The sequence below is a fragment of the Chenopodium album genome, chromosome 3, assembly GCF_948465745.1.
Source record: "Chenopodium album chromosome 3, dcCheAlbu1.1, whole genome shotgun sequence".
Taxonomy (NCBI): Eukaryota; Viridiplantae; Streptophyta; class Magnoliopsida; order Caryophyllales; family Amaranthaceae; genus Chenopodium; species Chenopodium album.
Window position 1 is genome coordinate 6,546,121 of NC_137836.1, and position 72,089 is coordinate 6,618,209.

Below are 72,089 nucleotides of genomic sequence, written 5' to 3' on the forward strand. Positions count from 1 at the left end.
TTTCATACAAAGAAAAAACTAGTAACCAACCACAACGAGAAACTTATTCCATTCTCTTCTAACTTTCTAAGAAAAAAAGGCAAATGACCCACTTCAACAACCTATTGTTATTCATAAAATTATAAAGTAGTTGAGTTGAACCTTTCAAACATACGTATATACATTAGTTATATTCTTATAAACCATATCTTATAAGAAACTTCCCATAATACGACGTGTTACATTAAAACGTTGAAAGCCACCAGCAGCCAGTTTAGAAGACTAATCATTGAGCCCCACCACGATCTTATATTATTTCAACCCCTCAAAATACTTAATATAATATAAACCATATATATTATGCCATATGAAAATTCTTCTTCTTCTTCTACAACATTATTATTAAACATGGCACAAAAATTGTCATGGTACTTAGCTTTGGTCATGGCGTTCTTGTTGGCTATGAGCTTGAGCGACAGCATCCACGTTGAGGCGTCGTCGATGGAGGAGAGTTGGAGATATGTTTCTAAGGATATGATAAGCATGCCTTGTGATGAAGTTTATGTAGTAAGAGAAGGTGAATCACTTCATTCTATTAGTGAAAAATGTGGAGATCCTTTTATTGTTGAAGAAAATCCTCATATTAATGACCCGGATGATGTTTTTCCGGGTCTTGTTATCAAGATTACTCCTTTTAGAAATAGGTAATTAATTTGATATTATCATTAATATTGTATTCATCATCTTCATGAAATTTCTTCTTTCTTTTTTTTTTTTTTTTTTTTTTTTTTTTTTTTGTAGTTAATAAAGTTTTTGTATAGAATGAAGCCATACTGAATATGTTTAAGTATAATATGGTTTTGCTGGTAATAATATGTAAATATTACTGGAAATTTCTATAGTTTTTCTTTGGAATATAGACCGTACTTTGTTTCTTTAAATTTTGTTTCATATTCTTTCCATTTTTATTTGTTCTTTTTATCTTACATAAATCTATATACAAGAGACAAAAAAGTTAAAGTAAGAACTAAGCATTTTCAATGGTATACATAAAAAAACGTGTTTATTGTAAAAATTATTGAAAATATCTTGCATGTAGCTTAGCTTAATCGTTAAAGTGATAAACTCCGTATTTACTTAAAGGTAAAACAAATACAATGCTCAACCAAACTACACCATTTGTGAAATTTTGATTATGTAGAAAAAAATATACATTAAACAAAATAATTTATGCAAGCTTAGGTAACCATTGACTAATATGGTGGCTGTTTTTTCCTCCAAAAAAAAAAATATATGGTCGCTCAATAGTTAATACTAGTATAATATAACTTAGAAATCTGAATGAAAGCAAACTATATTTCCTTATTGCTTGCCTTTGGAGATAATTGGTTAAAACGAAATAGAGGAAATTTTCATTTCAATATTTATTTATTAATTATTAATTATTATTATTATTATTATTATTATTATTATAAAAATATCAAAACCTACAAAATCAATCAATTTACAAGAAATTGGTGGGGAGCCGAGATACAATCTGGGCCCCCACCCCTCTAGCTATAACGAACCCGATCCTGCTGAAGATGTGAGCAGCTGCACGAGAACTTATATCCTGAGTCTTAGCGAACGCATGGACCTGCTTTAGCAACGCAATAGCATCCTTCTCTAATTCCCTCAACGAAGAAAAGAAGAAAGGAATAAAACCATAGCCAATAGCCCTGCAACGCGCCCCATACTTGTCCCACTTCCGCTGAGCCACCGCTGACACAACACGATCAGGAACGAAGTCAGACAACCCCGATTGTGTCAAAGGTGAAGACCCTGTCAAGTCAACACATACATCAAGGCCTCTATCCCAGGAATAAAGCAACACATCTGCTGGTCGAAGATCCTCGTCGTTCCCTCCAGTCAATCCAACGTTAAACTCCTTTCGAGCAGAAATCCCAGACCGAAAACAAATATCAACAAGGGTGTCACGAACAACATTGTGCCAATGTTTAATACCCACCATCCCAGCACAAGACACTGCAAGAGCAACTGCACCCTTCTAACAATTATAATAATAATTATTATTATTAGGAAAAATTGCTAAAAATAATACAACCTTTGGCCCATTCTTTTTTAATAATACAACCTTTGGATTATTTTGTAATAATACAACCTTTAGGGGGTGTTCATTTTAAACAAGATAAAATCAAATTTTCAGTGGACTTTGAGGTTAAGAAAGGGGACGAATGAGTTTTTGGTGGTGGGGATGAGGAAGGATGGAATATCCCCTCCCCTTCTCCCACCTCAAAACTCACCGAAAATTCGATTTTATCTTGTTTAAAATGAACATCCCCTTAAGGTTATATTATTACAAAATAATCAAAAGGTTGTATTGTTGAAAAAGAATGGGACAAAGGTTGTATTATTTTTAGCAATTTTTCCTTATTATTATTATTATTATTATTATTATTATTATTATTATTATTATTATTATAAAAATCTACCAAGTCAATCAAGAAATTAGTAGGGAGCCGAGATATAATCTGGGCCCCCACCCTTCTAACAATAGCGGATCTGATCTTGTTGAAGATGTGAGCAACTGCACAAGCACTAATATCATAAGTCCTAGCGAACGTATGAACCCGCTTTAGCAACGTAACATAATGAAGCTTAATCAAACTATTATAAACTAAAAATAGTTTAACAGAACACTTAAAGGAGTGAAACTAGCTCTTATAAACCAACAAACACAAAAACGAAATTTTGAAACCTTCTTGTTTAAAGGTCTCGGATGCTTGAAACCAACTCCTACCGTCTTGGATCGTACTTTCGAATTGTCGTTGGAAGAACTGGTAGAATAGTTGATAAAAGGACGGAATAACTTTTGTTGTTGATGTGCCAAACTTTGAATTGTAAGGGTTACATACTTACATGAGAAACATAGGACATGGACTAAAGGCAAAATGGACGGTAAAAAGAGAATGCCAAGGCCACCAAGCGTGATAAGAGTCACTTAGCTTGTGACTTGGTACCTTGAACAAGTACCATTTGTTGACAAATATAATTTATTATTTATTATAATTTCCCTATCTACAATATAGTGAAAGTGTTTATATTGTCAATACATTTTAATATCTATTGCTCATTATCATATTAAGAATTGACATGTGTATATGTGGAAATAAACACACAATAATATTCAAAGGGTTTATTGTCCATACCTTTAATGGTAGATTAATTGGTTGGTGTAAAATCCCTTTCTAATTAGCTCCAATTAATAGTTGTTTGATTCAAGTTGTCTCATATGATGAGCTTATGTTGTATGTATGTCAACCTCTAGCAACAATGGCTATTGTGTATTAAAACGTATATATTTTCATTTTCATATACATAATAATAATTATAAAAACATCATATTAATAAAACTATACATTAAGGCAAATCTAACAAGATTCCACGTCAGAGTATTGGCCATGTTTGGTAATTAGCTTTTGGTTGGCTTTTTGATTGACTTTTTCCTTTTTATTTTCATCAAACAGTCAAAAAACGTGTTAAGTATATGGCTTTTTAGCTAGTTGAAAAGACGACTTTTTTGTCAAAACCAAAAAACTAGGGTTCGTTTGGCATTGATGTGATTTTCTGTTTTTGGGTTTTTTGTTTGCTAAAAGTATATGATATATTTCTCATAATGAAACAAAAATTATACTCCATCCGTTTTTAAATACTTGCTTCATTTCTCTTGGACACGCATGCCAATACTAATCTTTGATCACTAATATCTTTAAGTATCAATAAGTATAAATTCTAACAATTGAAAATTAATAATCTATTCATTGAGATGATTTTAACAAGTATTCACAAAACTATATTTTTTCTTATGTATAAATCACAAACATTAGTAAAAGTAGAACAAATAAATAGTGCAAAAAATAGAAATGGAGCAAGTATTTAAAAACGGATGGAGTATAAACTTATTAAAATCATAATAATTTTGAAAACTGACGACTGAAAAGTGAAAACACCTTTTTCTTGTTTTCTGTTTTTGGGTTTTTTTAAAAAACAAAACAAAAAAAAAAAAAAAAAAAAAAAAAAAAAAAAAAAAACTGAAATAAAAAATGATGCTAAACAAGCCCATAGTTTTTTTTTTATTTTGGCTTTTCATTAATGTAATTACCTTATAGATTAACCATAATTATTTATGGTCAAAATTTTCAAAATTTGTTTCAAAAAATGAAAATGCGGTAAAATAAAAATACAGGGATGAAAGAAATATTAATTATAGGCATCATGGCCAACTTTAGGGGTGATCCACCAGGAATGGGCCTACGGCCTACATAACAATGATACGATTGCCTTTTCGAATTAATTAATTCTAGACAATTTCACTATTGCAATTAGGGCTGCACACAGTTTGGTCTGGACCGTAACCAAACCAGACCAAACCGCATTTTAGCGGTTTGGTTTGGTTTACGGTTTGGTTTCGATTTTTTGAGAAATACGGTTTGCGGTTTGGTTTGGTTTTTCAAAAATTATAAACCAAACCAAACCGTAAACCAGTAAACCGCATTTTAATATTTATATAATTTTAAAATAAATTAAAATAGTTATTATATATTATAAAAAAAATATAAAAAAAAACATGAAAAATCATTAGAAGACTTAACGGTCAGTATACTACTATACTCTATACTCAATCTCAAATATCAATACTTAAAATTCAATTGGTCATATAACTATAATGTAGTATGATGTAGTATGAATTATTTTTTTGGACAAATGTATTATGTTTTTTTTCCACGGTTAATTTGTTATGTATAATTTTTATTATGTGTTATTGTGTTAGCACTTAGCACTTGATTAGTTGGTTGTTATTTTTATCAAAAACTTGTAGTATAATTTAATCCCTTTGGGCTTATTATTTGAACTTTATTATAAGTTTATTAATATTTGACAATTTTTAGGAAAAAATGTCGTCTCATCATAAAGCGCAAACCAAACCGTACCAAACCGCATTATTACGGTTTAGTTTGGTTTGGCTTCAATACTAATATGGTTTGGTTTGGTTTGGAAAATTGACCAAACCGTATTTTGCGGTTTGGTTTGGTTTAGACTCAAACCGCACCAAACCAGACCATGTTCACCCCTAATTGCAATGAGAAAAAAGAGTTCATTTAATCCAGTTTTCTACAAGGTAAAGAAATGAAAAAATAATCTCATTAAAGCTAGAATAAAATTTGAAAAAAAAAAGCGATATGAGTAATTAAATTTAATGAGTAATTAAATTTAATATACCCTTACGTTTCATAATGATTAACATACTTTATTATTCGGTTAATATATTACAAGAGAGGGGTGAATTGTAGTATGTTTCTTAGTGCCTATTTTTCAAATAATATAAAATAGACTGCTATAAGTGATAGATATTAAATTTAGATAATATTTGTCGGATATATTTGTATATATTTTGTATAATTATCTTATTAGATTCCTAACGTGATTAGGGTTAGGCTTGTAACATTATATAAAGTGATCAATGGTACACACTCCAATTTGAGGAGTTTTCCCGAAATCTAACAATAACGAACTTAGACAGTGCAAAACTGATTTTATGAGGAAACCACTAGTGGAAAAAAGTCTATTTGTAACGGGTTAATCGTAACGGACATGTTGTTGCCCGTTACAATAACATCATTCGTAACGGGAAAAATTAATGTCCGTTACAAAAAAATTTCAATCCGCGTAAAAAATGAGTATTTGTAACAGACATCTGAAATGCCAGTTACGAATAATGAGTTATTCGTAACGGACATTTCAAATGTCCGTTACGAATAACCCATTATTCGTAACGGACAGTGCCCGTTACGAATAACAATGGCCATCCGTAACGGCCGCATACGTAACGGACGCTGCCCGTTACGGATGACCCTTTTTTCCCCGTTACGGATGAGGATTTTTCCACTAGTGAACCTTCCTTGGTCCAACTGGAAGTAAAACCTCGATCTACAGATTTCCAAACCACACACTTCACTAATTGAAGTAAAAATGGAGGAAAGAGAGAGGTACTTGGGGAGGGACTGAGGGAGTTAATTAGAGGAGAAACCGTAGGAATGGGGCCCCACAAATGAAATAATTGGACGGAATTCGTTAATGGATAGTGCTAGACAAATGTTTGTCATCTTATAGATAATTGTTTACTAATATTTAAAAAAAGGGGGGGGGGGTAATTGTTCACAAAACAACCTATCTTTGGGATAATTCTTCACAAAATTTCCTTAGATTGATATACTTAGGGCTTGTTTTGATTTGCTGAATTGAGCTGAACTGAACTGAACTGAGCTAAGCTGAACTGAATTGTTTATGAGAGAAGGAAATTAGGAATTGAAATGAAATAAAGCGGAAGAGAACAAGTCCTTACTTAGTTACTTAGGCCCCGTTCTCTTCACCTTAATTTTGCTGAACGGAAATTATTTTTACCGAACTGGAATTATTTTTACTGAACTGGAATTATTTTTGCTGAACTTAAATTATTTTTATTGAACTTAAATTAATTTTACTGAGCTGAAATTATTTTTGCTGAACTGAAATTATTTTTACTGATTTTCTATTATAAATCTTCTTTAATGAAACTGAATTTTGCTGAACTGAACTTATTTTTACTGAACTGAATTTTTTTTTACTTAACTGAAATTAATTTTACTAAACTGAACTTATTTTTACTGAACTGAAATTATTTTTACTTAATATTATTTTTTTAAGGTGAAGAGAACAGGGCCTTATAGGTAAAACAAATACAATGCTCAACCAAGCTACACCGTTTAAGAAATTCTTATTAAGTAGAAGAAATAAAAATCAAATAAAATATTGAATGCAAGCTTAAGTATAATTATTGACGAATATTGTGGCTTAAAAGTACTCTAACTTAGAAATTTGATGTAGAAGGCTAATGAAACAATGATTCCTTGTTGTGTATCTTTGGAGCTAGTAAATATGTTAGTACTTCGTTATTTATTAAGGGTAATGCTATATGTAGCCATAAGTATTAAGGATAAACATTTAATATCTTTTCTAATTTGATACTCCGTAGTAATTTAGGAAAATCATGCGTAAATTAATGTAATTAATATTATAATTTTATTTATTATTTTTTTTTCCCATTTTTAGCTCCTTATATGTAATCTAATAGGGTAAGGGTTATGTTTATCATTTAACATTCATTATAAATTTATAATTGATAGAGTATAAAACATATTCATAGACCTCAACCATCAGTTTAAGCTTTTGATTAAGTTGGTCTATTAACATGGTATCAGAGTCAGCGTGACACAAAGGTCACGGGTTCGAATCTCATCTACCCCCACTTTCAAGTGGAATATTAAGCGTTGGGTATGAGGAGGATCCATGTTGCATTCACACTTCTAGCTCAAATGGTCTCTTGTGTGAGGAGGCGTGATAGAGTATAAAACATATTTCTGGGCCTCAACCATCAGCTTAACCTTTTGGTTGAGTTGGCCCATTAACAATTATTATCCAATCTACAATAATGAAAGTGTTTATATTGTCAATACAATTAAATGCTTTTGCTAATTATCATATTAAGAATTGACTTGTGTATGTGGAAATAAACACTAAATAATATTCAAAGGTTTTTATTGTTCATACTTTCATTGGTAGATTACTTGGTTGGTGTATAATCCCTTTCTAATTAGCTCCAAATAATAATCGTTTAATTCATGTTAGTTTGTCTCATATGATGATATTACGTTGTATTGTCTACTTCTAGCAAGTAGCAACTATGGTGATTGCAATTGGTGCTCTCGTTTTTTCTCCCTGTCTCGGTCTCTCCTTTTCTTTGTGTGCGCAATGCGTAAAATGGTAGGTAGGCCGTTGATTTATTAAGGATATAGACTAACAAAGTAATACTTCATTTTCATTTGCACCAAGCTTTATTAAGGAGTATGTTTCATATAAAAACTCCAATAAAAATAAAATATGTTTCATATAAAAACCCCAATAAAAATAAAATAACTGAGGGAAAATAAGTAAATTTCAAACAAAAGAAAGCAAGAAAAGTAGTATAAGTTATAGTAATAAGGATAGTGAGAGATACCAAAGTTTTGACTTAAGCCCTGTTCAGTTCACCTTATTTTTGTAGAACTTAATTATTCTTATTAAACTGGTATTATTTTATGCTGAATTTAAATTATTTTTACTGAACTAGATCAATTTTACTAAACTAAATTATTTTTGCTATTGCCTCAAAAAAAAAAAAAAAAAAATTGCTAAACTGAAATTATTTTTACTTATTTTCTAATATATTTTTTAAAAAATTTACTGATTTTTATAGAACTGAAATTATTTTTATTTTTATTAAACCGAAATTAATCTTATTGGACTAAACTTATTTTTGATGAATTGATATTAATTATACTATCAATAAATTATTTTTACTGAATATTATTTTTGTAAGATAAAGTAAACTGGGATATACAAATATATAATTACTACGTAAAATAAGTTCAAGATGTTAGAAAATGCCTTGAATCAGTTAGTTAGAAGTTCGAACAACTATCATGGGTTCTTGTTGCACATTCCGTGCATCGGGGTCCAAGAGCAACGTGCCCTGGTTTTGACTTACATTTCTTTTTTGTTATGACCGATACAATTTTTGTTTTTGGGCCTATATTATGCTTTATGTTTTAGGATTATTTGTATATTTTCCAAGGGTCCAAATCATCACCCCCTTTCCTCCAATTTTTTTTTTTTTTTCGTTGGTTTAGGCCTGTCCAAAGTACCCATTGACTTGATCCACTTAAGCCCAATAAGAGGTGGCCCTCTTTTAACCTGCCCATTATCAACTCGATCCACCCAATAACAAGCCGTTCACGAACATTAATACATGTAGAACAATAATTACATTTGTCTAGCTGACTTAACATAAGGAGCTAAAGACTTCATATTTACAAATATTAATCTCGCATTTTTTTTTTTTAAATCAAGCTAGGATCGTATTCATTTTGCTCTAAATTGTCATCCCTACCTAAACGTATAAATTTATTTTCACTCTCTTTACACTAAAAAGAAAATAAAAATTAAGCATTTTCACTTCGTAATCGATTAACAAATCACAAGATTAGTGTGCTACGTTACACCTATACTCCCACCACATTCTGTTACAAACATAAATTCTCATGGTCATAAGACTAATAACAATAACTACCTATAAATAAAATCCATCCCCCAAAATCAGCTATACCATACCATTTCATTCAATTGTAATATCACTTTTTCTTTAATCAAACATTATAATCTTCTATATTGCATCTCAAATTCAGAATTAAAAAAAAATAATTAAAAAAAAAAAATATGGAGAAAATGGAAATTGATCTTACACCCCAATTAGCAGCAAAAGTTCATGGTGGAACAGGAGGTACATACTATGCATGGTGTGACTCAGAACTTCCTATGTTACGCGAGGGTAACATTGGCGCTTCGAAACTTGCTCTTCAGAAATTTGGGTTTTCTCTTCCTGCTTATTCTGATTCTTCCAGAGTTGCCTATGTTCTTCAGGGTACCCTTCATTTTCTTTGATTTTTTTATTTTATTTATTGATTTTATTGTTGGTTTTTGTGTGAATATTGCAAGATTATGAATACCCAGATGTTAATTTTGATGATCATGTGATATATTTATGATTGCATTGATTGTTGATGGTTGCTTGTTAATATCTTGGTTTTATCATGATTTTGTTGTAGATTATAGTTGTCATTTGATTTGGTTAAGTAGTTTTGGAATTGGGTATTTTGATTCTGTTCATAATTTTCTTGGTTTTGAATTTTACGTTTAGTTTGGTAGTGCAATCTTGGAATTCCATTATTAATGTTGATTCTATTAAAACAATATACCCCACAAAATTTGGTTTTGATTTTGTTTTCAATGAATTTACATAAGAATATGAGAAGCTTTGCGTTGAGTTGCTGTAGGATGAATTTGATCAAATTTACTTAAAATTGCTCAATTGTATGACATTTGACAAGCATTGGATGAATATGATATGGGGGGTGTACAACATTTATCAAGTGTTATCATTATTATAGATTGATTTGTATTCCATTGATCAACGATGTAGGGGATTTGATTTCGATGTTGGTTGCATCTATCTAGCTTGCACAATATAAATGTTAGTGCATGGAGTGAACTGATTTGTGTTAAAAACTCAAAATTGTTCTGTGATTTTTTTTATCAGGTAGCGGAGTATGTGGGATTGTCCTTCCAGAAAAGGAAGAGAAAGTGATTCCGATAAAGAAAGGAGATGCAATAGCCCTACCCTTTGGCGTAGTCTCCTGGTTGTATAACAAAGAAGATACAGAACTAGTGATCTTGTTTCTTGGTGACACCTCGAAAGCCCACAAAGCAGGCCGATTCACAGACTTTTTCTTGACAGGCTCGAATGGCATATTCACTGGATTTAGTACGGAGTTTGTAGGCCGAGCATGGGACTTGGATGAAAAAACAGTGAACTCCCTTGTAGGAAATCAACCCGGGAGTGGGATCGTGCAGCTTGATGGATCAGCCAAAATGCCCGAACCTAAGAATGAGAATAGGAGGGGCATGGTGTTGAACTGTGAGGAAGCTCCTTTTGATGTGGATATTAAGAATGGTGGGAGAGTAGTGGTTTTGAACACCAAGAATTTGCCCTTGGTTGGAGAGGTTGGACTTGGGGCTGATCTTGTGAGGTTGGATGGTAGTGCAATGTGCTCCCCTGGCTTTTCCTGTGACTCTGCCCTTCAGGTCACCTACATTGTTCGGGGAAGTGGCCGAGTTCAAGTTGTGGGTATTGATGGAAGAAGGGTGCTGGAAACTACTGTGAAGGCAGGGCAGTTGTTTATAGTTCCAAGGTTCTTTGTCGTCTCCAAGATTGCTGATCCTTCGGGGATGGAGTGGTTCTCTATCATTACTACACCCAAGTAAGCCTTTCACTCTCTATGTTTCTTGCCCTTGAAATCTTTTAGATCGTGCTCTGATCAGCATCTTCTGATGTGCTCTTAATTTCCTGACACGTTATGTTATGCTTGTTTATCTGAACAATCCATAATTTAGGTCCCTTACAAGATGTTACTTATCGTCTTGACCGAGCACCATAAGCATGAACAAAAATGACTTGACTTGCTAGCAACTGAGCACATCTACAATACATTTCAGTGCTACTGATGAAACTCATACTAGTTCTTAGTATATATTGGTTGCCTAATTTGTTTAGCTTAACTTCCATAAACAAACTCACTTCATCCTTTTTAGTGATGCTGGCATCAAATTTGAACAAGATAAACTTTTCAATTCTTTTGTTTGAAGTCTTTTTCCAACTGGATTTATCTTAAATGATTTGTGTTGTGGTGTTTTCAGCCCAATATTCACACACTTAGCCGGAAAGACCTCAGCATGGAAAGCACTATCCCCTGAAGTACTGCAGGCAGCCTTCAACGTGAGCCCAGAGATAGAGAATCAGTTCAGATCAAAGAGGACTTCGGATGCAATCTTTTTCCCCCCACCTAACTGAGCAGATCAAATCACCGATTTCTTCATTGCTTCAAGTTGTCCGATTTAGTAGTATGACCTTTGATGTGTCTCGTCTAGCACCATCTTACTGAACTAACTAATGTTTCAATTCTGTCTTAGCCTTTGTTTGTGCTATTAGTGTAATGACTTCTTCTACGAAGAAAATTTTGAAATTTGTAATAGAGGATGGCTTTTGCTGCCATCAGAAGAGGCTAGTATGTAACAGCTAGTATGTAACTAGTACTAAACGCTAGCTTTCAAACTGATGCATGATGCTATGAATGAATCATGAGATAATAAATTTTGTTATAATAAATTTGATTATGGAGTATCTCTTAATTAAGGGTGTTCCATTTTCTTCCTAACTATATGAATGGTCAGGTGAATTTAACATCTTTGGTAAGCTTGGATGAATGGTTGAATTTAGCTTGATACTTGTTTGTCCGGGCTGTATACATATGCGTGTCCGGGGTGTGTCCAGTAAAGAACCTCTGCATATGTTATGGGAATGTCATGATAATAACCCTTGTATAATTTGGAATGTTCAACTATCGTTTTTTTAGATACTCAGAGAGCAAGCTTAAAGACTTAAAAGTTCCTATAATACCGTCATTGAAACTAGTAAGGGTGTGCTCGTCACAACTATTGCAAAGGTTGGGAGATGAAGTTAGCACTGGGGCTGAAGATAGGTGATGGTGATATGCTATATGTAATTTTTTTTTTTCTTAAATAATAATAATAATTAATAGTGTGCTTAGTAAATGAGGGCCGCTTTCAAAAAAAAAAAAAAAAAAAAAAAAGAAAGTACACGAGAGCCAGTAGAGGTATTAGAGGTCCTTCACCACGAAATTGGAACCATAATTATCAGGTTATGGAACCAAATCCATGTTGGTAAAATAACTGTTGAAATTAATAACAAACAAAAGATTAGAACTTTCCTGGATTGAAGATCCCAAACTCACAGTCGCGCCGTGGAACAAAATCCACTTGACATGATTGAGTCAAGCTCACTGTTCACAGCTTCCTTCTAGAAGGTTGCATCTACTGAACTCATAGCTTCTTCAAACGATTTCGGATCTTCATCCACAACCTGTAGACACAACATGATCTCATCTAGATCATCTTCGAATTCACCTAGATTTCCGCACTCTGCTATAAAGGCTGTTAGGAAATCAGGTCCAAAGCTTGTCTCCACTCTTTGCCTTTTGCTTCTCCTAGGTTGAATCTCACTTTCAATCCTAGGGGAAGCATCTTCTGGCTCTGCAGATGAAGAAACTGAAGAAACATCGTTAGTAACTAAGTTTTTCTTCAAAGGAAATACATGTTCAAAGAACTCTGCATTACGAGATTCAGATATAGAGCGATCTTCCAGACTCATAAACCTGTATGCGGCACTATTCTCATCATAGTGTAGGCGTCGCTCGAAGTGCGCCTACGTTGAAAGCATGTGTGAATATGCTTGGCACTCATAGGAAGTGGGAATTGACATATACGATTAGGGACAACGATTAGGGACAAATAAAGTAGGGAGCCGCCAACAAGTTTTTAAGGAACTTGTAAACCGTTCACGGATCATAAAAGACAACCACGATAAGGGACAACGATAGGCAACAACGATTGACCCGTGAAGGTTACACCCCATTCATAATCCATGAGATTACTAACTCCATATGGTTCGGAACCACGAAAGGAGGATCGGGGATGATGGTACGAAGTGAGTCATGGAGTCACATTCGCCCGTATTGGCCTCTACTCGATTCTTATAGTGAAAAGTGATTCCTGTGATCTCAAAGGCATACAAACAAAATATTCAATTCGCTCCAAACTATTATTTAGCTAAATTGGTTGAATATTAATGCACACATTATTCTAAAATATTGGTGATCACTTCAATTAATAACAAGATTAAAAAGGATCCTAAACCGGTTGTCCAAATTATCTTATTAGGCGTGATTTTCAATTACATATTCCCTTTAACATGCAATATGGTGATCAATAAAAAATATAATAGAATAAACATTAATATTGGAAACAATTTAACCACAATTCCAACAACATAAAATTGTTAGAAAAATAATAGAAATAAAAGGAACATAATTCTTACTTTGATTCTGTTTGTTTGCAACTACAAAATAATAAACGAGTTAGTAACTTCAAGGAAATAATAAAACAATAATTAAATTAAATTAAATAAAGTAGAGTTGATTTGGGGCCAAACCCTCAAACAGTTCTACCTTTCACGCCTTGGCTTAAGGATGGAACCACGAGTAAAGTATGGACTCCTTTGAGCACTTGAAGAAGGAATTTTGAAATGAGAAGGGTAGGCTAGTGTTTAGGCTAAAGCATAGAAGAGAGAAAAATAAACCAGAGAGTTCATTCATGCTCCGTACATCAGAAATGAGGGGGTATTTATAGGGAAAATGTGCTGAGGGAGCACACGGAACCCTAATATGATAAAAACCCTAAAAAAGTATCCCGCGACACGACAAACTGTACCGTGACACGGGAAGTCCCATCGTCCGACGGGAAACATTCCCATGACACGGTGCAATTTTGGTGTGACGCGGGAAGTTTTCAGAAAACGGAGAAGAAAACGCGTTAAGGGTTTACGCGGAAAAGACACGGAATGTCCCGTGTCACGGCAGATTTCCCGTGTCACGGGACATTCCACCGTCAGACGGGAAGGATTCCCGTGACACGGTGGGTACCTGCCGTGGCGCGGGAATTCCCAGCCCACTTTTCCGTCTAAATACATTTTTAACCCTAATTTCATTCGACATTTTAAGTGCCGATTGATAATTTCGGGCTTTTTCTGAATTATTATTATTTTGGGCTAAAATAAAAATAAATAAAAGGTTTGGGCCAAAAATAAATAATAAAACAATAAAATAAAAAAGGTTTGGGCTAAAATTAAATAATAAGTTTGGGCTGAAATTAAAACTATGCTTTTACCAAACATCAAGACTAATCCATGGACCGTTCGAAAATACGAATTTAATCAAATACGATTTTTTAAGCACTCTCGGGATTAAATACCGAACCCGACCAATAGTGGCGGTGAAAGGTTGTTCATCATCGGGTTTGGTTTTGGGGAGACATTTTTAGGTGTCTACACATAGCCAATGAATACTGTATCATAGGTCCTAGAACCTATAGTTGAGCGCTTGAACGATGGATAGCCCACCTTAGCTAGACACCCCCACACTTTCATGTGATTCAAGTTTGGGGCATAATCCTTCCATATTTCATATGGAGTCTTGTCTAACTTCTTGTGAGTTACTCTATTCTGTACATAATTAGCTGATAGAACCGCTTCACCCCACAAATTGTCTGGCAACCCGGAACTCAGGAGCATTGCATTCATCATTTCCTTCAAGGTCCTATTTTTCCTATCCGCCACACCATTTTGCTGCGGAGTATACGGGGCAAATACTTCGTGAATGATTCCCTCACTTTCACATAAGTCCTTGAGGAAATCGGAGCCATATTCTCCACCCCTATCTGAGCGAACTCTCTTTATTTTCCGCTCCAACTGATTTTCTACCTCTGCCTTATACACAAGAAACTTGGACTCAGCTTCATCCTTCGTCCTTAAAAGATACACCTTGCTATATCTCGAACAATCATCAACGAAGGTGATATAGTAGCGTTTCCCGCCTCTACTTTCCAAGTTCTTAAAGTCTGCTAAATCTGAATGAATTAGCTCAAGTGGTGGGGTCTCTCTCTTCGTGACAGATTTGTAGGGTTTCTTCACGAATTTAGACTCCGCACACACTTCACATTTTTCAAATCCATCTAATGACATATTTGGGAGCAATTTTAAACTTTTCATTTGTTTTAATTTTGTTGCACCAACATGACCCAATCTACTATGCCATAATTCAAAGGACTCGACAATATAAGCAGAAGTAGAAATCTTATTCATTGAAGGAACAGTTACAATCTCAAGAACAAATAGGCCCCCACTAAGGTAACCCTTTCCAACATACTCCCCATTACGGGTTAACACAAGTTTATTAGCATCAAAGACTAACTTAACTCCTACTTTTTTCAACAAAGCACCAGAAATTAAATTTCTACGAAGAGAAGGAACATACAGCACATTGTGAAGAGCCAAGGTCTTCCCTGAAGTCAGCTTCAGAACCACTTTGCTTGCCCTTTCCAAGTACCTCAAAGCTGCTTGAATTTCCCATGTAGACTTGTTCACTTTCCTTTGCTTCTTCCATACTGACAAACAGTTCCTTGTTAGCACATAAGTGTTTAGATGCACCAGTGTCCACGATCCATTCACTGTTGTTCTCAACCAGGTTGACTTCAGAAACAACTGCAGCGATGACATCTTCATCCTCATTCTCAACCAGATGAGCCTGGCCCTTGATTCCTCCACTCGATTTCAGATTTTTCTTCTTCTTGTTTTTGCATTGTGAAGCAAAGAGCCCCACTTCACCACGTGACCAACACTTGATAGTGACTTTCTTCCCAATCTTGCCCTTAGCTTGGAGATTTCCCTTCTTGTTAGAGCTCCCCTTCTTGGCACGATTATCACCTGCTTTCTTGTCAGAGTCAGCACCAGATTCAACAAGGTTAGCCTTGATTGCTAACACATTCTTTGTCTTAGAGGAAACATCCTTAAGCATGTTGGCTTCCTCAATCTTCATGTGGCTCACAAGTTCTTCTAGGGTTAAATCCCTCTTTTTATGCTTGAGGTGATTTCTATATTCAAACCAGGAATCAGGTAATTTTTCAATCAAAACATTAGCCTGAAGGATTTCACACATCTTCATACCCTGAGTAAGAATTTCAGCAACATAATTTTCATACACATGGACTTGGTCCATAATAGGCTTTATATCAACCCATTTGAAATTCAACCAATTTCCAGACACATACTTCTTTTTCCCAACATCATCAGCACCATATTTCTTCTCTAAAGACTCCCACATCTCCTTAGCAGATTTCATATTAACATACAAATCAAATATGTTGTTTTTCATGTTGTTCAAAAGATGACCTCTAACAAATTTATTATCACGATCAAATTTCTTGATTTCAGATTCATTAACAATAACAGTAGTGGTCCTTTGACTAGAGCCAGATTCTTTATTCCCAGGAACAGGAGTAATAGGAATTTCAATCATGGTATTGGTTTGCTCAATAGGTTTTGGAGCATCCCTAAACAAAACATAATCAATTTCTACTTGTTCAAAAGCAATCAACATCCTTTGTGACCATCTTTTATCATTAATTCGATCAAGAGACTCAACCTTAGACACATCTAGGTATAGACGAGTTTGAGAATTGCTAGTCATGATATCAACAGAATAAATCAAATATTTCGCTTCTAAATTGTTGGTAAAATAACTGTTGAAATCAATAACAAACAAAAGATTAGAACTTTCCTGGATTGAAGATCCCAAACTCACAGTCGCGCCGTGGAACAAAATCCACTGCCTTAGAAGCGAAATACGCCACCACCGGTACAAGTTTCCTAGTGACGCACACCCCCCAAGTTTAACGCAACTCTCTCCGTAATCCGTGCACCCGAACTCGAAGAGTGGAATTGCTCAAGAACTGTTCAGATCTCAAAAGGTAGGTTTGTGTTTTCGGCTAGAAGTGAATTAATCTCATGAAAAAGCAAGGCTCGTATTTATATGAGTCCCGGAAAAAGGAAACACGCAAAGCAAACCGACCTAAGAAAAAAAGGCGGGCCCGATCGGGCAAGATGTCGCCGATCGGGCGCGAGATCGAGTTTCTCCAGACCTGGTGTCGCGCCCGATCGGGCGATCTAGAAACCCTATCCCAGGCGAGCCATCGGGCGAAGCCGCCCGATCGGGCTCGTCAAAAAACCCGAGTCCGCCACCCGATCGGGCTCGTCAAAAACTCGAGTCCGCCGCCGGTCGGGCGAAGGCCGCCCGATCGGGCGCGAGAGTTCTCCTATTTTCCTTGGCCACCTCCGCCCGATCGGGCGCGAGCATCCGTTTGCATTACCTATTTCCAACAATCCATATTCCATTACAGAGTAGTATGGTACATTTTCCTTCCCAAGCTAAATCCCCTACTATGTGAAAGGTTAGGAGAAATGGCCGGTTCGGCTACTTCTTAACAGCCTCTAGCTTCTTGTACAAAAATGTAATAATAGTTTGTAAAACACTCAAATTTTATTTATTTATTTATTTATTTATTTTTGACAAAGGTTTAAACAAATTACATATATATAGAAAAGCAAATTGAAAGTTGCGCTGCTTCAGCCGCTATTTGGTGAGCTCGATGAACCCGCCTTCTATCCGCCTTATGAACATCGCAGTGTCTGAAAGAAGCCCCGAGCAGCTTGATTTTGCGAATGATCCAAAGTAGATTAATGTCACCTTGTTCATTACCTCTAAGGAGAGTAACTACTAGATTATAAGAATTGGTAAAAATGGTGACTGACTGAATATCGGCGCTTAAGGCTCAACGAAGGCCATACAAACAAGCTAAAGCCTCCGAGTGTAACGTCGTAGTACATAACCCAAAATTATTGCCGCCTCTAATCCTCTGATCTATCACGTCCTGATTATCCATGCACCAAGCCATCCTTGCTATATTTGAATCTACAAACCACGAACCGTCTATTTGGATTGAAATCATCCTTGGTGTAGCAGCATATTCCCCCAATTGCGCTGCATAAAAGCCCGGTTGTGTTGTGCAGGTAGGAGTTAAGCAAGGAGTGTGGAAAGGTGTAATAGTAGGATCACCCTGTATAAAGAGAGTATGTGATTGAAGTACTTCCAGAACTTGCAAAAGGATTGGTCGAGGAGGTGAAGAATCCGAACGGAAAACCCTGTTCGTTATTCCGAAATAACCAGAGACTCCAAAGAGTACCAATAAAGGTACCAATGCGGGGACTTGAAGTCCCATCCTTACTAATGAAAAATCGGATATAATATTGGATCCAAACACTCAAATTTTATTAAGCAGTAATAAAAGCTACTCAAAAGCTATTGTCAAACATGTTTGGAGTATTATTTATTTACTATAAACAAATTTTTTTTTCCCTTGTTCGTAGTGTTTATGCATGGTTTATTGTGTAACGTGCAATGCGAAAAGCACATTAATTTCAAATTACCTTAATGAAATTTTGTAGAAATAGATTAAATAGTTAAATTAATAAAACTATGGTACTCTACTTTGTTAAGGAGTAATTTTTTACAAAAATATACTTTCACTAAAAATTAAAAAATAAATAAAAAATAAAAAAAAAAAAACTTAGGAAGAATTCTTTTTTAAAAAATAGAGAAAAACAAATCATGATGTCAAAAATAGTTTTGGCGGAAAAAAAAAATTAATAAGAATTTTGACATGTGTCCCTTAATGATGTCAGCATGTTTTGTTTTAGAAATAGTTAATAGATACATCACTTTTTTTAAATAAGTCTTGTATAATTGTATGTGCCTAGCCACACGGTCTGACCACTAGGGCCGGTGAAGCACCTGTGCAAATAGATCAATTGCACAGGGCCTCACAATGCAAGGGGGCCTCAAATAAGCAAAGTCCATTAATATTATAATTAAAGAAAGAAACAATTAGTCCAAGTTAATGGTTTCAAACGTTAAATTTAATTTTTTACAACTCTCATATCTCTAACATTATAATTATTAACAATTGTAGGTAAGGCCTCATTTTCTTTGTGAGATGCTAAATAAGAACAGGACCTCCATAACAGTGAGGACAACCCTGCTGACCACATTGATTAATAAGAATAATCCTGATTTATATATATGAGTAATCCTATTTATTCATAAGAGTAACTTTATTTTGTCTATAAAAGTAACTTCAATTTATTATACAATAATATCAACTAATTTAAAAATAAGAGAGTAACCCCTTTTATCATTTAACTACCCACATACGTCAAAGTAATTTCATTTATTGTTAGAGTTCATGCTTTGAACTCCATTTCTGCTGAAATGCAGAAGATTCTAGAGAGAGAGAATTCGGGAAGAAGAAGAAGAGAGAGAGTTTTTATTATTGTAAAAAAAAAAAATTATGTGAAAAGTTAACAATTACAGCAGATGAGAAAACTATTTATACGCAAGCTTTAACAAACTTCTAACAAACTCAAAATAACATAATTTTGTTAGAATAACAGCTAGCTGCTCTAACGTGGCTAGCTGACTGTATAAAGATAATCCAACATTTATTCATCATCGTAACCCCCTATTATTTATTTAATTGCCTTATTGTGAAGTGGTCACACTATGTGGCTAACTATATATAAGACTTTGTGCTTATTTTCTGTAAAAAAAACGGAAAACAAACACTATATTATGACATGAAGAAATTATTAATATTTTGAATTAGTATGTGGACGGAACGGAAGCTAGTATTCTAAATTAGTACGTAATAGACCTAATAATATATAGCATTACCGAAGCACACTAATATCAACTTGCACGAAGGAAGAAAAGACGACTTGTTTATTTATTTTTTTTTTTTAATTAATTTTTTTGACAACAAGACTTGAATATTTGAGTTGAAAGAATTAGTCGGTCGTTCCACAAAGTTTGACCTAGAACCTTTCACAAAATGACACATTGAGTAGATAGTTGGTTACTTACCTTGGCGCCTTGTTCATATTTTGACTTTCTACTTTAGACCAAAATTTGGTTGTGGTCAAGATATTGTCAACTATTTATGCTAGTTTATGAGGCATATATGTGGAAATACCGTAATTCACATTTATGTTATTATTAATCTAATGCCTTTCAAAGCTAATATAGCACATGTTGAATTAATTTATATGGAATACACGTGTGATCGTGATAAAGTTGTACTTCACCTCAAAGCCACCCTACCTCATCAATTTGAGGAAGTTGGAAATCAAACCTTTTAAATTAGTGCTCTAAATTGAGAGCTTCCACAATACTACCGTTGGTCTATTCAAAGTACGGACCCTAAAACATGTTTATCTAAAAGATGTTTTTGGGTGAAATGACTCGGTTAAATAGAGAGAGATTTTTTTTTTTTTTTTTTTTTTTAATTTTTCTTTTGTAGTAGTTAGATAGAAATTTAATACGAGTGATTAATAGTCGTGAAAAATTTATCGTCTCATTATTGCCACTTAATTTCTAAAATTGAAAATTAGGATTCCATTATAAATCTTTACCAATAAAAGTGTTAATTCTTCCGGATATTAAACAATGACAGGCATGATGGATAATTCTAACAATACCATTACTTCTATGAGCACAACAAGCACTCGTTTGTAGTCATAATTTCATACTTCCTCCGTGTTTTTGTAAGTATTATAGTTTGACCGGCACATAATTTTAGACAATTTAATTGACTTAAATAAAATAAGAGGTAAGTGGGGTAGTTGGAGTATTAAAAAATTGTAAAAGAAAGATAGTTGGGTTAATAATTTATTGAAAAGTAATGAATGTGAGAGGAAAGATATAATAATAAAAAAAATAGTAGTGGGTTTGGGCAGGGACCATGAGAGGAGAGAGATATAAGATTCATTTTTCTAAATGAGGGTGTCTATTTGATACGGTAGGAAAACTATAATCATTTGTATTTTTATAGAAAGGTTCACTAACCTAACCGTCTAAAAAAAAAAAAAAAATAATAATAATAATAATAATAATAAATAAATAAATAAATAAATAAATAAAAATAAATACATAAATAAATTAATTAATTAAAGGTTCACTAACCTTAATAGGGTAGAAATGCAAAATTTTCCCTTGTGTGACAGATTGAACTAGAGTACAACTACCTTATTTATTGTCAACCAATATATCTTTCACTATCTATTATTTTTCCTTATATTAGAACTTCTTGTTAATTTTTTTTTATTTTTCCAATCACTAGAATACTTTTTAAATTTAGAAGTTTTTAATTTAATATAACTAGTGTCCGGTCCGGGTGTTGCACCGGGTTACCACTTTGATTAAATTGTTTATTTATGAAATATATTATCAATTTATCATCCATTATGTATGTTATGCAAATATGTTAAACATAATGTTACTAATTAACAATGAGTATAGAAAGCAATTTTTAATACTCTATTGTTTGAGAATTGTTGATTTTATTCCTCTTAAGATTATCTCGTTTTCTTTTTAATTGGTGCGTGTTGTTTACAATTATATTTATTTGTATAGATGACATGAATTATTATTAGCTAAGATGGTAAATAGTTAAATCTTGTATCCTCAAGGTTTGGTGTTCGAAACCCATCAAATATTTTTTAATAATTTATACTGATTGGAGCTGAATTGAACTGAACTAAACTGAAATGAAATTAAGTAAATGTGAACAGGCCCTAATGTCACTTTGGGAGTGATATGCAGATTTTTTTACCCTTTCTTCTCACTTTCAAATCATATAATTTGTAGATAATCGACCAAAAAATTGTTAGAGTGTTGAGGCCTGATGATTAGGGTCATAACTCATTTTCCTTACGTCATTAAAAATTAAAGTATAATTTGATGATTAGGGTCATAACTCATTTTCCTTACATCATTAAAAATTAAAGTATAATTTGGACTAAATAAGCTTATATGTACATTATGAATAAAATACGCAATTTACATAATTTATAACTTTTGATGAATATGCAATCCACATTAATTCCCACAATTTCTTTAAGCAATACTAATTATATTACATTGAATTGTTATTGAAATCTTCTAAAATATTACTTCCTCGGTTCTATTAATATTGCAACAATGGACTTTTTGCATTATTCATCACTATTGTTTGACTATATAATATGATTTATACGTTAAACAAAATATAGTCATGTGAGATCTTGTTGGATTCGTCTCATAAAATAATACTTTCACAATATCAACTTTTACTCTTACAGAATTATAGATATTTAGCATATAAATGTGATTGAGATGCGTAATTTCATCCTTGTTGCAATATTAATAGAATGGAGGAAGTACTTAATTTTATAAAGCGATGTAATGCTTATCAATTACTAAAGTAAATCCCCAACATTTTTCCCAACATATATGACATCATAAGTGCATTTGGCGGGAAAAATTTTCATGTAAAAGTGACAAATATACATTTGAGAGAGAGGATAATGTCAACATATTTCTGTTTTAGTAATAGTTATTAATTGATTTATTTATATCTCAAATTCAAAATAACTTGTTTGAACCAGACCGAGTTAATATGATACATATATATATTAAAATGTGAAGCCAATTTAACTTGTTTGATCGGACAAAAGTAATCCAACTTACCCAATGCTAATGGTTGAATTTACACCACATAACTTTGTAAAACAATATACAAGTAATTGTTAGTGTTACATCTAAATTATAACAAGAAGTGCAAGAAGACAATTTGGATATTAATAAATTCTTTATCCATCTCTACAGCAAAGTGTGGTCAGAATACAACTAATATTTTCTTTTTCCTTTGGTTTGGCTTTAATTCAGAAAGCACTATAAATACACAACTTTTCTAAAGATTCAAAGCACACCCCTTTTTTACGACCACAACTAACATCGATCGCACTATACATTTCATTCTTCGTTCATTGCTTTGTTATTTACAATGGGTCCGCCAAAATTCGCCTTCTCCTTCCTTTGCTCCGCCATTTTCCTTCTCTTAGGTACGTACGTACGTAACATATTTACTGTATATGTACACTCGATCTTGTTTGGTAGCGAATCAAGTGAGAGCTCAATTATAGTCGAGTTCCCACCTCTTAACCATAAGGTCAAGCAAGAGGTCGAGTTTTGATTCTCACCTCCTTAGCTAAATTTTTTAATCTTGTTACGAGTTTTTTCTAGGTTGAGGTCCCTCGCCTTTAACCTTAACCTCAACCTCTAAGGGTTGTACCCTTAAAAAGACTAGTTCAGACGTTCAACTAATAATTTAAGTTAATGGTTGAAGTTCAGGATTTAATTTTATATTTTATCTCTAACGACAATTTTCTTTATTAATTATTAGGAAGTGGAGGGGTAGAAAGCACATCGCGCCACCAGCACCACCACCACCACCACCACCGGCGCCACGAAAAGCTGTTTGTGTTCGGAGATTCCTATGCGGATACAGGAAATAACAGAATATCGAACGGCCAATCATGGAAAATTCCATATGGTATCACATTTCCTGGCAAACCTTCAGGCCGATTTTCGGATGGTCGTGTTTTCACTGATTATCTTGGTACGTTTTTCATTTTCTTCTATCCTCTTCATAATTTTTGACACAAATACTTGTTCTAAACTAGCTACGTGTCAAATTAGTTACATCCCTTTTCGAAAATGGTGCACTATTATTTGTTAAAACTTTCCTATAACTTGCACATGTAAAATTCCTCCTTTTAGTAGTAGTTTTTTAGTTATTATATTTGAGATAATTAAGCCAAAAGTAGCTTAATTAATAGGAAATATGATACCAATTTTTATTTATTGTTTACCAAGAGTTCCATTTCTTAATGTTTGTCATCCAAGTATTTGATTTTATGTCTTCACAAAAAAAGAAAAATAAGAAACAAATTCCTTTAAATTACATATCTTTAAGCAATAATATGTGACATATACTTTGTAATTGTTTTGTCATCAATGAATAATATTCCACTTTTTTCTACGAACTACATATTTTAAATGAGACAAACAAATATTAAGGTTCGGAATGAGTATCTTTTTCTATGTTTTACTCATACTTTATAAGAGTATTCTATTAATCTTATTTTAGGTAATTTTGTACAAAATAAATTACTAAAGCCTTATTCTCTTAATCTTATTTTAAGTTTTATATATATATATATATATATATATATATATATATATATATATATATATATATATATATATATATATATATATATATATATAGTATATATATATATATATATATATATATATATATATATATATATATATAAAAGTGTTAAAACGTATCATAATGTTAAAATCAATTAATCACTATATTGATTTTGTTTGCTAAACTATAGAAATTTTTTTGAAGATGCTATTAAGCGATATAATATGAAGTCTATTGGCAAAATATTAATATGAAGGATGAACCTTTATTACAATTTTTCTATTTCAAGCTTTGCAAAATTAGATTGATCATCAAACACTATGATTTAGCCATGTAGGCAGGTTAAATGTAGTCCCGTTCAAAAAAAAAAAAAAAAAGCAGGTTAAATGTAGCATCTACTCCTTAAAATTACTTTTTATTTAGTGTAGATAGAGTCACAAATGCAAGTGATATAAACGCAATTTAATTTCAAGTCTTTAGTATCACCCCTCAAAACTTTAACCAATTATGTTATTTTCTCCTTAATACTTAATTCTTGTGCTAAATCAAGCACTCTAATCCCTTTCATTGGCTTTATTTTGAAATCCAAATTTCTAATAAGACATAAATATGACTTTGAGTATATTATTTAGCAAAATGAGTGTCACTAATCATTATATAATAATATTGATGGAAACGTACTAATTGGTTAATCGGTAGTCAATCATGTCGTGTATATACAAACATCACATACGAATACCTTCTTTAGCTAAATACAAAGTTTTGCAATATTAATATAAGTGAAGTCAAATTAAATGTCTTTATCAATTTACTATATAACGACTTTCCTTTATTTTGCTAAATGCGAATGGTCATGGACAATTGGCTTTTCTCTAAACAACTCCGTATCATTTTTTTTAGCTTAACCATTCTTAATTTTAAACTACTAGAGTACTAAAAAATTATGTACGTGTTAAATTAAAATTTATTACCACTGATCTCTATTAGAATTTAGAATTGAGATAGCTTAGGGTGTATTCTCTCCAACTAATCAGATCTAATTAAAAATAATCAGGTCGGATTAAGATTGGTCGGGTTCCAATCAAGTCTATTGTTAATATTTTGTACTATTTTATATTTCCCAAGAGATAAGTATGAGAACAAAATTAAACAATAAAGTTAATGTAACAAATGATTACTAGTCAACAAAAGAGTAGAAAAGACTACCCAAATACCCTCTCTCTTTTTTTTCATAGTGGTGTCTTTATCTTTTGTGTTTAAGTTGGTAAAGTTGGAGCCCCTCCTTCATAGCATGTTCCAAATTTTCAATAATACCTTTTGTAGGTGTCCTTATTCCCTTTAAAGAATGATAGATAAAATTGTATTAGTGGAGTTAGATTCCACCTTTATTATTTACCCACGTCCTTAGTAATATGATCTTATATCTTTAACGCTGTAAATAATTGTATTATTGGGGTCCCTTAGATTCTTCATCATCTTTACAGATATACTTGTATTTAAACATGGTGTGTTTCAGCCTTACTACTTTATGTCTTTATATCGTTACATTTTTAATTTGTTACTTTGATTTGTCATGTATGTGTCCCATGTCATTTATTTATGTTTGGATTTTATTTCATGAGGTTTTCAACGACTAAACTAAAGTGTGTATGTAGTACTACTAGTACATACTTAATCATTTCGTCATGAACCGATCCCCTAGTGTTAGTTACATTTTTGGTGTCCTTTGGCATAATATAGTTGTAGGTATAGTGACATCCTTTGTTGGTTTATAGATTGAAAATTTCGAATTCAAAATCAATGGTTCGAAATTAGTGAGGGTATCGATGAGGGTAGAGATGGCAATAGATGTTATAGATCATATTAGGCCGTGCAATGCCACATGATAAGATGATGAGAGATGACCTAACACAAATTTACTTTGAGCTAAGGTATGAATGTTATTGTGCGGACAAGTAGAACAAAAATTAAAATCGTACATGACATAATAAGATGTGACGTGACATAACATGATTTCATACAAACGAAACACACTAAAAAGCTAATAATTAACTTAGGCACACAAGCACAACATGATATGACGTGATGACATGCGAACTTGGGTTGTGCCTGGTTGCTCTATCTGTTGAAAATTTTGATGCATTACATGTTTGAATTGATTTATTTAAAATATTACACCACGTTTCTAATTAGTTTCCATGATTATTCAATGTTTATGCAGCTAAATCTTTAGGAATAAGGTCACCAGTAGCCTACAAATTTAGAAGATATGCAAACAACCATTTGAAAAATGGAATGAACTTTGCTTACGGAGGCACTGGTGTTTTTGATACAACGGCGCCTTACCCTAACATGACAACCCAAATCGATTTCTTCGAACGTCTTCTAAACGAAGACACTTTCACACCTTCCGACCTTCAACACTCCATTGCTCATGTTAGTCTTGTTGGTAATGACTACTCAGCCTTCCTTGCTAGAGGTGGTACCAATCAGGTAAATATGCAACTTTTTCTCTTGTTATAGTTACATTCTCAATTCTCAATAAGTTGTCTTTCGTATGGTATGGCAAAAGGTCGTAAAGGAGTTTGTTATTTAGGTGACAAAATTTCTAATTTACATTTACGTGTAACGTGTACGCATAATTATAAGCCAACTAGCCAAGTGCATCTATTGAACTAAAATTATTGTATTTTTGAAGGACCAAAATTAAAATAAAGCAATGATGGAGAAGATCAAGTTAATGGCTAATTTTTAGCACTGATTAACGTAGTTAATGGCTTAAAGGCATACGGGTAAAAACTTATAGGAGAGAAATTTTTTTTTTTTTTTTTTTCTCTTTTGGTGCTTAGAGTCTGTTCAATTCAGCTTAATTTCAGTTCAGTTCAGCTCGAATCAGTTCAGTTCAGTTCAGCTCCTTATTTCCTTCTCTCATAAAATATTCAGTTTAGTTTAGTTTAGTTCAGTTCAGTTTGGCTCCAATCAGTAAATATGAACAGACCCTTAAAGATCCACAAAGGCGGGTGATTAAAATCGATCATATCCCAAGATCTCTTGAAATTAGGATGAGAGCTCTAACCAATTGAGCTATCTCTCACTCTCACATAATTACATGCTCTTTAATCAAATGTAGCAACATTTTTTATATAATCAAATTAATAAAGGAATGAAATGTACAAGTATATTAAATTATATGTTAGGGTAGGGAAGTGCTTTCAATCTTAATTCACCCTCTTTTACTTACACGCATAGGTAATCAACTCAACATAATTATTTGTTTAAAAATGTAGGGTAGTTATGAAATCTCTTTCTTAAATTATATACTCATATTAAAACATTAAACATTATTTTTTTTAAATTAAACATCATTTGTTGCACGCAATTTGGAGTTGTTTATGAAGAAGTTTTCTACTAGTAACATTTTAAAATAACATAAACCTTTAATCCTTTATTGTTGGGCCTTGGGCGGCATAACTAGTCTTTAAGTATTTCAATTAGGCCTTGGTATAATTTATATGAACATTATGAAGTCATGTTGACGCGTATGAAGTGTTGATATATAAAAAGCCTAAAAGGAGAAAAAGACAATTTAGTTTTAAGGATCATAACATTTCAATTAGGATTATACTCGTATTTTTTGGACTACTACGGAGTACATGTCACGAGAAACTTTACGTGGAGTAAATTTTATATATTTGGCTCATTATGTGCCCTTATGTAATAAACTTGTCCAACTTGGGAAAGAAAGTACTAATGTAGGTTTGATATGTATTTGCAAATACATATCAAATCTTAAAATATTAAAAAGTATTGTAAAGCACATGGGGGTGAGAGAAAAAGGAGGAGAGAGATGAGCACGTGGGACCAGTTTTAAATGTACCACTGAAAGCTTAAATAATATCATTGACTATGTAGTGATGTTATTTCTATGCGTAGTTAGTACCATTGAATGAATATACAATATCATTGAATGAATATATACTACCACTGAATGTTCAATGATACTATTTGATCATCTAGTGATACTATTAATCACCTAGTGATACACTTAAATTCAGCACATGGGGGTGAGAGAAAGGAGGAGAGAGATGGGTAAATTTCATGCGAAATGTCTCTTATGCCCCTTGATATGTATGTCAAGGTACCTATCAAACCTCCCTTTGGAAGGCCTCAACTTGAGGTGGCATAGCAAATGGCTCATTAGTTTGTAAAAACCTTTTAATGTTGACACTAATAGTGCCAAACTTGTCCCTTTTTATCCCTCGCCCCTCCCTATAAATATCAAACCAAACACGTTTAAATAACACCACGATTGGTTCCTTATCCCCACCATTTGGAACGGCATACTCCAATTCTTATGACTTCTTTTAAAACCCCAAAAAAGTCTCTCTCTCCACTCTCTTCATCTCCTTTAACAACTACTCCACTATTTAGTGTCTTTCGCCTTCTTTGACGGTTTTTAGTTTGAAACGATGCCCATTTACATAGTATATATCCTTGATAGCTTCTAACACTTTTACTCAGGCCTCGTGATGACAATGATAGTAACTCAGTTGTTATTCTTGGATCTCCTTCCATATGAAAATTCCATATCTATGAAAATAAGTCATTATGGAGAGATTGAATTAGTATTAACACTTACAAACCATAACTGTAACCTTAACCTTAACATCAAGACATAACACTTACTCGTGATTGAAACCAATCAACTACACTTGGTTTTGGCCCACCAATAGAGGCATACTTTTTGTTCATCATATACGTGTTAGTGGTATTTCACATAAAGATGAATTAATGATTAAAAGAATAGAAAGATATAGATGACTTACTCCACAAATGGTTGTACTTCTGGACAATTCATAAGAACATATAATTGAGCTTGCTCCCAATCTAAGATGCTCAATTGCTTGAATGTTCTTCTACCTAATGGATTTCCCTTGTTTTGAAAAACTGATACTTTAAACAATAGAGAATGATAATTTGATCTTTTTTCTTGTAGTGTATTGCATATTAGGTGGAAGTGTAGATCGACGTTTATTATACCTGTTGGACTCCTAGAACAATTGATCGATGTTTATATAAACCTGTTCATCCCACGATTTTTACATAGTATAGGAATGTATATGTTTCTCTTTATCATTTACCATACCTAATTTGGCCCGTTTCATATAATACATTTTAGATTTGTCATTGTTTAAATGAATTTATGCATGTTAGACTATATACAATTATGAATTAACATCCCTTATTAATTTTAATCTAATTATTTCAATATTTTTTATATAGGGTTTACAAACGTTTATCCCACAAGTGGTAAGTCAATTAGTTGTCGATATTCAACGCATCAAGAATTTAGGAGTGAAGAAAATATCAGTGACAGCATTACAACCTTTGGGATGTTTACCTCGTAGCACAAAAGAAAATTCATTCCAAAGGTGCAACGAAACTTTCAACAAGGCTGTTATGTTCCATAATCTCTTATTAGAACAAGCAATTACCAAGTCAAACAATGAAACTACTCAAGATCATGGCTCTCCAATTGTCATAATCGATTTGTACAACGCCTTTTTATCGATCTTCCAAGAAAAAGGAACTCAACAAGGTATGTGATCACTTATAATTAATTGATTTCATTATATCTCCTTATGTTAGTTTTCATGATAGAAAATAGGTTTTGTTTCCTTGTAATAGATCACTTTCTTAATTAATTTAATTAGTAAGTTATGTAATCATAATCAATAAGGGCATTCTAAACTAAGAACTACATAGAGGTATTACACATGTATGGCGGAGATATAGACTTTTTATTTTGACTTTATCATATCCTTAACAGTTAGAAATCTAGTAGGGTGAAATGTTGATAGAGTAACTTTAGTACTTGAGTTTGCCTATAGATAACAAAGTATAGTGATTGTATTTTTTTATTTATTTTTTATTTTTTTTATGGTAAGGAAAAGGGCCTTATTGGGCTCAACCCTCTCACAGGTCCAATCCGACCCAAGTTAGTGGGCTAGACAATTTGAGAGTAGGGGGGTAAAGGAATCCCCACCCCCAAATTGCCTCTAGTGGGGTTTGATCCCACAACCTTTTGGTTGTGTGCTGACAACCTTACCACTAGACCAAGCTTTGCTTGATGTGTGTGTGCTAGTATATGGATTGGTGGAAAGTAAAATAAATTGAAGGCCTAGTGTTTGAACATGTATGCTAGCTAGCTTAATTCAAGATCTAAACCTCTAATACTATAATCTGGTTTCTTCTCATGTAGGAAATTCAAATCTTGACAACTTAATGAAGCCATGTTGCACGGGTATTAATGGAAATTACTATTGTGGAAGTGTTGATGACAAGGGCAATAAGATGTACACAGTATGCCAAGACCCAAAGTCTTACTTCTTCTGGGATGAAGTACACCCAACGCAAGCCGGTTGGGAGGCTCTAACTCGTTCCACGACGTTACAGGCTAACCTTAATGACCTACAAAGTTAGTTAGCTAGCTGCTAGCTAAGGTTGGTTCATCGGTGCCATGGAGAATGGTCAATAATGTTCCTAAGAATAAAATTGTACAAGTGGTTGTAAAAATTGCATGTATTTGGTGTAAGTTTTGTGTTTTTGTAGGTTAATGTCCTTAGCTTAATGTGATTATTTGTTTGTCTTTAATAATTGATTTGTTATCACATCTATTGTTGTGGGATTATTGCATGAAACATAATGTTAATGTGTAGGGGTGTCAATTCGGTTAAACAGTTCGGGTTTGGGTTGGGTTTATCAGTTTCGGGTTATAACGGGTCGGTTTATAACGGATTGAAATAATAAGTGGGTCGGTTTAGGTCGGTTTTGAAAATTATCGGGTCAGTTCGGTTTGGTTTTTTTAATTGCAGTTTCTATTCGGATCGGGTCCTTATCGGGTCGGGTTATAGTCGGTTCGGGTCATAATCAATTTGGGTTGAACTGGGTCGGTTTGAAAACGGGTTTAGCCCATTTAATGTGGGTTTCGGTTAAAAACAGTTCGGGTCTTAATCAGGACGGGTCGTAATTGGTTCGGGTCATAATCAGTTTGGGTTTAACTGGGTCGGTTCGAAAATGGGTTTCGGTTCAAAATAAATCGGGTGAAATCAGGTCCAACCATTATTGTTTCGGTTATAATCGGTTTAGATTGAACTTGGTTGGTTTGAAAACGAGTTTACCCAATTTGAAACGGGTTTCTAATCAAAATCATATCGGGTTAAAATTGAGTCGGATGATTATCGAGTCGAATTAGTCAGATAATGGGTAGGAACGAGTCATGTTATAATCAAGTCAAGTCATAAATAAGTTGGGTTTATCGAGTAGTGGGTTGAAACAGATTAGATCATAAACATATTGGGTAACAGGTTGTAAATGACTCAGTCATAACGGGTTACGGGTTTTAAACGGTTTGGTCATAACGGGCTACGGGTCGTAAACAGTTCGGTCATAACGGGTTACGGATTATAACCGGTTCGGTCACAACGGGTTACGGGTTGGAACGATTTAGGTTTATCGGATTTTTATCGGGTTTTAACGGTTTTCGGTTTAAAACGGGTCGGGTTAATATCGGGTTTAAACGTAATCGGTTTGGGTTGCTTTCAGTTTCGGGTTGTAACGGTTTGGCTTGATAACGGGTCGGGTTAGTAACGGTTTGCACAAATTCGGTTTAGTTCAGTTTCGGTTTGGAAAAAATTGGGTCGTGTCAGTTTTCGATTTCCAAAAAACGGGTTTTAAACAGTTCAGTTTCTTTTCGGATCGGTTCGAAACAGTCGGGTTTAACGGTTCGGGTCAGAAACTGACAGCTCTATTAATGTGTGCCTTCTCTACAGCTCTACTTCTAAGTTCTAACACAAATTTGTGATTATTGATGTAAAACGAATGGATTAATAAGCTAAGATAAGAAAGTTAGAATAATGGGTATTGATCAATAGACAATAGTTTTAGAGGGTTACTAAAGATGATTTGACTACTCCATCCGTATTTTAATAAGTGTTATATAAAGTTTGATTTTTTCCACTATTCATATAATGGTTTTTGACTTGATTAATTAATTAATATATAATACTAGTTTAAGTCTCGTGCAATGCACGGTTGTTATTAACTATTATAAAGGTTATTGTATATTTTATAAAATAAATTATACTCATAATATTAATTCAAAAATAAATATAACTTTAACTTTTATACCTAAATATATCAATGTCAAGATTAGCTAGTGACACTTAGAAAAAAGAGGCTTTATTTATTTATTTATTTATTTTAAAAAAAAAAAATCTAAGGTTATATAGTACCTGCACGTGCTGCATTATTATTAATACAACTTTTAAGAGTAGAAAATAAAGTGTATATATATATGTCTTAATAAAATGATTTTATTTTTAATTGAATTAAACATTATTGCAAAAGTAAAAAAATTGGATGAAAAAAAGTGAATAATATTATCGAAAACTAAAATAATGTATAGCAATATTGTTTAATAATACTCACCTCATTTTTTATATAAAAATAATACCTAATATAAAAGACTACGTATATGTAAAAATATACTAGTTAGATTTATATGGAGAATTATTATATTGTTAAGAATTTTAATTGGAATAAAGATATTTTAAATTATTATAAAATGATTTCCTTCAATATATAATCTGCATAAAAATAGAAAGTAAAATTAGGCGGGAAATTTTTTAATGACATTGTGACAAATGTTATTTTAGATTCGCTTTTAGTATAGGTTAATTGATGATTGATTGATTGTATAATACATTGTTTGATTCGTTATAATGTATACTTTCATAATATGAATTTTTCTATAATTTTTTTCCTCAAAAAAATATTTTCTATAATTTTATTAACATATGATTAAAAAAAATAATGGTCAAAGTCGTTTCTCGACATGCATGTTTGATCAAACTGCAACACTTATCAAAACATGAAGAGAGTATATAAATTTGCAAATAGGTATAATTTTGACTCGGATGTTGAGTTGGTGGAATAGTAATATGTTGGCATGAGTATTTCATTCTCCACCTTAAATCCTACCTAGTATAAAAGAAATTAAAAATGACTACTTCGATTGGACCTTTTCCGACCTAAACAACTATACCAAACTAAACAAGTTATACCAGGAAGAGGACCGGCTAGACTAGCTACAAGCAGTGGCGTATCCAGGAATTTCGAACTGTGGGTTCGGAATCTTAAAAGACAAACGGTGCGCATATATTAATTAAATATTCAATACATAAGTTCAAATTTTTTATTGCAAATGGATGGATTAAACAGTTACAAAATAAAAACCCTACAAAAGCATTTTTCGAGTTTTATACTTTGAAAGCGTGCTAATACATTAGTACTTCTGTAAATGATAAATCTATAATTCTATTGCAAAAAATCAATATTACACATAAAACAAAAATCACAAGTCCCCAATAAGCAAAAATTTGACAATGGAAAATTTTTCTAATTATCAATTAAAAGACCAAGTAAAAATTTTAAATTCTAAGTTTCTAAAATTCAATTTGTCAACAATTCGAGTATTCAACAATATATCAAAACTAATTAAACAAATCAGTAATTAATCTAATTATTACTAATTTACAAACAAATAAAGATTTAAGAATTAAGAGGAGTAGAGGATAAAAATAATAATAATATTAGATAAAAATAAAAATAATAATAATAAAAATAAAAATGAATAAATGAGGCAATGGGTCTCGAACCCATGATCTCTATAAAAAGAAGTCTCTCTAATCTATTAGTCACTCCCTTACCAATGTGCCAGACTTACATATTTGGTTACTTACTTCACAAAAATTTCTTTTAAACTTTTTTTTTTCTTTTTTTTTTTTAAAAAAAAATCAAAACTTATACTCCCTCCGTTTCATAATGTTAGTCCCATATGGAATCAATCACATAAAATAAGAAAACAAATATATTTAAAATCTAACATTAAAGTACAACAGATTTCATAATTAGTTTACCTTATTTAAATTTTTTTATTTTTCATTAGGAAAGCACAAGTCATAATTGCATAATTTAAGGTAAAAATTTCCTTACTTAGACTCATGTCATCAATCCACAATCAATTAATTAAAAAAAAAAATCAAGTCATAAATGAAATATATTCAATATGGGTAGAACTTTTTAAAACGCCCAAAATAGTATATGGGACTAACATTATGAAACGGAGGGAGTAATTTTTTTCAAAAAATCTGGGGGTAGAATTTATCTTTTGAGAATATAATGGGTATCAAGTTCTATGGATTTTTCTTGTTTCAACAACGTTAATTTTGAAAAGTTGAATACTAAAATAAATTGAGATTAAAAGGAAAAAAAAAGGAGCAAGTCCTCGGCATGCATGGCCCATTACCGGTGGGCATAACGTTAAGGAAAATTTTATATGGGCCACTTTTTAGCCCAACGTTCGGCCTACCCTGAGCTTTAATGATCTTTGTAAAACAAATCAGTAACCTATATATACTAAAAAGATACATCAACAAATATAAGTCAATGGGTATTGGGTAACAAAACTCAAATTTTAGTTTTCTACCTTTTAGTTCCTGAGTAACTTTTCCTTTCATAACTTTTAGTATATTTCTCTGTTTTTCTTAATTTTGGTTAGCTTTTCATCAATCATGTCTGATAGAATTTTCCCTCGTACCTTTGTCTACCCTCATGTTATAGGAACCTATGAGTTCCCTCCTCCTTCATTTGAGGAAGGGAATTTTGACTGGCGATGTACTGTAATAGGTAAATTCTGGGATGCTAGGAAATTTTCAGTAGCTCTGGTGCAACGTTTAGTGTCTCGTTTCTGGCATCTACGGGGTCCGGTCAAGGTCTATGAATATGGATCAGAATTTGTATTTTGCTGTTCAAATCCGTTTGACGCTGATGAATTAGATCAGAGAGGCTGGGTTCACTTCAAGGGAAGTCTGATGGTTATTCAGCGCATACCGGGTCATGAGGTTCCGGAGAATATGAACCTGAATTTGGTGCCGATGTGGGTTCAAGTTCAAGGTATACCTATCCGTTATTCAGTTCCGCAAGTGGCTTATTCAGTTCTCAATAAGGTTGGTGACCTACTTATGGAAGAAGATCATAACGGTCAGTTTCCTATTCCGAGACCTAAAGTTAAAATATTAGTTGATTTGTCGTTACCATTGATTGCGGGTTGTTTCTTTCCAACCCACGACAATCATGTTACACCAATTCGATTCGGGGTATTGCTCCAAACCCGGACAATTGGACTACTGAATTATGGTTTGGAGATAATGATGAAGATAACCTATTTTAATATCCTGCTGACTCTCATCCATCGGATTGGGATCAATTAAGCGATATTATTGACACCTTTTCTGCAAGATCAGTGAATTCTCCACCTTCTCTGCCTCCTAGGAATACTATTCCGGGTTTATTTCCCGGACCTCCAGGCAGTGGTTTCCGCAACTCCAACGACGAGGTTTGGCGGCGGGATTTGGGCATCAATCGGTGCATCAGAGAGGATCTCGAAATTGATGATGTTCAGCCACCTCCTCCTTCTCAACAAAGACGTGGCATTCATGCAATCAACCCACGTGAGGGGTGGCATCCAATTCATAACTGGGAGCTTGGGGCACGTGGTTTAGGTGATAGCTCTGAAACTCATATTAATTATCCTAATCCTATCCCACGTGCCACTAATCTGCTACCTCAGCTCACCAAATTTTCCATGGATCGCATGCACATCAGATTAATGCCACGCCTATTAATCCGGATCCACCTCCTAATGGACTAGCCCGAACCGGATCCGTATTTAACAGCTTCAAGAGTTGGGCTTTCTCGTACAGGACCCCATTTTGAGCCTCAATATCGTGGCATCTTATTTCGTGATTTGGGTAGCCAAAATCTTGAGCCCACTCCTATGTTCTCTCCTCCGCCCTTGGGGCCTGGTGGGCCAATCTATCCTGATCCATTCGGTGCAGGTCCAAGTAACTGGTTGGGCTTAAATGTTTCTTCTACTTCCAATCCAATGTTAGAGATTGGATCTCCTTTGCCTTCTCTTGGGTTGTCTTTTCCAACTAATGGTCAGGGAAACTCGGGCTACCAGCAAGATTCTTCTTCCGAAGGTGTTAATTTATCTCTTTCGCCATCTTCTGTACACTGTGAGCCGTCGGAAACTACAGTGGAATCGGCAGGGGATCTTGATTCTGACTCGGACGAAGCAATACCTATGGAGTGGTCGCCTATGCATACTCAGGCTAGTCCAATTAACTATGCTACCTCTCCACTTTCTAAAATAGAGGCGTCGGGAAAGCTTCCAGCTTCGTTAAGGCTTAAATTGACTAGGGGTAAAGAGAAATTTTGGCAATGGGTGAAGACTTCTTGTCCTTCAAAGCGTCTGGCCTCAATCTCTGAACCTGATACTCCACCTGCAACAGCTTCTCTGGGATGTTTTCCTTGTCTTAAGCAAACTAAGCGACGTAAGGGTTCTATGGGCGACCCGGTTTCTGACAGCTCTTCATCTCCCACTGATCAAGGTTCGGTGGCTCACCTTCAAGGGCCACCACGAGGGCCATGAATGTTGGTGCTTGGAACTGTAGGGGTCTTGGATCGGCAGACTCCCCGAAGGTTCCGTATGTGGTTTCGTTAGTCCGCTCCTTGGGTGTAGATATGATGTTTCTCATGGAAACCTTAGTTTCTGTTGATGTAGCTGTACAAAAGTTAAACTCGGTTAGTTTTGATGGTTTTTGTGGTTGTGATGCTTTAGGCCTTAGTGGAGGTCTAGTTGTTTTTTGGTTTGCTCCACTAGTAGTTACTCCGTTAGTTATATCTCCTAATGTAATATTTTGTAAAGTTGAAATCCCTGGTCAAGTAATAAAATATATCCTGTTTGTGTTCGGTCCGCCTCATACTTCGGCCAGACATTTGGTTTGGGAAAAAATCACCAATATTTTAAATTCAGTTCCACATGCAGTTCTTGTAGGTGATTTTGATCAGGTTGAATATATGGATGATAAAATTGGGGGTTCCCTTGAAATTCCTGGCCGTCACCAGTTTATGGAATGGAAATTGCAGAATGAACTTATAGACATTCCATTTACGGGACCCCATTTTACTTGGACCAATGGACAAATCCAAAATTCCACATATGAAATATTGGATAAGGGTTATGCTACTTCGTCATGGTTTGATATATACCCAGATGCTACCAGTCAATTTTATTCTCGGACCATGCTGCTATTGTTTTACAGGAAACAGGAACTACTTGTGCTCGAAGAAGTCCATATAAAATTGAAAATTAGTGTTTGGGTATCAAAGAAGTTGCAGATATCATTGGTTCTGACTGGCAAAAGGTTCACCCTGGTTCTTTTATGTTTTCGGTCTCTAGAAAATTGGATGCAGTGAAAGTTCATATGCTTCGTTGGTGCGCTACTAATAAGCGGAAATGGGGTATAGATTGGCAAGACTTGGAGAAATTTGTAACTGTAGGCGTCGCTCGAAGTGCGCCTACGTAAAAAGCATGTTGTGAATATGCTTGGCACTCATAGGAAGTGGGAATTGACATTACGATTAGGGACAACGATTAGGGACAAAGAAAAGTAAGGAGCCGCCAACAAGTTTTTAAGGAACTTGTAAATCGTTCACGGATCATAAAAGGCAACCACGATAAAGGGACAACGATAGGCAACAACGATTGACCCGTGAAGGTTACACCCCATTCATAATCCATGAGATTACTAACTCCATATGGTTCGGAACCACGAAAGGAGGATCGGGGATGATGGTACGAAGTGAGTCATGGAGTCACATTCGCCCGTATTGGCCTCTACTCGATTCTTATATTGAAAAGCATTCCTGTGATCTCAAAGGCATACAAACAAAATATTCAATTTGCTCCAAACTATTATTAAGCTAAATTGGTTTAATATTAATGCAACATAATTCTAAAATATTGGTGATCACTTGATTAAACAACAAGATTAAAAAGGATCCTAAACCGGTTGTCCAAATTATCTTATTAGGCGTGATTTTCAATTACATATTCCCTTTAAACATGCAATATGGTGATCAATAAAAAATATAATAGAATAAACATTAATATTAAAACCAATTTAATCATAATTCCAACAACACAAAATCGTTAGAAAAATAATAAAAATAAAAGGAGCATGATCCTTACTTTGATTCTGTTTGTTTGCAACTACAAAATAATAAACGAGTTAGTAACTTCAAGGAAATAAATAAACAGTAATTAAATTAAATTAAATAAGATAAAGTTGATTTTGGGGCCAAACCCTCAAACAGTTCTACCTTTCACGCCTTGGCTTAAGGAAAGAACCTCGAGTAAAATATGGACTCCTTTGAGTGCTTGAAGAAGGAATTTTGAAGTGAAAAGGGTAGGCTAGTGTTTAGGCTAAAGCATAGAAGAGAGAGAATAAAATTAGAGAATTACTCGGTGCCCCGTTCATCAGAAATGAGGGGGTATTTATAGGGAAAATGTGCTGAGGGAGCACACGGAACCCTAAAATGATAAAAACCCTAAAAACGTATCCCGTGACACGGTCAGACTGTACCGTGACACGGGAAGCCCCACCGTCAGACGGTACACTTTCCCGTGACACGGTACACTTTTGGAGTGACGCGGGAAATTTTCAGAAAACGGGATGAAAAACGCGTTAAGGGTTTACGCGGAAAGGACACGGAACGTCCCGTGTCACGGCAGACCTCCCGTGTCACGGGAAGTCCCACCGTCAGACGGGAAGGATTCCCGTGACACGGTGGCAGTCTGCCGTGGCGCGGGAATTTCCAGTCCATTTTCCGTCTAAATTCATTTTTAACCCTAACTTCTTTCAGCTTTTTAAGTGCCGATTGATAATTTCGGGCTTTTTCTGGCTTTTATTATTCGGGCTAAAATAAGAAAATAATTAAATAAAAATAAATAAAGAGTTTGGGCCAAAAATAAGTAAAAAAGGTTTGGACTTAAAATAAGTTGGGCTGAAATTAAAACTATGCTTTTACCAAACATCAAGACTAATCCATGGGCCGTTCAAAAGTATGAATTTAATAAAATACGATTTTTTAAGCACTTTCGGGATTAAATACTAAACCCGACCAATAGTGGCGGTGAAAGGTAGTTCATCATCGGGTTTGGTTTTGGGGAGACATTTTTAGGTGTCTACAGTAACTACAAATTCTCTTCATCTACAGGGTGATCAGCAAAGATCTGACCTTCTCTTGTTGCGAGAAGAGAAGATTTCCAGGGCCAGACAGCTTTTCTTTTTTGGAGGCAACGATGCAAGATTCGTTGGGATGCTTTAGGTGAGTCTCCTTCCAGTCTTTTATTCCGCTCGGTTCACGCTCGTCGCCGAAGAAACAAAATTATGAGTTTGAAAAATGAACATGGTGTTTGGGTTTCTGATCAAACTGGATTGCTTCTGTCTTGGAAGACCATTTCATTGAGCTCTATAATTGTCGGGGGCTTCATTCTCCTGCTTCCCCTTGTCAATGGGATGATTTGGATCTTCCTACTATTTTGGAGCCAGATTTCCAAGTCCTTATGAAACCTTTTTCGGAAAAAGAAATTAAAGAAGTTATGTTTCATATTGGGAGTGATAAATCTCCTGGTCCAGACGGCTTTACTTCGGCATTTTTCAAGCTACATTGGGCTATGGTTGGTCCCCAAGTTATTGAGGCAGTTCAGTTTTTCTTTGTTCATGGCTATCTGCTAAAAGAATGGAATCGTACCTTCTTGGTTCTTCTCCCAAAGGTGGATCACCCTGAGTTGGCTTCCCAATTTCGTCCGATTGGATAATGTAATGTGGTGTACAGGTGCATTGCCAAATGTCTTACTCATCGACTTCGGAAGGTTTTACCATCTCTAATCTCTGATTCTCAAAATGCTTTTGTGCCAGGCCGTTTAATGGCAGACAATGGTTTACTAGCCCATGAATTACTTTCATACATGTCTTCTTCACCATCTAAGACGTGTTCTGCGGCCTTAAAACTAGATATGAATAAGGCTTACGACAGGGTTGACTGGGATTTCCTCTGGGAGGTTCTCCGCAGGTTTGGTTTCCCTCCTTACTGGGTCCATATTTTGCAACAGTGTGTTACTACGGTATCGTACCAGCTCTTAATTAATGGATTTCCTTCGCAACCTTTTATTCCTAAATGTGGACTGAGGCAAGGGGACCCTCTTTCTCCCTACCTTTTTGTTTTATGTATGGAAGTTTTTTCTTTAATGCTGCGGCGTGATGAACGGCGAGGTTTATTTCGTGGTATTTATGTTTCTCGTCGGGCTCCTTCTGTTTCGCATCTTTTTTTTGCAGATGATGCTCTGCTTTTCTTTCGACTTTCTCCTGAGGCATGTGATAATGTGCTTTCGGTGATAAATGAGTTCTGTTCAAATTCTGGTCAAATGGTTAACCCCCGGAAATCCTTTGTTAGATTCAGCTCTAACACTCCGGATGATTATCGGGATTACCTTGCAACCAGTCTTAAGATGAAGGCCTGTTCTTCCATTGGTACTTGTAGACACCCAAATGTGTCTCCCCAAAACCAAACCCAATGATGAGTACCTTTCACGTCGAATCATAATCGAATGAAGAGAAAGTGTGGAAAGTCTAGTGTTGCAGATAGTTTTTATTTTCTTTTCTCTTCTCTCTGTTTTTGAAAACTTATTTTATGAAAACAGCCCATCCAGTTTGGTTGGTCCATGATATGGGTCCAATAGTAGTGTAGTTGGATGGGGCTTGCAAAGACCTTTCCAACGATATATTATAAACCCAATTCCGATGAATATTGAGGAAGTTATGGCCAATTTACTGAACTGGGCCCGGTTTGAGCTTTATATACGGCCCAATGATCTTGGGGAGGGACTAATATGATTTATCATTCCTAATGCAATTAGGAATGGTTTTAGTCTTCTAGAATCTTCTAGAAGGTTCTTTTCATTCCTAATTCAATTAGCATTGATAAATTGACTTTTGTTGACTTTTCAGAGTTTTAATCAAAATCAAATAGCATTTTCGAGGAAATTATATGATTTTATCCTCCAGTACGGCAAACTTATCTGATTTTCGAAAACGCGTTGGAAATAGGCTTGGCGCCTGACCCCAGGCCTTGGCGCCTGGCGCTAGCCATTGGCGCCTGGCGCCAGCTAGCCAGGGTTGGCGCCAACTCTGTTTTTTGTGCGTCTGACTCTGTTTTGTTTAATTTATCTTTTTGGCTGATTTTCTCTATAAATAACGTATTAAAAACTCCGTTTTCATTCACCTACAATCAGTTTTCATTCATCATCAATTCTCTCATCTCTCTCTTTCCTTAATTCTAAACTTTGTTTTCCCATACAAAATTCCGCATTCACAAGATCTAGAAACACCTAGCCATATTCGAAGTTGCCTTTGTCCTAGACGTGAAAGGTTTAATTTCTGAGGGTTTGGTCCCAAATCTCTCTTTCAATTATTTAATTTGATTGTTTTGATTATTATTTTCCTTGAAGTTACTAACGTGTGTATTTTGTTATTAGAAAGAGGTATGAGGCATCAAAGTAAGTGCTTTAATGGTTTTAATTGATATTATGATGTAGAAATCATGTTTATATTGTTATTATGATATTCCTAGTATCATGTTTAGGGGAAAAGTTATAATATCAAATATGCTTATTATGATTCCTGCGATGCTTCCTATGTTTTTCCTAATATCTATGATTATTAGTATCATGTTAGGGCTAAAGCTTTGATTTTTATTGCTTAGTGACATGCTAGGGTTTGTTATTAATCTTGTTAGTATCATGCCTAGGATCTTGCTATTATTATTATGCTTTAATATTAACATGAATATGATTATGATTATAATTGTTATAATTTATGATGATTATGAATATAATTATTATTATTATTTTGATTATGATTATGATTATGATTATTGATATTATTATTCATGATATTGTTTATTATTATTATGTTGCTTGATATTTATTGTTATTGCTTGATCACACCTTTTATGCATGTTTAAAGGGAATTGGTACTTGTAATCACGCTTAATAAGATAATTAATAATCTTATTTAGGGTTAATTTGATTATAATTTCAAGTGATCGCCAATAATAGTTTGTTTGTGCATTATATTCAACCAACATAGATAAATAGGTTTAGGGTTAATCCTATTGATTGCATGTTAATTAAAAAGCGCACATGAATACGATCAGAATAAAGTAGAGGCCTATTATTAGGGCAGGTTCAATCTCTTTTAGGTTGGATTTGTACCTTCATCCCCGAACCCTTATTTGGTTCTAGACCTTATGGAGTTGACGATCTCTTGGATCGTTAAGGGGTATAACCTTCACCTTGTGAACGGTTTACAAGTTCCTAAAACTTGTTGGCGACTCTTTTGCTCTATCTTCTTCCCTTTTGGACGCCACCGTACTTTAGTGTATGATCACAGTGGGGTTCAAGATAGTGGGATTTAAAGCTTGAAATTATTCCCCACAGTACTTATTTAGGTCTCCCTGTGGATATGGGTCGTAGCAAATGCAAAGAGTTTCAATTTATGATTGATAAGATGGTTCAACGACTTTCAGCCTTTTCCTCTCTTAGGTTATCGCCTGCTGCTAAGTTGGTTGTTATTAACTCAGTTTTCATTGCCTCTTTTAACCATGTTCTTTCAGTGTTCAAGATACCTTCGACAATCTGTGATAGGGTGAATTCTCTGCTTTTGCGTTTTTGGTGGAAGTCTAGGGAAGCTTTCAAGGGACTTGCTTTGGCTCCTGCTGCTTCTGTGTTTCTTCCGAAAGGTTTAGGTGGTCTTGGAATCCGTCACCTTCAATCCTTTAATGTCGCCCTGCTTGCTAAGCAAGCTTGGAGGTTGAGACATAATCCTCAACTCTTGGCTTCTCGGGTTCTCTCTGCTAAATATCCGAATCTTCTTCAGCACAAGTCACATATTTCTGGTGCCCGACCTTCTTGGGGAAGTCGAGGACTTATGGAGGGGAACTTAGCTATTTCAGCAGGTGTTGCTTGGAAGATTGGTTTAGGAAAAAATACAAGTATTTTAAATGATTGTTGGCTTCCCAATGTTAAGGTGGAGTTCAAGGGGTCGATTCCAGTTCATGATAGGCCTTTTTATGTTTCGGATCTTTTAGCCCCTACCTCCTTCTCCTGGAATCCATCTAAGGTTCGATCTCTTTTCCCTCAACATGTGGCTACAGCTATTCTAAGTTTAGAACGTCCTTCGAAAGCGGTTGATGATTTTGTTTACTGGAAATATACTCGGGATGGAAAGTTCTCTACAAAATCAGCCTATTTACATATCTTATATCAACACTTTAAATCCCCAGTTTCCTTGCTTCCTCCTACCTGGTGGAAACGCCTGTGGTGATTACCAATCCTTCCTAAGTGGAAGATGTTAGCTTGGAAGATTGTTCAGGACGCTCTTCCTTCTATGGAGGTTCTCTCCCGAAAAGGTATTCTTGTAGATTTAACTTGTGTTTTATGTCACAATTATGTGGAATCAAGGGATCATTTGTTTCGTGATTGCCCCTTTATTGGGTCTTTATGGTATTCTATAGAATGGGGTTCTTTTCCTAAACCTGATTCCCTGTTACCTTTCCTAGACTGGTTTACAGGTATTGTCTCTGGGCTTAGTTCGGCCAGGTTGTGGGCCATTTTGGACTATTTCTTTGGGGTCTGCTGGGCAATTTGGTTAACAAGAAATAATGTTAGATTCCGATCTGCGGTTTATTCTCCCAATTCAATCTTGGCTTTGGCCTCAGATTGGAGCCTCAGAAGTCAGAATGCTCGTATCCTAACTTCTGATTCGACAGGTAGGCCTCCGGGTTTTCCGTCTCCTTCTACTACTTATGCTCTTTGTGGTGCTCTGAATGACATTTGTGAGGTTTCTATGCTTTTTGATTGAGCTTGGGATAGGGAGACTAACAATGCTGGTACTGGTTGGTGTTTTTGTGTTTATGATTCGTCGCAACCGATGGCTGGTGGTGCCAAGGCTTGTGTTGCTGGGTCGGCTCTTCATTCAGAACTGCTTGCCTGTTTGTTTGGTCTTCAACAAGCTCGATTGCGGGGTTTTACTCGTCTTTTACTTTTTACCGACTGCTCTATTATTTCTACGTTAATTGTGTGCCAGGAAGTGGCGGACATAACAGTAATTTGGACTATTCAGGAGATTCGGAACACCTTGTCAGATTTTGCTACCTGCCTCATTCGAAAGGTTCCGAGGACTTCTATTAGGGAGGCTCATTCCCTGGCTGGAGTGGCTCGTTGTAGAGATCTTCTTTCCTTTGTTTTTTAGTTGTTTTTTTGTGTGTTCCCTTTGTCAAAAAAAAAAAAAAAAAAAAAAAAAAAAACAAGGAGTCAATGACACATTGACATGTATTAATTTTTGGTGTGCCTTTAGGTTTTTTTTTAAAATAAAAAAAAACCTCCATTTTATGAAAATTTTATTTTAGGAAATTATTACTCTCTCCGTCTCTTTATTAGAGTCCCCTATCTAAAATTTATTACTCACATAATAAAGAGAAAAGAGACTCAAATAAAAAGACGGAGGGAGTACATAACAATAATTGTGTTAATTAACCGTATAAAATAAGTTTTGATATTTTACATTCTATAGATGGATACGCCTATCCAAGATACATGTTTTGGAACTTTTGGCAACATATAATTACTTAATCTTTGAGTCTTTTTTTTTTTTTTTTTTTTTTGGAAAATTTAACAACAACAAACCAACCTTTGCTCCACTCTCCCAAAATGAACCAACCTTTAAATCTTCCCAAAATAAACACAAGTTTGCATTTTTTTTCATCCATATTAAACTAAGCAAGTCACTTGACCAGTTATACAAGGTTGCAATCCACGTGTCATGTGCTCATTGGTTATTTTTTTATTTTTTTGATAATCAACAAAAAATATTTATTTTAATTTTTTAAAATCAAATAATAAGAAGAAAAAAAAACCCCTCCCTTTCCCCACCACTGCCAGCCCCACTCCCCACTAGCCATCCCTCCTCGGCCTGTCGATGGCCAACGCCCCATAAGCAACACCTCAACACACTGAAAACACGCGCAACTTCGATCCCCTGCTCCCTACACAACTGCACTCCACCGCACCTAAACAAAGCAACTCGCACCAACCACCTAACACCACTGCCCAACTGTCCTCTCACCTTCAATTTTTACTTCACCAAAATTAGCCACCAAACGCTACACTTCATCCTCACAGCCACAAATCCGGCCACCATATCATCCCACATCACCATATCATCTTGCATCCAACTTCACTTGGCTACCACGCGTCAATTGTACCAAACCACAACTTCCCTGTAATCGCAAAACCTAACAAATTGCAAATCATCCATTTAGGGTGGTTTCAGTAATTTTGGGTGGGGGGGAGGAGGAAAGGGAGGGGTAGGGTCATCGGCGCCTGGGGTGGGTAGGGCACCGGGCGCCGACAGTGGTAGGGGTAGGGAGGGAGCAGTGGCTAGCAGTGGGTTGGGGAGGAGGGTTGCGGTGGTCTGAGTTTTTATTTTATTTTGTTAATTTTTTAATTTAAAAAGATAATTAAATGAAAAAAAAATGACCGGTGTTCAGGTCACAAGTCATTTGGGTTTAATATGGGAGAAAAAAGCACAAACTTGTGTTTATTTTTGGAAGATTTAAAGGTTGGTCCATTTTGGGAGAATGGAGCAAAGGTTGGTTTATTGTTAAATTTACCTATTGTTTTTAAGATTATAAACTTCTTATACTTAATAAGAATCACACACAAACAATCTTATTTACTTTTTTTTTTTATAGGAAACTTCTTCTACTTATATTTAATATACAACAAAAGAAGGAAATTTTGCATCAAAAAATAAAAAACAAAAAAAAAATAGAAATTTAATCGCAAATATTAAAGATATCTATATCTATATCTATATTAGTATTTTAAAAGGAAAATGGAAACTAATAATCCCATTTTTACTCCATCTTCTAAAAATAATCCAACCTTTTGATTTTTCCAAAACAATCCCACCTTTCACCCTAATTTTCTTCTAACAATTCCTTTGACTTGTAACCGGTTAAACCGTTCAATTTTTTTTTTTTCTTTTTTAATTCATCTCCTCCCACCTCCCTCCCATGGTCAGCACTAACTGCCACCCCCAAAAACTCGTAGCTTGCACCTGAACTGCCACCCCTACTAAATTAAACCAAGCCGCCACCACCTCTAACCCTCTTATTTCCGCCCCCATTACTGCCCCACCTTAGCTAAAACCCTAACTCCACATGAAATCCTAACCCCCAACTGAACCACCCTCACCTGAAATCTCCACCAAAGACTCGACACCACCAAACCTACATTAACTAAATCATACATACTTTAAAATACATTACAACTTTCATACTGTATAATTTTTGTGCCTTGTCGTCATCCACATTCAATAGACCGGATTGTTGTTTCAATGAATACTACAAGAAGGGAGGGTTGAATTGTAGTATGACAGATTTGTCAAACTTTTTGCAGGAATAAAACTAAGTAAGCTAAAGGAACAGAAAGTTAGCTAAAGGAATTAAAAGTGCAAGAGAGATTTTTACGTGGAAAACTCCTTGGCCCTAAACAAGGAGCAAAACCACGACCACAAGAGATTTTAGGAAAAGAATCTTCACTAGAATAGAGCAATGACCTATTACAAACTAAAGACTCTAACTTCGAGTTCCTCAACAAACCCAAAGCCCGGAGGAACAAGTCACCCAACTTGTTACTCTTCTCTTCTCTTTCTCTCTTCTCACTTCTCTTTCTCTTCTCACTTCTCTTTCTCTTTCTCAGTTCTTTTTCTCACAAGTAAAAGTTCACTCAAACTTCCCAATTCCCCAATACAAGAGTTCACTCAAACCCTTATAAATTCCCCAATACAAGATCGAGTTCACTCAAACCCTTAAACAATTCTCAAATACATATAAAAGATAAATATATGAAACTAATATGTTGGACACTTTGAGACTTGTAAGGAACTTGGAACCTAAAGGAACTAACTCACCAACGTGGAAAACATAATATATTTCTCATGAAAAACTATTCTACTTAAGTGAGACACTATATGGAATGACTCTTTAAAGTCAGACAGTTTGGAAAGAATTAAAAACGTTCTATTTATAGAATATTTAGAAAACCCACTAATTTCCCATGTTCCTTATGATCAAAAGTGGTCCGAATCTTTAGGCCCACGAATAGAAAACTAATTCTGATTATAAGCAACAATAATGGGTCAATTAGTTGCTTCACGACTTGCCCAATAACTTCCTTTTTTCTTGGGAAAACAATCAGCACGTTTTGCAAATACCAGCCACGAGTTCCTTGGGGACCAAGTCCTTGTTCTAAAAGATAGGAGTTTAAATCTGACTTCTTTAAGAAGATAATTTAAAATAACAAACTCGTTCATTAATTTAACTTCACATATAGACCAGATTCATTTTGTTCCTTAACAAACAAAATCTCAACTAAACTCCTACTTTTAAGGTAACCAGTTTAAAAATCTTTTTCCCACGACTTTGACTACAATAAAATCATTTTAGATAGTTTATTTGAAAACTAAATCCCTAGAAACTAGGAAAATAAGTTATCTTTTTTACTGAGAGAAAATCAGATTTTATTTCAAAAACTTATCTTTTATAAAATAACATCTATTAATAAATATTAATACCAAGTCAAAACTAACTTCCTATAAAGTAGGCAAACATAGTGCAATGTCTATTTAACGTGGAAAACTGACTTCTAGTGCTGTGCAAACTCGTGTTCCTTCTATAAACGAATTATAGACTGACAAGTAAGGGACTTACTGGTCATCAACACTAAGTTCCTTACTGACTGAAGTTCCAATGTAGTTCCTTAGGCTTATTCCAAACAATTTCTCTTGTCCAACATACTTACATGATTCCTAGAAAAATATACTCCTATTTTTCTGTCTTCACGTTTCTCTCATGAAGCTTCTACTTCGATGCTTCTGTTCAGGAACTTCTCTTCTCTGGTGAAGCATCTACTCCGACACTTCTGTTCCTGCAAAGGAATTTCTCTTCTCTGATGAAACTTCTACTCTAGCTTCTACTCCTGTGAAGGAACTTCTCTTTACTTGTTCCCCCTCAGGAATTGCTGCTCATTCCTTGCAAAGAAAATCTTCTCATTCTTCTTAGGAACTGCATGTAAAGTCTAACAATACGTTTGTACGTTTAGACTTTTTCTCTTTGTGTTAAGCACAATCCATACATTGTATGTAGGGAACCATCTTCAATGATGATCTAACCTGTACTCAATCATCTTCATGCTTCATGACTTGTTCATGCTCATATCAATACACATATTAGTTAGATAATCATCATTTGTTCACAATCATCAAAACATTACAACAATTGCAACGTGATGTGAAGTTGTGCCGGCAAATGTGGACAGATTACTAGGGTTGTGGTCGGGCTTCTGAGTATTGCGCACTGTTGGACTGGTGTTTTGATTTCGGGGGTTGTTATTGGGGTTTCAGGGTTGCTATTGGATTTCCGGCGTCATGGGTTGCTGGGGATAGTAAGGGCGGTTATGGGGAGGGAAAGGCTGTGGCAGGAGCTTGGTTTTTTTTTTAATTATTAAAAAAATAAAATAAGCCTATTAAAATTCGATATGTGGGAAAAGACCTAAGAAAATCAGTTACCAAAACCATCCAACCGGTCAGGGATTATTAGAAGAAGATTAGGGTGAAAGGTGGGATTGTTTTGGAATAATCGAAAAGTGGGATTGTTTTTGGAAGAATTGGTAAAGGTAGGATTATTAGTTTCCATTTTTCCAATTTAAAAACATAGACCACAAATTATACTAAGCCACATGTCATCATAATCATTCATATGCCACGTGTCACTTTTTTTTTTTTTTAATATTTCCTTTTTATATTCCCTTCTTAGTCTTATACTCTTATGCATTCCGAAGCTTGCAATCAGTAAGAAAATGAAGTGCTTCATTTTCTTCATTTCCAATATATAATGAATCAAAGATAAATTATTTAGTACACATTACATAAACAATAAACTAGTATGTGTCCCGGGCGATGCATCGGGTTGCTAGTTTGAACTTCTTTAATTTGATAATTATGTTCAATTGTTGTATAGCTAGTGTGTGATTTGGGCGTTGTCTCGGATGTTACGATATTTTTTTTTTTTACTTCATATGTATTTATTTTCTAATCTTTTGAAAAATAAATAAATTAAATAACCTCTAATTTAAAAGAAATATATAATGTTAAATATGTGAAATTTAAAACACGAATAAAAGTTAGTTGAGATGGTAAGTGTGTAGCATTTATTTATTTGAGGTTGAAGGTTCGAAACTAGGTAAAACCATATGTTATTAATTTTGTTAAATGAAGTCGCAAGCTTACGTGTCACTGATGTGGCATTTTGACATGTTGTAATATTGTAATATACATTTTTTTTTTTGAAAGAATATTGTAATATACATTGAAGAGTGCCACGTAGCACTGTTCCTTTAAAAGGAACGCCTTTTAATATATAGTATAAATTAGTCTTTTCATATCCTAAACTTAAAATATATCCTAAATTAATATGTCATCTCATACTCTACAATTACAATGTATGTATACCCAACTGAATTCCTAAACAACACCAACGCATATAATACAAATATACAATACATTTCAAGAAAAATAACCTAATTAACAACCCGTGCATCGAACGGGTCAAAAGGCTATTCAATCTTAATATGACTACCCATCTACTCTTCTTACAAAAAAAAAAAATGTTGTCCAACATAATAAACTGTAAGATAAAACATCCGAAATGCAAATTTACAAAACAAAACTGCATAATATTTAAGGAAAAATTTAAAAATAATAATTGAATATTTGCAAATAAAGAAAAAATCAGAGACATTAATTAATGAATAACATAGGATTTGTTATTGTGAAACACTATTTAGATCAGTTGGTTGTGATTAGATACATGGTTAGTGAGTAAATGACATACAACCTTAAACATTCTCAAGAAATAGGGGTTATTTATTAATACCATAGTTCAATTCTATAAAAGTCTTACTCTCTTTCAATTATACATTTAACTTTAAAATACTCCTTTGATTTATAGTAAGTAAAACAATACATCAATTTGTCTTTGAAATATCATTATATCAAGTCACCCCTATGATCAACGACATAATTTTAAGATACTTATTTTACTAAACAACTCTTTTACATAATAATATTCAATGTTTATATTTTGTGAAGACATGAAATAAGAAGAAAGTAATTAAGGTCAAAATTTCACATGCAATAGTTTTAGATAATTTTTTTTAATTAAATATAATGCTAAATTAACAATGAATGTTAAATTATATCGTCATGACCCGGAACCTAACCTAGTTTAAAATCTAATTCAATACTCGTATTATTATTAATATATTTTTTTGACGAAATTCAATATTAGAAGTTTATTCTATATAACATTTAGATGCTACTCTTCCCGTTTCACAGTAATTGAATATTTGATACACCTTCCTTTTTAACCATTTTCAAATTAATTGACACACTATCATTAAGAAAAAAGGACCACCTTTATAAAAATGTATTCTGTATCAATTGTGCCAAAAAATAAATCTAGGTTGCTTTTATTATTAAAATTGCTATGTATCGGACTATTATTGAATTACAAACATGCATCTCAAAATTGCTATGTATTCATGATTACATTATATTAAAAAATTAACACTAAATCAATCTATAGTGTTAAAATTGCACTATACTAGCACCGGTTATATTTTATCTGACATAATGTAAATATACTAGCACCGGTTACATTATAAGATTTTTGGCACTATACTAGCACCGGTTATATTTTATCTGACACGGCCCTTTTGTTACCGTTGCATTAGAAGAGATAATAGCATAGTGCCCGTGCAATGCACGGTTTATATATCAAACTATTAAACCCGTAGGAAAAATAAAAATAAAAACAAAGATAATTCATTTACTATTAAAGGACTTGGTTACTAATGGTCAATAAAAAAAAAAATTAAAGGAACGTTATTTGAATAGTATTTTATGTTATTTGAATTTCTTTTAATTTTTTATAATGTTATTTTATTAATTGAAAAATAATTGAATAATACTCCACATGGCTATATAAGAAGTGGACTAATTTATTTGTATCTCCCGTTGAGAAAAAACTAAAATTTTCTTATCATACCATCCGCATCAGTAGCTACAATCAATCTAATAAATACATGTTTTATTTACCCGTCGCACTCATTAAATCTATAGACACAATAATAACCTTATATTTGACCTACCAGAACATATATTTTCCTAAGTTAAGCATTGTGCCAAAAACTATATATTATATAATAGTCATATATATAACCAACAGCTGATTAAATATAGTATACAACACAAATATATACTTCGTATATAGGTATGGATACTGATAATTTTATGTAAATAAAATATACGGAGTATATATTACTAAGATTTATCCCTACCTTAATTATAAAATGGTTAACAAAACTCTTATAATAGTGCATGGACATTTATATATCTAAAAATGTTCTTTTTACATATATTTTCCCCCATTTAATTTTAAAAACCTTAAAATTGTCTCTTGAATTCGCTAAATTTATTTAAAAGGTTATGTTTATTTTAATATTTAAAGCCATTTACTATTTTCATTTCCTTTTGTTTTAATTTTTCTATTTAGAATTTATTAGACTATTAGGTTTCAAGATCAAAGTCAATATCTTTTTACCATACAATCACTAAATCAAAGTCAGGTAAAATTATGACAAGCGAATCAATGTGGGTCTTAGAGGTGTCAATTTTGAGTGTTTGAGTCGCATTCGGCAAGGTCGGGTAATTTTGAGTGTTCGATTTATATCTTATATTTGTAGTACTATATACGAAGTATTAAATAAGAAAAATTTATGCAAAAATTTATGACAAGTGGATCAATGAGAGCTAACAAGTGTCATTTTATGTCTCGCTTATCTTATATCTGTAATATGATATGTAAAATTTTCATAATATATTACATAATATTTTTGGTTAGTTTTTAATATATAAATTTTATAGATTTAAAAATAAATTTGATTGAATTTGATTGATTGTAAATATTGAAAATGAATTCCAAATATTTATGCATACATGATAACTATTAAATATTCCATACAATTCTATAATTAATAATTAAATATTACTCCGTATCTAATATATGAAGATTATTCTCATTTTTATAATCATTGAATTTTCATCATATTTTAAATTTATATAATTTATTCATACCTATATGCTATAATTTTTTTATTCATTCATATTTATTAGAATACAGGTCATAAAAAAATACATTACCAACATGATTGATTAGTTGATGATGAATTATGTCTTTCATTCATATAAATCTTACAAGTAATAAATACTCCGTATCTTTTTATTCAAATGTTAGTTTTCAATATTGATCTACATCTCTATATTTATGTTGTATATTCAATCAATTGGTTATCGTACGACTACTATGTAAAAGTTTTTGGCACAATGCTTAGGAAAGTATATATGTAGGTAAGATATAAGGTTCTTATTGTGTCAATAAAGGTTTAGTATTCTTCAAAAAAAAAAAGATTTAGTAAATATGATGGGTAAAATAGATATTAGGTTGTACAGCTATCAGGGTCTGTTTTGTTCACTTTATTTTCACTTATTTCAAGCGTAATAAGTTGAATTAAGTTCAGATAAATTCAATTTAGTTTTAATAAGTTTTAATAAAGGTTACCCAAGTACAAATTACAACTAGAATAAGTTTTGATAAGATGTTAAGGTCTAATAATTAAAAGAGAAAAGTTCAAATTAGGTGAATAAAACACACCCTAAATCGGTTAATATGACAAGAAAATTTTAGTTTTAATTCCCTCCACAGGGGATAGAAAAAAACTTTTCTTTGATAGAACATAATAATTTATTCGGTTTTTCTTTTCACAAGTTATTGGTTTTTCAATTAATTAAATAACAATATAAGAAATAAAAAAGAAGTAAAATATAAGAAATACAAATGACAAAGTACTATTCATATCACATTCCTTAATATTTGTATTAGCCATTATTGTTATTGAATACTTTAATAATTAATTTGTTAATGTAAATAAGTCCATTATTACTATAGCAATTTTTGGTGCAACAAGCCACACCATGCGGTAGGAGTTTCTCGAGTTTTTTTGTTTTTTGTTTTTTTTTAGGGGTTACTTAAGTTTTTCAGTCAGGGTTACTCGATCAGGGGTTACTTGAGTTTTTAAGTCAAGGGTTACTTGAGTTACTCGGTCAGGACTTACTTGAGTTTTTCAGTTAGGAGTTACTCGGTCAGAGGTTACTTGAGTTACTCGATTAGTAATGACTTGAGAGGTTCGGACAAGGGTTACTCGAGGGATTTTCTCAGTTAAAGTTTACTCAGTCAGGGGTTACACAAGTTTCTCAATCAGGGCTTACTCGAGTTTCTCGGTCAGGCCGCATTCAAAAAATTGTGACTCAAGTAACCCCTGACCGAGAAACTCGAGTAACCCCTGACCAAGAAACTCAAGTAACCCCGAAAACTTAAGTAACCCCTAACCGAGAAACTCAAGTAACCCCTGTCGCATGGTATTACAGGCCGCATATAAAAAATTGTGTTATTACTAGCTAATTCATATATTATTTATCAATATCGATCTATACATACATATTTGTGTTGTATATTCACTCAGTTTTAGGTTGTGCGACTGTTATGTGATTTTTTTAGCACAATGCTTAGACAAAATATGTACAGGTAGATAAGATATAAGGGTACTTAGCTTGTATACTGCATAATGATAAAATTATGTCTATAGATTTGGTGATTATAATGGGTAAATAGATATTATATTGCATAACTATTGAACCGATTAATATGACGATAAAATTTTAGTTTTGAATCCCTCTATAGACTACGGGTAACAGGAAACGACTTTCCTTAGCTTGTGTAGTGCATATTTTATCATTTTTAATCAATAAAATAACAATATAAAAAATGAAAAGGAATAAAATAACAGCAATAAAATATTTTCATATCACATTCCGTAAAAAATATATTGACCATTATTATGGTGATTCGTGAATAGAATTTTAATAATTAATTTGTTAATGTAAATATGTCGATTTTTACTAATTGAATTATTTTTGTTTCGTTTTTATGAAATTAAAATTTTGATTTTTAAACCGTGCATCGCACGGGAACTATACTAGCATAGTGCCCGTGCAATATTATATTTTAGCGAAAGTGCCCGTGCGATGCACGGTTTATAAATCAAATTATTAAACCTGTAGGAAAAATAAAAATAAATACAAAGGTAATTCATTTTACTATTAAAGGACTTGGTTACTAATGGTCAATAAAAAAAATAAAATTAAAGGAACGTAATTTGAACAGTATTTTATGTTATTTGAATTTCTTTTAATTTTTTAACCGGTGCTAGCATATTTACATTATGTCGATTATCTTAGCATATTTATATACTATACTAAAATTTTATATAAAATTATCAGTATCCATACTGGTCATCAACACTAAGAAAAAATTTTATACTGGTCATCAGTAAGGAACGTAATGTGAACAAATTTTATGTAAATATAGGTATCGATTATCTTAGCATATTTATATACTATAATAAAAGACAAGCGCCTCAATGTGAGATTGACAAATGTCTCATTATGATTCGCTGTCTTTTATTATACTAAGATATTTTGTAGAATATTATCTTACGTCTTAAGATACACTAGATTTTTTTTTTATAAATTTCTTAATTTATTTCCCAATTTTATGTATAGAAGATTTCTTATTTCTAAGGGTATTATATATATAATCAAATGCAAATTACCATAAGTAAATTTCCTATATATAATATTAGAATAGTATATATACTTTGAATATCCTTTTTTTGTTAAGAATATATTATCTTAATCTGTAAGATATTTTAGATTATTATCTTTATAATGAAAGAAGATAATTCCTCAAATATTAACAAGCCTATCAAATGCATTATATACACTGTAAACTACGTATGGTAAGATACAAAGTAGGCCTAATTTCCTACAATTTATGGAAGACAAATATACAATAAGCATAAATAACTATAACTTAATGGTAAGCTATAAAGTAAGCAAATATACACTATGTATGATTACTATCTTTACAAAAAAAATACATTGATACTTATAATATATTATGTTACATAAATAGATGGAAAAACGGCAAAAATAAAATATAGTTAACATATTAAAATCAAATCATATATACACTAAGCATAAATAACTATAACTTAATGGTAAGCTATAAAGTAGGCAAATATACACTACGTATGATTACTATCTTTACAAAAAAAATACATTGATACTTATCAATATATTATGTTACATAATTGGATCGAAAAACGGAAAAAAATAAAATATAGTTAACATATTAAAATCAAACCATATATATTCAAATAATAAAATCGGATGCAATATTATTTTTATTATCAGCTATATAAATATTAGTCATATCATATAAGTCGTAACAATTTTTATATCAAGGCATATTATCGAGGTTAATTAATATATTATTAATGGCGTTCACTATGATATCTGACCTTATCCTTTTAAAAGAATCATGGAGAATAAAAGTTCGTATTGTGAGGCTATGGTACCAACCTGACTATTCCAATCCAAAAAAAATTAACTCACTTGAGTTAATTTTAGTTGATGAGAAGGTATACTATTATAGGTTCATAAAGTTTTTGTCTTTTAGATGTGTTTAATTTTTGTAATATGTTTACTCATAAATTATAGTGCAAAATTGATTTTGATATGATAAACGCAGGGATCCAAAATACAAGCAACTATCAAAGAATCACTCATTCGACGATTTGAAGGTCTTGTGAAAGAGGGCACTTCCCGTTTTATCTCTAGCTTCGGAATGATTACTAATGCTGGCAAACATTTGGCTACTAGCCATGCCTATAAAGTGAACTTCTATTATAGGACTATTGTTAGGGATTGTGAAGATGCACAACTTCCTCAATACGGATTTGATTTTGTGTCCTTCGACAAAATCCTTAAACAACAGGTCAATGAGGTGATTTTAGTAGGTACGATACATTGTATCAATTTATTAACCATTTTTTATAAATTTCGTATTTTATAAAATAATCAACTAATATTTTTTATAAATAATTATAGATGTTATTGGAGAGCTTACCGGCATGGGTGATCTTATCAATATTTCAAAAACTGATACCCCAAATCATCAATTCGAATTAGCCTATATATACTTCACATTATTGATTTTTGTTATTATACATATAAGGCAGTAACTTATATAATGTAATTTTAAATATTAAAACTCTTTTTTATGTGTTGACTTCAATTACAATTATCTTGTATTTTGTAGCAAAAACAAGTTGACTGGTGTATTGTATGGAAAATATGCTGAACAACTTTCGGAGTCTACTACTAAAGATGACATCCAAGGACCCATAGTTGTAGTACTATAATTTGCTAAGATTAAGATTTTTAGAGATGATATTTTATTATATATATTCATATATTTAAATTATGATAAGTAATTTTTCGTCTAAATTTAATAATTGTATTAACCAAATTACCATGATCATAACTTTTCTAGATGAAGTTTCTATATCAAATTCGTTATGGGCGACAAAATTATTCATCAATAATGAGGATATACCTGAGGTGCAAGATTACAAACGAAGGTATTAGACATTGTTTATCATATTGTACATTATTATTATTTTCCAATTTAATTGAAACTAATACATTTTTAAAAAAAAATTTAGCGTTCAAGGTGAAAAAAATTCACAATTGCATGTAATAAGTCACTTGTCAAGTCAAAATTCACATTCAATATCAGATGAGTTCTTAAATTTGAATGAACGAAAGCAACTAGACGAGATTAGTGAGACTAATGAGGTAAAACATATAAGTTTTATAATTCAAAATTTTCTGATGGAAATTATATTGACATTAAAATAAATTATTAACTTTTTTTAATATATTTTTTTACATAGGAATGCTTTTGTGTGACTTATGCTACTATTATTGCTATCGAATATAATAGCAAGTGGTATTATAACTCATGCAAGAATTGTAACAAAAAGGTTGACTATGAAGGTGGTGGAAAATATTGGTGCAAAAAATGTGACTCACACGTCAAATCTGCACCACCAAGGTAATTGGTGTTATATTATTGAATTACAATTGATATTAGATTTTAATTAGTATTTATTATAAAAAAAAACACAACTTATGTCAGGTTCCAATAACATTTTCTACAGGTATAAACTTACAATAATAGTAGAGGATGATAGTGGAACTGCCAGTTTTGTTATGTTTGATCGAGAAGTTTATCAAATTTTGCAAATATCTGCAGTGGATTTGAAAGAAAAGTTATCAAAGGTGTATAATTTTAATCACATTTTTTGTTGGCTTTGTATATACTCAGATAGTTTTGAACAATGATAGTAATTATCAACTATTCTAAATTATTTTGCTTCGATTGATTCTTTAATAATTGTGACAAATATATATATTTTATATATTTGTAGGATGGAAAAGATGATTCATTTCCCGAAGAACTTGACATACTTATCGATAGGAAATTTTTGTTCCGATTTCATATCTTTAAACACAATCTTAGTCATAGTTGGGATAAGTATACTGTCCTAAGAATAAGTGATGATGAACAATTGATTAAATCATTCTTGGATGTCAATGGTGGTTTGCAGGTAATTAATAATTGGAAAAATTGCCCAGAATAATCCGACCTTTGCCTCATCCGCCCAAAATAATCCCACCTTTTGATTATTTTTTAATAATCCGACCTTTAATACTAATCTGCTTCAAATGGTCCCAAGTGACCTGCAACCGGTTGACTAGGTAATTTTTTTTCTTATTAAGTTTAATTTACACTTGTCACAACTTGATTAGTTAAAATAATAACTTTTAATTTTAATTTTGTTTAAGAAAAGATTATTACTAATAATTTTAATTAACAAATTTAAAACTAACTTTTTAAAAAAAATAATTTTTTTTAAAAAATAAAATCTAACACCGCCACCAGCTCGAGCAAGAAACCTCCCCAAACGTCCAAACCAAGGCGCGTGTAAGAAGGAGAGGGTGGTCGAAATCGAAACTGAGGCGTGGGATGGGGAGGGGGGCCGAAATCAGGGTGAGGGGAAGGGGAAAGGGTCGGAAAAGGGATAGGGGAAGGGAATGGAGTCGGAAAAGGGATAGGGGAAGGAGGGAATGAAGGTCGGAATTGGGAGGAAGGGTTTTTTGGATGGTGGTTGGTGGTTTAGGGGGAGAGGGATAGGAGTCGGCGGTTCAACGGGGATAGGGGAGAGAAGTCGGCGCGACACTCCGGCATCGGGCGGCAGGCAACGGGGAGGGTTGCAAATTGGTGGGAGTGGACAACCGTGGAGGGTGGGTGGGCGGGTGGCCGTGGTGGGGATGGTTTTTTTTTTATTTTTTTTTTTTATTTTTTTTTTATTTTAAATTTTTAGTTTTATGAAACAAGTGGTTTTTTTAATTAATTATTAATTATAAATTTTTAATTTTTCATTTAATTTTTTTAAACCAATCAAATGTCGACACGTGTCATATAATTTGCTATAACAAGTTAATTGACCGGTTGGGAACATTTAAAGCGAATTAGTATTAAAGGTCGGATTATTAAAAAATAATCGAAAAGTGGGATTATTTTAGGCGGATGAGGCAAAGGTCGGATTATTCCAGATAATTTTTCCATTAATAATTCATGTTATTAAATTCAAAAAATATTTATCCTTTATAAAGCTTTAACGTATTATTTAATTTATCATGTTTCAGGAAAAGGATGTGGAAATTGAGTCTATGGATGAATCAAGTAAATCTTCTGTCGAGAAAGATAAGGTCATATATTAAAAATCTACCACAATTCTATACTTTAATTTTTTATTATTTTTTTTATAATATGTATTGATATATATACTCTGTATTTGTGTCTTGTAGGAATTGGCCACCGTTGTATATGAGAATGAAAACCCTGATGTATCCTTTATCACACCAACAAAAAGACCTCTCGATGATGCTACAAATGTAGGGATTGATGATGAAACAAGTTCGGCACAACGCTCTACTAACAAAAAGAAGGTCGTAGTTAAGATTGAAAAGGAAGACAATACCAACAATGGATGATTTTTAGCTACTTTTAATGTTTTATATAATAAAAAAATTTAGGACCTCTTAATAATGTTAGAATTTTGAATACAAAATAAATTGTCTACATTATGAGTTTTTCAATGACTATATGGAGTGTTTCTTTGAACGGTTTTATCTTAATAACATGATAATCTTATTAATTTTATATCTTCTATTTGTATTAATAGTATGATATTTTAAATGTGATAATCAATGAATATAGTTTATATTAGATTCCTTAACCATGTGAGACACTAATGATAATGAGCCATATTTTTTTATACATAATGGACATTTAATTGCGGATTACATCAACAACTAAATGTCCATTATGAAGTTTTTTTTTTCAAGGGTTTTTTTTTTTTTCAATTTGGTAAAAAAATTTATATTTATATACTATACTAAAATACAAGTGCCTCAATGTGAGACTGACAAATGTCTCGATTCGCTGTCGTTTATTAATTTTTTAAAAATTCTATACATCTTATTTTAAATAAATACATAAATTAACAAAAATTCTCATGAAATAAATTTTTTAATATCATACTATATAAAAAAAACACACACACACATAACATCTAGCATGTAAGTGACTATGGTAAGATAGTACCCGTCAAAAGAAATAAAATTGTATACTAAGATATTTTGTAGAATATTATCTTACGTCTTAAGATACACTACTTTTTTTATAAATTTCTTAATTTATTTCCCAATTTTATGTATAGAAGATTTCTTATTTCTAAGGCTATTATATATATAATCTAATGCAAATTACCATAAGTAAATTTTCTATATATAATATTAGAATAGTATACTTTGAATAATGTAGTATACAAAGAAGTATTTCAAAATTTGCCATGAGAATGTATTACTCAACACTAATTAATAAATAAATTAATATTCATTATTTGCTAACGTTGTTTTAAATCTACATTGTTAAACTCTCTAACTTTTTTTGTAATCAATTTTTACATTGCAGTGCTACAATTCATGGACTTTTATTAATGCCCAACAAATGGACGAAGTAGGTAGAAATTGAAAGGCATTAAGTATTTTAATTAGATTTTTGTGGTTAGAGTCGAATAATTTAATTTTTATTCAAACAGTGTATGTGTTGGTCTGGAGCTTAAATTATTGATTTGTTTATGTTATTTTTTTTCTTCGTATAAGACAGTTATTTATTGCATGATTACTTATATGATCAGGAAGCAAGAAGTTTTAACAAAAACACTTCTACAACGACATATCGTTCACAGTATACAGTTCATGATAGTTTTGTTTCATATTTTTATTACTCATAAATTGGATTAATATCGCATATTATTAGTTAATCTTATTTAATATTATAAGTCGTGCATCGCACGGGCATTGTACTAGCCCAAATCTGATATGTATCTTATTGATCTAAACAAACATGCCAGAAAAAAATAAATAAATAAAAAATAAATTACGCACTTCGTGTGTAACCTTGTTTAGTGTTGGGGTGTGAGGCGGTGATGAGAGTGAGATGCAGTGGAGAGGAGGTGACGCCGGAGAACAGTGAAACGGTGAGAGAAGTCGGAGATTCATGATTACGAGTATTTTTAATTGAAAATTTTGTGCTCCATGTTAGATTTTGTTGTTACTACGTATGAAGTAAAAGTGGCAAAGGGAATTAGAGAGAATCATATATATAGGGTACGGAGTACGAGAATAATTAGGTGTATTAGGGTTTGCTCGGAAAATAATAAAGCCTAAGAGCATACCCAGCCATTGGTTATTGAGGGTGGTTATTAAGAGAGAGAAAGTGGAATAATAATAAAATAATGAGGAGAGAGAAATTTTTGGTCAAAAAAAAAAGAAACTTTTGGGGGAAATTTTCAATAACCTGGTTACTAGAATAACCGGTTATTGTAGATTGGTCATGGAATATTTTATTGTTTTTTATAGTGACATATAATGACAAGGCTGCTTGAGATTGTGACACCTATTCATTTAATCAATGGCTGAGATTTGCTCTGATTTTATTACCGTTGTAATTTTGTAACGGCCATAATTTTAAAAATACAATTCTAAAAAAAAAAAAAAACCAACGGCTCTATTTTATTTTTCTCTATAAAATGAGCCCAATATTGAGGTATTTTGAAACAATTTTTTTTGTAGTGAATATTACTCTCTTTATTATCAAATTGTGTAGAGATGAATATTCAAAAATCTAATAGAAAAAAAAAAAAACCCACAAAATCTCAAAACTCATCACAACCCCAAAATAATCCAAATGTTCAACCTTACTATTCTAACATTCCAATTGATCTCAACTCAGATTTAGATACAAATTTTCAACAATTTTCGAATTATGGTTCACAAAATCTCAATTTCTCAAATCCAAGTACTTATACTCCTTTCCCTTTTCAACCACCACAAAATCCTAATTATTCATATTCTCAAAATGTTATCCCATCTTTTGAGAATATTCAAATCTCTCAAGGTGATCCAACATTTCCTATGTCCCAATTTCCTATGTCACAAGGTGATGATAGTGTACTTCCGAGTTTCAATTGCTCATACACTTCGGCTGGATCAGATGATGACAATGAACCAGAAGTTGAAGTCAATGAAAGAGGTCATGAAGAAGGCAATCAAGATGGAAAAACAAAGTTTTGGTCAAAAGCTGAAGAAGTGGTTCTTGTGAAGGCTTGGCTTGAGGTTAGTCAAAATTAAAAAACTAACACTAACCAAAAAGGGGATGTTTTTTGGAGGAAAATTGAGGAAATGTATAATAATGTTAGATTATACAAACAAAGGTGTTTCGAAGAAGGCACTGACGGGGTAACACGAGAAGATTTGTTGAAAATGAGGGGTTCGGAGCAACTTAGAAACCGTTGGAGAAGGATCAATGCTTCATGTTCTAAATTTTGTGGTTCACATGCTCATGCTGAATAAAGAAGGGGAAGTGGGAACAATGATGAAGATGTTATGAAGGCATCATATAGTATATATGCTGCTGACAAAACAAAGACATCATTGATGTCTAAAACCTTTCAAGACAAGCATATTTGGGACATTTTGATACAACATGATGCGTGGAAACCAAGTGAAGATATTGTTCAAAAATGTAAGCAAAAAACATCTACTCAAGGAAGTGACTCAAAGAGATCACGTATCAATGAAGCTAGCAACTACTCATCTTCATCAAACCCGGAAACACCAACCAGTGGTGATATTGGGTATTCAGGCTTGCCTTCCAGCAACGAATCTAGCAAAAATAAAGGAAAGAGCAAGATGACAAATATGCCACTTGCAGCATGGCAACAATGGTTGGACACGGCCCAGAACATGAACCTTATAAGGCAATCAGAAAATCAAGTGGAACTTACAAGGTTGCAACTAGAAAGGGAGAAAGAAGCAAGGAAGCAAAGAAAGATTAATATGGAGTTATTTAAACACCTCGATTCAAAGCCAAACCTATCTTCGGAAGATCAAGAACTAAGGAACAATTTATTGAAGAAGTTGTTCCCCTCAGACTGATGTACTAGGTGTATGGTTAATCATATAGTTTCAATGTTGCTTAGCTTAATTTCAAATAATTTGCTTTTTAGTTTTTTGTTTTATGTACTAAGGTTCGATTTTTATTTTCGCAATTTTTAATGTGTTGTTGATTTAGGATATGAATGAATGTTACATTGTAATGTTATTATTAATATAAAAAAAACAAGTTTATTAACAATTTAGTATTAAAATCGTATTATACGATACGCTTTATATACATATAATTATTATTGATTTGGCTAAACTCATCAATTCACTTTGATATTTCACAGCAAAAGATGTAAATTGATTTACATTACACTGAAAAAGAATTGATGTACCCAACACTGAAAAGCAAATATTAGATACTAGACATTGATGTACTGAACACTAAAAAGGTAATAGTAACACTATATTGCTTTTACGTACATAACAATGTTAAGGTGATATTGACAATACAAAAGCATGCATCTACATTACTAAAAAATTATTAATTTTTTTCTGAATCAATGCATGCATGCAAGACTTCAAATTCACCATATAAGACAATAAAGATGACTACATACCCAACACATTTGTTCTATAAAATGGATGAGATACATTTCACTTGATTAACCATCCATCTTTTCCCCTAAAAAACTTCTGCCTTCCAGTCTCATATCAACTTGGTTTTTAATAACATGTTGTAGACACCTAAAAATGTCTCCCCAAAACCAAACCCGATGATGAACAACCTTTCACCGCCATTATTGGTCGGGTTGAGTATTTAATTTTTGGAGTGCTTAAATCCATATTTCCATTTCATAAACCAACCCAATTCCTAGCCCATTTCCCCAAACCATAACTTATTTTCCTCTTTTCGTGCCTTTAAACCCAAAATAATTCATTTCGTGTCCTTTAAAATCAGTCATTTCGTGTCCTTTTTATAAAAAACGTTTTATCCAGTTTATTTTGGTCCATAATCTGGGTCCAATGATTAAATAGTTGGATGGGGATTGAAAAGAGCTTTACAACGATATATTATAATCCCAAATCCGAGTTATAACGAATAAGTTATGGCCAAAATATTAAACTAGCCCAAACCGAACCTAAGCCCACCTTACCTACGACCCAATGATCATGTGAAGGGTCCAAATTATTTGAACCAATTCCTAAACCAATTAGGATTAATTAGTAGCTTCTATAAGTTTCTAAAAGATCTTAATTATTCATTTTTGAAAAGATAAGATTAAAGAGTTTGAAATTGAATAAAACTCCTTTTTTTGAAAGTCCTAATTCTATCCGAATTGAAAGACGTTCAAAGATAGACAGATATGAATTTCGTGCCTCATATTTTTTATCTGAATTTTATATATTTGGATAGCCCTTGAAATTATATTTCCAATGATATATTATAATATCAATTCCGAACTATAACGGAAAAGATATGAATAAAATGTCAAACTCTATCCAAAACTAACACTGTCTCACTATTTCGGCCATATCTTTTATTCTATAAAATATTTTAATCTGATTCTAATTGGGTTAGAAAGTAGACTTCAATATCTTTCCAACCATATCTTATTCATCTTATTCCGATTTCTGGATCAAAAGATATGATAAAAACAAAAACCGCAAAAATTGTTGTCTATCGCAAGAGTTTTATCCGATTCGAATTCTTATCTTTTCTTGATTCTTCGACCCTCTTTTTTCTCTATAAATAGAGGTCATATCACCCCTTTTCCAATCATCAACAAGCTTGATCATCAAATAATTCTCTTCTCCCTTTTTAGCCTAAACACTAGCCTCCCTATTCTTTCATTCCTTCCTTAAGCACTCCAAGGAGTTCATACAATACCCAAAATTCTATACTTAAACCAAGGCGTGAAAGGTATAATTAACTGAGGGTTTGGACTAAATAAACTCTAGTTCTTAATTTAATTATTTTCATTTGTTTTATATTTTTATTGAAGTTACTAACAGTTTATTCGTGATGTAGCAATTTAAAGGAATGCGCGGAATGTGAGTAATTAATTAATTTAATTACTCTTATTTTTATTCTTATTGCTAGCATCATGATTAGGGTTATTTTATATTTAATTTGACTAACGCTATTATTGTTGAATTGCTTCCAATATTAATGTTAATTCTATATTGTTATGATCACCATATTGCATGTTTAAAGGGAATATGTAATTGAAAATCAAGCCTAATAAGATAATTTGGACAACCGGTTTAGGTTCCTTTTTAATCTTGTTGTTTAATCAAGTGATCACAATATTTTAGAATTATATGTTGCATTAATATTCAACCAATTTAGCTAAATAATAGTTTGGAGCAAATTGAATATTTTGTTTGTATGCCTTTGAGATCGCAGGAATCACTTTTCACAATAAGAATCGAGTAGAGGCCAATACGGGCGAATGTGACTCCATGACTCACTTCATACCATCATCCCGATCCTCCTTTCGTGGTTCCGACCCATATGGAGTTAGTAATCTCATGGATTATGAATGGGGTGTAACCTTCACGGGTCAATCGTTGTTGCCTATCGTTGTCCCTTATCGTGGTTGCCTTTTTATGATCCGTGAACGGTTTACAAGTTCCTTAAAAACTTGTTGGCGGCTCCCTACTTTATTTGTCCCTAATAGTATTATGTCAAATCCCACTTCCTATGAGTACCAAGCATATTCACCACATGCTTTAACGTAGGCGCACTTCGAGCGACGCCTACACATGTCATCCGACGAAAGCTCCAACTCTTCTAATTCTTCATCCAATTCAGAAAATAGCCAAACACACCGATATGAAAGACGAAGGCAAGCCAATCGTCTTGTTAACCGAATGATGGATCCCAATTGAAATATATCAAATGTTAAATCAAGTTCCAAGGGCACCAAGGATCCCCGTTCCAAGGGATCGTGGGGATGGACAATTTCGTTTATGGAATGACTACTTTGCTGACCATCCTGTGTTTCCCCCACAGTTATTTCGTCGGAGATTTCGTATGAACAAACATATATTTCTCCGAATAAAGCAAACTTTAGAAGAACGTCATCCCTTCTTTCAACAAAGATAAGATGCTACAGGAAGATTTGGTGCCTCCGGGTTGCAAAAATGCACAGCTGCTATGAGGCTAATAGCTTATGGCACCTCTGCTGATTCTGTAGATGACTACATTAGAATTAGTGCATCTCTTGCAAGAGATTCACTACAACATTTTGTGGAAGGAATTGTCTCTTACTTTAGTGATGAATACCTTAGAAAGCCCAATGAAGAAGATCTAGTAAGACTACTAAGAATTGGTGAACGTCGAGGATTTCCAGGTATGCTAGGTTCTATTGATTGCATGCATTGGCGGTGGAAAAATTGTCCACTTCGATTAAAAGGTATGTTTTATGGAAGACCAGGTAAGCCCACATTAATATTGGAAGTTGTGGCATCATATGATCTTTGGATCTGGCATGCTTTTTTTGGGACACCAGGTAGTCGTAATGATATTAACGTTCTTGATAGATCCCCTTTGTTTAACGATATTTTTGAAGGTCGTGCACCTTCTATTAACTATGTTGTGAATGACCATCATTACAATATGGGATATTATCTCACTGATGGCATATATCCTAAATGGGCAGCATTCATTCCTACAATATCACTACCACAAAATAAAAAAGAAGGTCTTTTTGCCAAATTACAAGAAGCTAGACGAAAGGATGTTGAGCGTGCTTTTGGAGTATTACAAGCTCGTTTTGCAATAATACGGATTCCTGCGCTAGCTCGTGACGCATCAATGTTAGGAAAAATAATGATAGCATTATGCACAATATGATCGTTGAGGACGAAAGAGATACGTATAAAACGTATTACGATCCAAATGAATATGATCAAGCTACAAACGCGTCTTCAAGTAATAGAAACACTGAAGAGCCTTTTCAGTTCGAAAATAGCAACAACCGAATTGCAAGTTTGGAAATTTATATGTCTAATAGAGCTCGTGTTCGTGATGAAGCTATGTATAAAGCCTTAAAGAAAGACTTAGTTGAACATATGTGGCTCAAATTCGGTGTTCACAGTAGGCAAAATAATTTGCATTAATAGTTGTATAATCGCAACATTAAATTATTGTATTTGTACTCAAGCACGGTTCGTTTTTATCTTTTTAAGATTGTTGTCATTTGATAGAATATGTACTATTTTTATTATTATCGAATTTAGTAAAGTTGCAATTATTGTGTATTTCTTAATTAACGACTAATTACTTACTAATTAAATAATATAATGCATTAATTTTAAACATAAGTCATTTTATTTAATTATTGTATGCTAATAATAATTATTAGTTTTAATTGATTATTACCAAGTGTATTAGTTATATATGATAGGATTTAAGAGAGATATTGTGTGGTGGGGTTGGGTAAAAGTAGGAGAGAGAAAATGTATAGCCAAAAAGATGTGGTTAACTATTGGGAGACATTGGTTATTAAATGGGTATAAGAGTGGTTATATGTGAGGTGGAAGATGTAGAAATTAATAAAATAAGCAATAACCACAATGGTTGTGGGCGATGCACCTTATTTTAGCTAAAAAACTAGCATAGTACCTGTGCGATGCACGGTTTATAAATCAAATTATTAAACCCGTAGGAAAAATAAAAATAAAAATAAAAACAAAGGTAATTCATTTACTATTGAAGGACTTGGTTACTAATGGTCAATAAAAAAAAATTAAAGGAACGTTATCTGAATAGTATTTTATGTTATTTGAATTTTTTTAATTTTTTATAATGTTATTTTATTAATTGAAAAATAATTGAATAATACTCCACATGGCTATATAAGAAGTGGACTAATTTATTTATATCTCCCGTTGAGAAAAAACTAAAATTTTCTTATCATACCATCCGCATCAGTAGCTACAATCAATCTAATATATACATGTTTTATTTACCCGTCGCACTCATTAAATCTATAGACACAATAATAACCTTATATTTGACCTACCAGTACATATATTTTCCTAAGTTAAGCATTGTGCCAAAAACTATATATTATATAATAGTCATATATATAACCAACAGTTGATTAAAAATAGCATACAACACAAATACTTCGTATATAGGTATGGATACTGATAATTTTATTATAAATAAAATATACGGAGTATATATTACTAAGATTTATCCCTACCTTAATTATAAAAATGTTAATAAAACTCTTATAATAGTGCATGGACATTTATATATCTAAAAATGTTTTTTTTTACATATATTTTCCCCCATTTAATTTTAAAAGCCTTAAAATTGTCTTTTGAATTCGCTAAATTGATTTAAAAGGTTATGTTTATTTCAATATTTAAAGCCATTTACTATTTTCATTTCCTTTTGTTTTAATTTTTCTATTTAGAATTTATTAGACTATTAGGTTTCAAGATCGAAGTCAATATCTTTTTACTGTACAATCACTAAATCAAAGTCGCTCAACTAAAGTTTTGGACATTGCATAGCTACACAACATCCAACACATTTAATGATTACATGCAAATAATTTTAATAAAACTACGCATTTGATATAAGTTATTAAACAATTTAACTATATATACATTTTGATAGGTTTATATTTTTCATATTAACAAAAATTATTTTGAAAAAAAATTTAGAATTTGGAGTTTTGTATAAGATAGATAAAGGATAAGTTAATTCCTGTCATATATGCATTGAGTTTTGGGTGTTCTATCCGGTTCACCTTTCGGGCTAATCCAGATTTGAGGATCAAGTCTAGGTTATTAGGTTTCACTCCTCTTCCGATTGTTGTTGCAGGGGAGCGAACACAGTTCCTCCTTACCAAGTGTAGTCTCAATCACCACTACACCAACAACCAATTGGTGTAGTGGTGATTGAAACTACACTTGGTATGGAGGACACGTGTTATAAAATATTATATTATATACATTTACTTTTTTATATTATAAAAAATATTATATTATATACACATACTATTATAGTTAAAAGTATTATTATGTATAAAACAACATACATTATTGCACATGATTGTTGTATATCTAGTATAGTACATGAGCAATGCACGATTTTTAAATCAAATTGTTAGTTTTTCGACATTGTATAGAAAATGAAAGGCCGATTAAAATTAAATTTATGTTCAAGATTATGTATTTTTTTTCCAAGACAACATTTCGGCTCAGCATTAAGTATTTGTCAAGAAGTACAACAAACGATAAAAGTAATTTTTACACTATTTTGTATCTTTATCAAAAACTTTTGTATTCGTCCGATTATTTGAATTGAATTTAGGATAACTTGTAGACTATTTTGGGTAACTTTTATCAATAAAGCATAAATAACTTTCATTCATTATAGGATAGCTTTTATAATAGGTGCGCAATATTATATTGTACATCTGATTTTTTTTAAATGTTTGTATTGATTTATAATTGACGTCAAACTAAATTATATCGATTTTATTTAATTTTCATAAAAAAAAAAACAATATTAGCCTTTCAAAATACGAAATATTTGTTTCCTTAATTATGCCACTTTAATCATATTGCTTCAAATTAGTTATTATTCTTTAACAATAAAGATTGGAAAGACTTTATGGATTATTTGTAGTATTGGAAAGTATATATTTATTATAAAAAATTAAATCAATATTTATGTTAGGAAATCATGAAAATCTTATGCACGTATAGAAACTTGCTTTTATTGTTTGAAGTTTAACAAAAATAACTATGCTTGAATATGTAAATAGTAATTATATAGATATATTTTATACATAAGATAAGCCAATGAGAGAGTGACATTTGTCATCCTCACATTGAGGCGCTTATCTTTTAGTATAATATATATAGATAGATAGATTCTTTAACTTGACTATAAATAAAGATTGGAAAGACTTTATGGATTATTTGTAGTATTGTAAAGTATATATCTATTATAAAAAATTAAATCAATATTTATGTTAGGAAATCATGAAAATCTTATGCATGTATAGAAACTTGCTTTTATTGTTTGAAGTTTAACAAAAATAACTATGCTTGAATATGTAAATAATAATTATATAAATATATTTTATACATAAGATAAGCCAATGAGAGAGTGACATTTTTCATCCTCACATTGAGGCGTTTGTCTTTTAGTATAATATATATATAGATAGATAGATAGATAGATAGATAGATTATTTTTACCGAAATAAAATTATAGTTGCTGAACTTAAATTATTTTTACTGAACTTAAATTAATTTTATTGAACTTAATTTTCTATTATAATTCTTTTTTAAGAAAACTAAATTTTACTGAACTGAATTTATTTTTACTGAACTGAAGCTATTTTTACTTAACTGAAATTAATTTTACTGAACTGAACTATTTTTGCTGAACTGAAATTATTTTTAATTAATATTATTTTTTTAAGGTGAAGTGAACATGGCCTAAGTTTATAATATTTCGTACAGATAAAAAAAATCTCCCTCTGTTTCACTTTGTAGTCCCATATATTTCTTCTGTTTTAGTTGACATGTTTCTTTAGTCACGTTTGCCTTCAATCATTAATATCTTTATTATCAATAAGCAAAAATTATGAAAAATTGATATTTTGAAAGTATATAACGTGACGAATATAACAAGATCTGGAGGTAGTACTATTTTGAGCGTTTCAAAATGATATACCTATATAGAATATTTCCTAACATTATTATAGGCCGAATAATTTTCATAATCCGTGAATAGTTTATCTAATTGGATGTCTAAAAAGTCAAATAATTCTGATTGGTTGATATATGTGCCAGTGGATCGCTGACATGGAAAATTTTCTAATCAAAATTTATTATAGGTGATTTAATTATAGTCAATTACCATAAATAAAACAAGAAAAGACAAAATATTAGTTACAAAGCTACAATCAAATTCCAAATTATTAAGATTTCCTCCTTTTCTTATTTTAAGTGATTGATTTCAAATGAGACTAACAAATTAAAGTGAAACAAAGGGAGTACTATTATAATGGAGTACCCCCATATCGTTTCATAGAACCAAATGTAAAATGCCCTGATAATGTCTCGTTTACTTAAGTGCTACAAATTCTCAAATGTATTTTCGAAAGCCAAAAGGTTCAAAGATATCAATATCCTTTAAATAAGCTGCAATAGACAATTAGAGTTTTTTTAGTTTGATTGAATAAAGAAAAAGTGAATAGAAAAAAAATCAAGATAGTAATTAGAATAAAAATATTCTTAAAAATCAATCAATAATCAACAAAGAAAACAAAGGAAAGATTAATCAATTAACAATAATGTAAAATATTCACAGATTGTTTAAATTACTCCAATACAACTTTATCTTCATTGTATGTGTTATTATTAGAATCTTTACAATGTTTAGTATCTAAATATAATATTTTCATAACATCAAGTTATAATTGAACAAGCATGTGTGTTGGAGATAGCACAAAATACAAGTTAGTAGAACATACAAAAGAAGGGAGCTTAAAAGAAAAGGGGTATTGTGGCCTTTTTATAACAAGAAGCTCTCAGCTCCCTTTACTTATTTAATAAAGACTTGCATAATTGCTTTGTACGAAATTTTCTATCAATTGAGTGTTGGTGTAGAGATGAACTAGTGATATGAGTTGCACATAATTTGTAGGGAGGATCGCATGTTCAATCCTCTGCAACAGCAATTGAAGAAGGGAGTGGCGGAACCTAATTACCCAAAAATTGAGCTTGAATCTTAATTTAGCCAAAAGGTGAACCCGGTGGAACACCCAATAAATTGAATAAACTTTCGAATGAAATCAAATGTAACGTAAAGTAAAACATATTCAAATCCATACAATTAACTAGCCATTCCAAATTAAGTGACCGGAGGCCGGAGTAAGACCCTATTCTGTTTTCCTTAAAATAATACGATATAATATTTATTACAAATAATTTCAATACACTAAAAATAAGTTATAGTTAGTAAAAAAATAATTTTAGCCCATTAAAAATAAGTTTTAATCCATAAATACATATATTCATACATGTAGTTGGCCATCATGAGGGTAATGGGGTTTCTTG

The 72,089-nt window shown here is 32.6% G+C and overlaps 5 protein-coding genes across 5 annotated transcripts; all 5 read left to right on the forward strand.

The window, feature by feature from the left end:
- Nucleotides 1-9,330: 9,330 nt before the first annotated feature.
- Nucleotides 9,331-11,740, forward strand: LOC145611133 (11S globulin seed storage protein Ana o 2.0101-like). Its single transcript, XM_081666380.1, has 3 exons — nt 9,331-9,535; nt 10,211-10,931; nt 11,368-11,740. Exons 1-3 carry the CDS (start codon nt 9,331-9,333, stop codon nt 11,519-11,521), a joined length of 1,080 nt encoding a protein of 359 aa, XP_081522506.1. The 3' UTR covers nt 11,522-11,740.
- Nucleotides 11,741-23,003: 11,263 nt separating this feature from the next.
- Nucleotides 23,004-31,011, forward strand: LOC145611142 (GDSL esterase/lipase At5g03610-like). Its single transcript, XM_081666391.1, has 5 exons — nt 23,004-23,134; nt 23,476-23,691; nt 26,513-26,784; nt 29,575-29,890; nt 30,554-31,011. Exons 1-5 carry the CDS (start codon nt 23,077-23,079, stop codon nt 30,772-30,774), a joined length of 1,083 nt encoding a protein of 360 aa, XP_081522517.1. The 5' UTR covers nt 23,004-23,076; the 3' UTR covers nt 30,775-31,011.
- Nucleotides 31,012-36,843: 5,832 nt separating this feature from the next.
- On the forward strand, nt 36,844-43,646 carry LOC145624777 (uncharacterized). Its single transcript, XM_081677866.1, has 5 exons — nt 36,844-37,632; nt 39,478-39,556; nt 39,717-40,050; nt 40,099-40,793; nt 42,772-43,646. Exons 1-5 carry the CDS (start codon nt 36,844-36,846, stop codon nt 43,644-43,646), a joined length of 2,772 nt encoding a protein of 923 aa, XP_081533992.1.
- A 12,254-nt stretch (nt 43,647-55,900) lies between these two features.
- On the forward strand, nt 55,901-59,528 carry LOC145624778 (replication protein A 70 kDa DNA-binding subunit B-like). The gene is made up of 9 exons (XM_081677867.1): nt 55,901-56,044; nt 56,155-56,422; nt 56,959-57,046; nt 57,131-57,263; nt 57,362-57,522; nt 57,629-57,749; nt 57,899-58,078; nt 59,181-59,243; nt 59,343-59,528. The coding sequence occupies exons 1-9, from the start codon at nt 55,901-55,903 to the stop codon at nt 59,526-59,528; spliced, it is 1,344 nt and encodes a 447-aa protein (XP_081533993.1).
- Nucleotides 59,529-65,889: 6,361 nt separating this feature from the next.
- LOC145624779 (uncharacterized) lies at nt 65,890-66,846 on the forward strand. Its single transcript, XM_081677868.1, has 3 exons — nt 65,890-66,022; nt 66,107-66,343; nt 66,503-66,846. Exons 1-3 carry the CDS (start codon nt 65,890-65,892, stop codon nt 66,844-66,846), a joined length of 714 nt encoding a protein of 237 aa, XP_081533994.1.
- The last annotated feature ends 5,243 nt before the right edge of the window (nt 66,847-72,089 follow it).

What these genes read in the sequence shown, in the direction of transcription:
- LOC145611133 (XM_081666380.1), top strand. Translation starts at nt 9,331, where the DNA reads ATGGAGAAAATGGAAATTGATCTTACACCCCAATTAGCAGCAAAAGTT. An exon ending in AGTTGCCTATGTTCTTCAGG is followed by an intron (nt 9,536 to 10,210) that starts GTACCCTTCATT and finishes TTTTTTTATCAG; the next exon opens with GTAGCGGAGTATGTGGGATT. An exon ending in TCTATCATTACTACACCCAA is followed by an intron (nt 10,932 to 11,367) that starts GTAAGCCTTTCA and finishes TGGTGTTTTCAG; the next exon opens with CCCAATATTCACACACTTAG.
- LOC145611142 (XM_081666391.1), top strand. Translation starts at nt 23,077, where the DNA reads ATGGGTCCGCCAAAATTCGCCTTCTCCTTCCTTTGCTCCGCCATTTTC. An exon ending in CGCCATTTTCCTTCTCTTAG is followed by an intron (nt 23,135 to 23,475) that starts GTACGTACGTAC and finishes ATTAATTATTAG; the next exon opens with GAAGTGGAGGGGTAGAAAGC. An exon ending in CTAGAGGTGGTACCAATCAG is followed by an intron (nt 26,785 to 29,574) that starts GTAAATATGCAA and finishes TTTTTTATATAG; the next exon opens with GGTTTACAAACGTTTATCCC.
- LOC145624777 (XM_081677866.1), top strand. Translation starts at nt 36,844, where the DNA reads ATGAATGTTGGTGCTTGGAACTGTAGGGGTCTTGGATCGGCAGACTCC. An exon ending in CTGGCAAAAGGTTCACCCTG is followed by an intron (nt 37,633 to 39,477) that starts GTTCTTTTATGT and finishes CTTCATCTACAG; the next exon opens with GGTGATCAGCAAAGATCTGA. An exon ending in CCAAAGGTGGATCACCCTGA is followed by an intron (nt 40,051 to 40,098) that starts GTTGGCTTCCCA and finishes TGTGGTGTACAG; the next exon opens with GTGCATTGCCAAATGTCTTA.
- LOC145624778 (XM_081677867.1), top strand. Translation starts at nt 55,901, where the DNA reads ATGGCGTTCACTATGATATCTGACCTTATCCTTTTAAAAGAATCATGG. An exon ending in TAATTTTAGTTGATGAGAAG is followed by an intron (nt 56,045 to 56,154) that starts GTATACTATTAT and finishes TGATAAACGCAG; the next exon opens with GGATCCAAAATACAAGCAAC. An exon ending in CAATGAGGTGATTTTAGTAG is followed by an intron (nt 56,423 to 56,958) that starts GTACGATACATT and finishes TAACTTTTCTAG; the next exon opens with ATGAAGTTTCTATATCAAAT.
- LOC145624779 (XM_081677868.1), top strand. Translation starts at nt 65,890, where the DNA reads ATGTTAAATCAAGTTCCAAGGGCACCAAGGATCCCCGTTCCAAGGGAT. An exon ending in GTTATTTCGTCGGAGATTTC is followed by an intron (nt 66,023 to 66,106) that starts GTATGAACAAAC and finishes AAGATGCTACAG; the next exon opens with GAAGATTTGGTGCCTCCGGG. An exon ending in TGAACGTCGAGGATTTCCAG is followed by an intron (nt 66,344 to 66,502) that starts GTATGCTAGGTT and finishes TTGGGACACCAG; the next exon opens with GTAGTCGTAATGATATTAAC.